At 38.5% G+C, this 72,089-nt stretch overlaps 1 long non-coding RNA gene across 1 annotated transcript; it reads right to left on the reverse strand.

Moving 5' to 3' along the window:
- Nucleotides 1-20,135: 20,135 nt before the first annotated feature.
- On the reverse strand, nucleotides 20,136-25,993 carry LOC142057129 (uncharacterized). Its single transcript, XR_012660554.1, has 3 exons — nucleotides 25,847-25,993; nucleotides 24,557-24,658; nucleotides 20,136-22,595 (listed from the first exon to the last, which is right to left on the reverse strand). It is a non-coding gene; the product is annotated as an uncharacterized LOC142057129 (long non-coding RNA).
- Between the last annotated feature and the right edge of the window lie 46,096 nt (nucleotides 25,994-72,089).

Raw genomic sequence — 72,089 nt, forward strand, 5'->3', positions numbered from 1 at the left:
GCTTTTTAAAATACAAATACTCCTGGCAAGAAAGTGTTGGTGAATTTGATGATAAAGTTGCATCCTCAAAAGACAAGAATGAATCATTTGAAGATGATGGACTGCCAAAAATCACAAGACAATGATATCTTTATACTTTCTTTGGAATATTTGCCCATCCAGTTCCCCTCCCTCTGCTTTTTCTGTTTTTCTTTTTAAATACAATCTTCCTGTTCTATCTCCTTGTCCACAAGTATGCATTATACTTACTTTTCTAATTTAATTCTCATAGGGAAGTTAGAAACCTGAAAAAGTAGAGACCCTGAAGACTAATGCTTGTATATAACACTCAATTTTTGAAGTTCACAGAGCATTTTATCAGCCTGAATTTCAGCTGTTCAGACCTCAACCACAGCTCTCTGCAGGATTTAAGAAAGTGCAACCCAGCAGTTTGAGTTCAGAGACCGGTGCATTACAAATCGTGCCTTCCCAGGCCCTGTTTTTGGGAGTGTGGGATTCTGACCTGGATGTTAGGACCGAGGTTCCATGAGTGGCAAAGTCACCACGTGACAGCAGTCACACTGGCTGTGGAGAGAATGACAACTGTAAGTTTTATGTTGGTTCATGTTTTATGACTCAGTGTTATGATAGCAAATGCTTTTTATTATTTCTTAGAAAATAAATGCAACTTTATAGATGGTTGTCCACCTGTCCTTTATTGTGTTTGAGAAAGACTTAGTGCTTAATAGGACTAAAAGGTTAGTGGTTTAATAGATGTCAATATTCTTCTGTCATTTCCTTACTTTATTAGCTGCTATTTCCTGCAAAGATTGTCACAATGAATCGGAAGAAAGCTAATGTGCTAGTCTAATGACGGGTTGCTCTTAAGACTGATCTCAGGAAACTTTCTTCCCATCCAGTGAATAAATCATAGTCATTCAATAGTGGACTGTTGGACAGGTAGGGGACGTGCTCTTTGCTTTAAAGCTCCCCAACATAAGGAATGATCTTAGGACCACAATATCATAAAATAAAATATTATACTGTTATAGAGGTTCAGGTTAGTATTAATATAATAAACCCAGACACTGTGTCCTTCAAAAACAGCGAGAAAACATCAGCATGTATGCACCATTTGCCTTTAATCACAGAGACATACTGAACATGCTCAAAATGCCAATAGTTTTATAGATTGCTGTGCAGTTTCCTACTCTTTTTCTCTACTTCCTTCCCTTAAGAGATGAAATCCACAGCAGCAGCATGACGGGAGATACATTAAACCAGTCACTGAACCCATGAAGAGAGAAACTTCATACTTCTGCAGTAACAACAGAAATTCAAAGCAGGTTTCTTGAATAAAGTGTCTGACTCCAACAGCAGAATTCCCTTTGCATCTCCTGTAAATCAAAACAAGTCCACAGCACTGAAGATTTCTATGTCCAAGACTATATTTTCAAATTTTTCTATTTTTTCTGATAAACTAACTTTTCATTATATCTCAAATTGTGAAACCATTTTGCATGAAAACTAAAGTCCAAAGAAGACTCAGCAGAGTTCACCTTTTTTAATACTCATTTATTAATTTTTATAAGAAAATGTTTTTACTTTCCTGGAACCATTTTGATTCTTATCCTCTCAAAAATAGAACCACATGCTCTTTTTTTTTCTTCTGTAGGTTCAAACAATCTTTTCATATGAAATCTTTTCTTTTTCAGGACAATTCTCTGTGGCTGTTTTTACTAAAATACTTAATTTTGAGCTGGCTGCAACTGTACGTTTTGTATGAACTGTATTGCTGCAGAATTGCTGCTGCAATTACACTATAGACGCAGCTTGTGTTCAGCAAGGCAAGCTGCCAGCGTGTTATATCCACAACTGTTCTGGTGGCCTCTTTTTGAGAAACTGAGTATGCCTGGGTTGCTTTTTAGAGTTAATGTTAGAAAAAATGAATGTTACTAGAAATATTGGAACGTACAAATAACATCAACATTTAACAATAAAAATGCAAAAATGCTTTCTTCTTCACATTAGGCAGAAGGATCTGTGATCTGTATGCTTTCAGGATGTAAAGAATAAGAACTAACTTGGTTAAAGTAGTTATTCTCACGTTAATATGTGAAACAAGGCTGCCTTCTCAAGGTGTTGATGTTGCTTTAATGTTATTATTTATCTATGTTATTAATTATCTATCAATTAGACATTGTTTCTGATTAAACTATGTGCTGGTACACTCTAGAACCATTCCAGAAACTATTCTAGAGACTAATCTAGAAAATAACTAGCAGACATCTCAAGATTTAATATAGGACTAAACTCTCACTGGCAGATTACCTAGTCAGAGGTCTTACCTATTTTTTATGCAAGAAAAGCACACACAGAATTTTTCCTTAAGGTTTTGCAACTGTTTTTCAGGGGCCAAGTACGTATTATCTGGTTGGGTGCAAAGGCTGAAAATTTGTCCTAGTGAAGGAAAAGACTTGAAAAGACTTGTCCTAGTGAAGGAAAAGACTTGAAAGGATCGATTAAAGTGAAGTGTACTAATAGAGTGTGGATTACCGGACCAATCTGAAACTCGAGATGGGTACTTGGAATAATGGAACTGAGATGTTTGTGGCAACGTGCAGATAACTCTTCTATTGTGGTTTAAAATAAACCCGTATTAAGGCATTGCCCAATTTCTTCAGCTGTAAAAAGCAGTTGAGAAGAAAAGCATAATCCACCTAATTACCAGAAGAAAAAAACCCAACATATAATTATTGTTATTTTTTGTTAGGATATGTCACCGGATGAGCGACTTAGTGTCAGCAATGTCAATGCCCAGAAAACCAACTGTGTATGAAAGAACTGAAAAAGAGGGGTCCTGCTGTCTTTCAGGTAAGGTAGATGGATTTTTTTCAAGAACAGATTATAATATATTATATATATTTATATAGAGATTCTTGTCCTAGCTGTTGCTTTTGAACTAAATATACTTCATATGAGTTCAATATCTTTTCTATTCTTTGACCAATTTTTGTGTGTGTTATAGGAACACTTGAATTCCAAATGCTAGTTCTGTTGAAAAAAAAAAAAATTATACAAAATCAATGGTCAGTGAAAGAATATTTAAGTTATATGCCCGAGTCTGGAAGTTATAAGCTAAGGCTTCACACATATTAGTTTTAAAATAAGATATGTATAAAGTCAAATGAGAAAGTTGCGTATGGATATCACACTTTTAATCTCTTACCTGACTGATGAAAACGTTCTATATTTTCTAGTTCTGAATGTGTACAGTACGAATAATTTTTCTCAGTTCTTGTTTGACAGTAACCTATGTGCCATAGGTGAAGACTATACTAGAAAAGCCTTTGGTTTTAGGTACATGGTATGTGCTTTTGCTTCTGTGAACAGAGACTTGTTTGAATCTTCCTCCTGCTTCTTTCACACAGAATAACTTTCATTGCAAAACCTTTATGAAATTTGTTCCTCAGTTTGTGATTAAAGTAGTTTTAAGATTCATGCATTATAATGAATACGAGTGATGTTCAGCTCGCTGAGCTCTTCCTAGTTCAGACAAACTGGGGTCATTATATGCACCAGTGGTTTTCAGGGGTGCTGGCATTCATTTACTCATTAAATCCAATGGGAAGGCTCACCTATTCTTCCCTTTGCTTTCAGCTTTTCACTGAGCAGTGACATTATTAGTTGCTACACATCTTTAATAGATATTTTTTTCTATGCCTCAATATTGGGAACAGGTGAATTTGTTTTGCTTGACTGTATATGGTTTATTATACTGCACTCAGATGATTATTTCCAGTAAACAAATACTTTGAAAATAGATCATAAAAATGGATGACTGAGGGAAAATCATGCTGAAAAACAGGAACAGAGAAAAGGATACTGGAAGGAATACCAAATTTAAGCTACCCTATATTGGGCTCCCATTTAAGCCAACCTTTCTCTTTCGGAGTTTCTATTATCCAGTATGAATAAAGAACAATCTTTCTGATATAAATCTATAATTTCAAAACAATCAACTATATTTTGCTGTAAATATATAAGGTGGCATAAAGGTGATTACTTTCCTTTGATTTCCTTATACTGAATTAAGTTCTTTAGGCCTACATAAAGCTTGACAACAGAACCACAGAATCCCAGGTTGGAAGGGACCTCAGGGATCATCTAGTCCAACCTCTCTAGGAAGAGCACAGTCTAGACAAGATGGTCCAGCACCCTGTCCAGCTGACTCCTGAAGGTGTCCAACGTGGCCGAGTCAACCACTTCCCTGGGGAGATCATTCCAGTGGTGACTGTCCTCACTGTGAAAAATTTCCCTCTCGTGTCCAATCGGAATCTCCCCGAGAGCAACTTCTGTCCATTTCCCCTTGTCCTCTCCATGGGACTCCTTGTAAAAAGGGAGTCTCCATCTCCTTTGTAGCTACCCCTTAAGTACTGGCACATGGTGATGAGATCCCCCCTGAGCCTCCTTTTCTCAAGGCTGAACAAACCCAGCTCTCCCAGCCTATCCTCATATGACAGCTTCCCAGACCTTTGATCATCTTGGTGGCCCTTCTCTGGACCCCTTCCAGCCTGTCCACATCCTTTTTGTACAGCGGGGACCAGAACTGTACACAGTGCTCAGGTGTGGCCTGACAAGTGCTGAGTAGAGTGGGCTAATGACTTCTTTATCTCTGCTGGTGACGCCCTTTTTGATACAACCCAGCATCCTGTTGGCCTTCTTGGCCGCAGCAGCACACTGTTCGCTCATGTTGAGCTTCCTGTCCACCAGGACCCCCAGGTCCCTTTTCACAGAGCTGTTCTCCAGCCAGGTGCATCCCAGTCTGTGCTGCACTCCCTGATGCATGACCTTACACTTGTCCTTGTTGAACTTCATAAGGTTCTTGCTGGCCCACTCTTCCAGCCTACCCAGATCTCCCTGCAGAGCAGGTCTCCCTTCTGGAGTGTCTACTTCCCCACTCAACTTGGTGTCGTCAGCAAACTTCATCAGGCTACACTTGATGCCATTATCCAGATCACTTATAAAGGTGTTGAATAACATTGGGCCCAATATTGATCCCTGGGGGACTCCACTTGTGACAGGTTGCCACTTGGAAAAGGACCTATTTGTCATTGCATAGATGACTAAAATGTCTTAATTTGGATGTCAATTTCCAAAATGAAGTGTGAGAAAATGAAACATAGAGTGTACCCTGCTTTAACTTCTGACTTCTTGGACCCTTTCATTATCTACTAACTCCAATAACAATAATTTTCTGTCCTTTTTAAAGTTCTACTAATTTAGCTTCACCTACCTTCAGATTAGTGGATTAATTCCAGAAGGTGCTTGCTGTATAACCTTGGATATGAGAGAGGTGAGAGGCAATCTAATTCTTACAACATACATGCGGGCTGGGTCTGGCTGGGATGGAATCAACTTTCTTTACAGCAGCCTGTATGGTGCTGTGTGTTGGATCCGTGACCAGAGGAATATCCCATGCCATAGAGCATCACACTCAGCCATAGAAATGGGGGGGAGTTTCTTCAAAGTACTCATTGCTCAGAGACCAGGTGGGCATCGGTCTGCTGGTAGGAAGTGGCTAGTGATTGCTTATGCATCATGTGATTTTGTGTTTGTTGGGCTTTCCCTTCACTTAGTATAGCATCTTTATATTGACCCACAAGGTTTTTCTCACTTTTGCCCTTGCAATTCTCTCCCCCATCCTGCTGAGTGGGTGGGAGTGACTGGGTGGGTGCTTAGCTGCTGGCTGGGGTCAGTCCACCACAACATGTTATGGATGTGGTACAGCAGAAGAATATAAGCCTCTCCAACTTAAATTCCCTTTAGACTCACTTAGATTTACTTCCGATTTGATGTAGGGATTTTTGTTTTGTTTTGTTTTGTTTTTTTTTAGTCCTGAAGCGGTAGGTTGTTTTTTGCAAAGTCCTAAATTCCACATGGTTATCTATTCATATTTCATAGAACAGGCTGCCAGGCAAGATGATGGTGGTGTTCAAATGGCTTTTCTATCCCTTGAGGGTCCGATGTAATTTTGAAATGTGAACTATATCATTTTATACACTGGTATTTTATTTAATTTCTGTTATTGTATAGTACTTAAAGAATGCTTTCCATGGTAGAAGCAGACTCTTCTACTGCAGAATAAAATATTGTGCCTTTGAAAATAACAACTGTGAATACCAAGAAAAAATAGCAAGGGGTTATGGGTTTTTTAATATAGTAATATGATACGGTCCGGGGCACGCATGACATGTATCTAACACAATGATATAGGGTCCATGACAAATATTTCCTTCTGTTCTTCTCTGTAAAGATAGCCACTACTTGGTAATTGTGAAAATCACGGACACTGGAAATCTGTGACCTTCTGGGGACACTCAAACAAGAAACAATTTAGGTCAGACTGTCTTTTCATTCCATCAAGAAAGTGTAACTCCTTCTAATCCCTCAACTTTATAACTTGTTGACATTTTTACATTTTCCTTTCATAAACAGAATTTTTTACTGTAGGAAATAGAAAGGATGCTCATTAATTTGATGTTGAACTGGGAAAGCAGTATACTTAAGGACATTCCAGAACTGCATTTTAGACACAACCTTGTCCATTAAACAAAAAAAAAGACACTATCATTATACAATTTGGAGTCTCCAGAGCCTGGTAATAAAGGCAAAGGCAGCAAATACTCATCTTACACACAGAGAACAAACTTTTCACTTTCTAGATGTTGATTCTCCCTACATAGGGAGCGCTTCAAAGGAAAGAAGAGAGGAAAGAGCATGTGTGTGGGGGAAAATGCTCTGTTGCTAAAGACAGTCAAAGAGAATTGAACAAGTTACCACTCATTTTTGCAGCTGAGATTGTACTCCAGTATGACCAAAGCCTAATGATATCAGATTCATGAATGCAAAATGCAGAATGATCTTTTGCCTTTAAAAAACTTAGCTGAACCAACAGGATCTTCATTAGCTGTGTCAGTGTTATTTTGTACTCCACCAAAATTGTTGTTGTTTTCCTTTTTATTGCTCTCTTCCTCTTACTATTAAAAAGGATTGGTGTTAGCAGGTATACTACCCTCTTTACTGCAAACATAACATTCTTCTAGCACTACCTAGTCAATAAACTAAATAATGGTAACTTGCAATAAAGAACAATACATTATAAAGCTAGTTCAGCTGTAACCAGACGTATGTACAGGAACATTCATTGAACTTTAAAATAGGTATCTCATTAGCAAAAAATACCAGATTTTGCAGGACTGAAATCTCCTATCAGATTTTAAAAATAGCTAGACTCTTGGTTCCTGGATCGCCGATGGCATCTTTGTGCACAACGGATGTGAACACAGCCACCATTTCAAAAAAAATGTAGTTTTGACTGAATTAATTTTAAATTAAACGCAGGACTTGATTTTAGAAATGCACTGTTTCTATAGCATTCAAATTACCAAATATGGAGCCTGATGATATTTCTTTCTCTTTTTTTTTTTTTTTTACTCAAGACTAACTTTTTCATTTTGGAAGCTAAAATACATTGCACCTTCTACAAGATGTTCTGTCCTCTTTGTGGACTGAAACCTTCTGACAGACTGTCTCAGAATAGACCTCTGCAGCTATGAACCAGAAAGTAGTAAATACAATTGCATATAGAAATGGAGTTGGCTACCGAAATGGGCAGTTCATATGGACCAAGGCATTCCCTTTGGTGGGTAACAATCCCCAAAACTGACTGTAATGACCAGTCACTGCTGCTACCTGCTCACTCCTTGTCTACTTTTCCACATTCTTACATATGCTTTTTAAAACTTTATGATCAACTTAAACCTAAATACTTGCATTATTGCTAATAAGCCCACTAAGGAGAAATACACGATCTATATTAAAGAGCTTACCAGTTCATCCCTCTCAGGATGTAAAGAAGCCCAAGCTTCTTTTCAGAGAGTCCAGAAAACTGACCTCAAAGAACCATGGCTGTGGAGGGTTTACTTACCTTTGAGGGTGTGGTGATTTGGCTTGATCAGGAATTGAGGCCATGCATTTATTCTGTAAACACTAGTAATTTTATGGGATGTCCAGGAACAGACCCAGTTATCACTAAGGTGACTCTCAGTAACTTTAAGCTGTTTCTTCATGGCCATGCATCTCTCATCTGTAAAATTAATTTCCTGATTCCTCCTCATAAACACAGATTGCATGGATTTAAAAATAATCTTAGTGGGAACTCACTGTAAACCAACACAGGGTTGTCCATCTGAATATTAGGCAACTTTTGGGAAGTATTAACTGTCCCAAACTTTTCAACAGAATATTTGAATACTAAAGACAGTATCAGTATGTCAGCTAAACCAGGGCTAATCACCATAACAACCATGTCAAGCATGTGTTCTTCTCCCTGTTTGTTAAATATAGAGACAGATATTGAGCTGAGTAGGAAAAGCATTAGAATGTCTAATTCTGAATGTCTACAAGGTGTCAAAAACATAGAATTTAACTTCTCTTCAGTGATAGCCCTCAATGGTGTCATGGGCTGTGAATGAGCAATGGAAACATTCAGGAAAGGAGTGTGAAGGAAGAGCTAAAATCTGCAACGGTGGTGAAGGAATGACTGTAATAATGGCCATTGCAGGTAATTAGACGATCTTAAAAAGTCTCAGTTAACTCTTTTTTTTGTGGAACTGCATTTAGATTGTTTTTCATATAGCTACAGTATATTGTTACAGAGCTAAAAGAAGACCTTTTCCAAATAAATGCTTAGAACTATCTTTAGAAATTCTTTACCTTGATTTTCCCTTCCTTACAGAAAAATTAACAGTATTAGAAAAAAAATATTGAATAAACAGGCTGATTATTTTTGTATTTTAATATGCCCTTTTTAGTTTAATTTTGTCTTGAAAAATAGCTCTTTTGGGCTGAGAATGAATTGCACTATGTGTAGATATTACTTTGAAATATTTGTGAAATTTTGAAGGGAATACACATAGAAGACGAGAATTCTACACCATGTAAAGCAACGATGTGCCTAATTTGAGAGCATAATTAATGTCACTGTATGTACAAATTATACTAGTTGCTGCCTAACTGACCATTACTTTTACAAATTTTTAATCTATGTACACAACTGCAGTCATTGCGCAGGTTAATTAACTGCTGTTGAAAATCAGACTTGGTGTAAAGGTTATATTAAATAAATATCAGACTACTGGAAAATTATTAATTGATCAGTATTGCGTTCAAGATGATATACATTTCAGAGTCAGATTCTGAAGTATTTCTGTAATATTACTGTTAATCATTTTTATTGCTTACTTGATACATCTGTGAGTATGTAAAGATTGATTGTTCTTAATACCTTTAAAATAATTTTTTAAAAAGGCTGTTGGGATTGTGAATCCATACTAGTCAGCTGAGAGAGTGAGAAAAAAGAAATAAAGATTTGAGACTAGTTCAAAGATATAACGAACGTAAAAAATGTAAAGGAATGTCATGTTAAAAGCACAATTATATTTTTTTAAATATCGTTAATTATTAGATGATGTCAGTCGTGCAAATTCAGATCAGTTCAGAATTACAACCATCCCAAAATATTACTGTGTTTCTTGAAAGTTTTAAAACTGAAGTTGTGCAATCAGTGCCAAGAATTAGATCCCACAAGCAGGTAGTTCAAAAGTCAACAAATTGCTCCCTGCTTCACACAATACCAATTAATTAATTAATTAATTAAGCCTCAGGCAACATGGATAGAGAGTATTGGAGAGGAGAGACTAGAAATGAAGTTTCTCCATCTTTGCTAAATACATAATTACTCTGTAGGAGGACAGTCCTTTTTGCGTTCTGTCTCTCTGTCCTCATTAGTTTTAAATGTGTAACGACCTGCTTTCACAGAGGGTGATGAGATTTCTGACCAACTGTGCTGCAGTTTCTATTATAGGAGGCTCCTGAGAGTGGGACAACAAGAATTAGGCCCTTCAGGACTTCTTCAGGGACTCTTTTAACAGCTAAGCTACACTGTAAAAATAGAAGATGCAAGCCACCTACCCAGTTTTTGAATAAAAGTAGAGTGGCTGACTTCTCTTGTGCTCCACTCTGCTGTTCGTTTGTGAAAAGCCTGCTCAGATGCACATAACTAGGACCTGCTAGGTTTGACCTGGAGATTACATATTATCTCAGGACTGAAGAAAGTTGAAGGGGAAGTTACTTCCATGCACATAGTGAAACCTAACTGTAGGCACTTAGGAAATAAAAATCAGTCTAAAAGATAAAACTGAATTAAATGAAGGACCTACAAAGCGAAGCACCCAGTGAAAAGCATGTCACTTTCTTGGTTTATGGGTGACTTCCTTAGTTTTCAGTGCCTTCCATCTTCAATCCCTTTTTTATGCACCAGAACAAATATCTTGATATTGTCCACAATTTCCATTGAAGTGCAGTGACAGCTGCACATCTGAATTCCTCCTGTAACTCTAAAAACCTCCACCGAAAGTTATTTTTTAACCCACCAAGCATTTTCTGCTTTATAGTGATTAGATTCATGCCTACCTCATTGATTTTTTTCCCCTTTCTTCATTTCTTCTTCCAGTTCTTACCCAATATTCATTCCTCCTTTGTCCATCTTCAGGCAGCCTTTACCTCGTTGCAGCTGTATTCTCACCCTCAGATAATCAACACCATTTACCTCTCTCGTAAAAATGATAAAGTTCAATGAAAGGTGATAATAAAGGGATGATTGTGTGGTAGTTATCACTCTGTAGATATAACTAGTAACAGTAGGGATTCCCGACATATCACCCTTTCTTCAAAAACTGCCAACGTAATTTCTTTTTTATGCTTTTGCTAGCAAAACGGAATCAATGGGCTAAGAATGTATACACTTCAGCTAACTCTAATGAGTGGCATAAATGCTAGCATGCTGCTTGGAGAATTAATAGATGGAAAAAAGATAAAACAGGCATATGCCTTTTGCAAAGCTATGATGTTGGAAAGAATTGTGATCCACTGTATCAAAAATAAATGCACAAAAGAGGGAAATCTAGAAAGCCAAAAATAAAATAAAAAAAAAAAGAGGAAGAAAACCACTTTAAAAACTGGAAAAAATATTCTTTTTAAATTTTAGAATGTTCAAAAGTTTGTCTGGCATTGATGTGCTATATAAAATGAATTTAAACCCCATTCGCTACTACTTCAAACAAAAATGGCAGTGCAATTTTCAAATTGTGAATTTAACATCCTGTGTGCTTTGAGTGTTTTTAAGTGTTATTCAGTGCGTTAACAAGAGGCAGATCCTACAGGTGATAAAAACACATGTGCTCTATTTTATTCCACGCTTTTGGTAGCAGGGAAAATTTTTTTGTTTGTGTTTCAAATAAAAATTTTCTCACTTCCCAAAAGAATTTTCAAGACTCCTTAATATTGCATATGATTATATTTTGAAATCTAGGTGATTTTTAAATTAATCACTCAATTAGACATAATTTCCTGTACTGATGTTCTTTAGAACTTCAGATGAAATTAATTTTCTTAGCATCAGTAGTGTGTGACTTGGTCACTTGAAAATCTCTGTTCTTTGTATACCTTGTTATAGCACAAAAAATATAAGTTTAAGATGCTGGCTTGTGTAGGATTTTCTCTTAAAACATTCTACCAGTGCTGTTGCAGCTGTGGTTTAAGAATACAATTCCAGAACTGACCAAATCCTGGAATTTGTGTGCTGAAGAGGTGACCCAACATTTTCTTTTGACTGTATGCAACACAAATTTGGATGATCATGATTGCTACCTGTTTGACCTACTAATTTGTGTAGTTAAATAGTTTTAATTTTTCTTTGTGCTAAGCATAATCAGAGAGAAAACAGACTTTGAACAATTAATCCCTCATTGCTCTCATTTGCTTTATATCTTCTATTTTTATTGTTTGAATAATAGTATCACTATATAAATCTTTAAAGTAAAAACGTTATGATTCAGAACAAATCAAAAAGCTAGCTCCAGTCAAACTATGGAGAAATGACATCTTTTAATCTGCTTCTGTAATATTAATTTTTTTAAGTTTCATTAACATAGGAAAGTATGAAATATTGTGATATTTGATGCTTTTGCATTTGGACATACTATTACGTGTCATACAGTTTCAGCCATAATGTAACCCCAAATTATAATGCCAAAAAAATGTATCAGTTTAAAAGCTGTCATCTTCATAGTATAAATAACCACTGCTGTCACTGAAAAGTAGTAGAAGAATAAATCCGTGTCTTTTAACCTCCCTGTTATTAGAGCCAGGGTTTTAAAACAATGGTTTTATAATACCAAATTAACTGTAATTAAAAAAAATCAACTGGGAGTTACTGAACATTATGTTTCCATCTTTTATCTATTTAAGAGAATTATAAGATACTAGTTTTAGGAGTTTGTTGATACTGTTAATGCACAAAATCCCTGTATTGTTTTGAATTAAGGCTGCTATGTACATCAGAAGTGAAGCTTTATCCCATTGAAATGCACAGGATCTTCAAAACCTAAAGAACACAGAAATTAAAGGATTTGGCTACCAATAATAGTTTTCATATACTATATAAGGGACACAAATAGCCAATATGGGTCACAAACATATTGCAGGAAATACTCTATATAATTCATAGGCATGCTGATATTCCACCCAGTCTTCCCCTAATGAAATCCACAATTTCGTGCCAGAACAGACCTATTCCCAAACTACATCACCACTCCTTTAGAGAGTGTACATGCTGGAGTTTGGAGAGGCATTGCTAAAATGTTATCCGTTACATGAGGTAAATAAAGTAGTATGGTACATGTCTGACTGCGGACGTGGGGTCATTAGTGAGCTGTGACTTGGTGGTAGAAAAGCATATGTAATGCTGACATGTTCCAGTTTTCATTTTCTTGCTCTTCTTGCCTTTGTAGTAAGTATAGTATCAGCCGAATAACCAAAATGGATGCACAATAAAGTGATTTGGGGGAGGTAAGTACCTAGGTTCTTTTTATAAAATACTTACCAATGGTTCAGGTTCATGTGTATCAGAGAAGCCCATCATCCTTAAGTCCTCCAGACAGATGAAGAACAAAGTGGCTGAATAGTTTTATGGAGAGTATGAAAGAAAAGGTAACTGTTTTTTCCTTTGTTACAGATCCTCCCTGTTGTCCACTCTTCAGCTTTTTCCTAGGCAGGTTTAATAATTTCCAGAATTTCCTAGTCTTTCACGAAGTAATTTCTGATTCGTCAAAGACCATCTCCATCTAAAAAGCTAAGATTCATGACCTAAATAAAATCCATTCTCGAGGCCCCTCGGTTGTTTCAGAAAAAATTACTGAAGGCATATATCAAAAGGCAGTCTTCTATTCTAGTCTTGATCTTTAAAAAAAAAAATTCCTTTTTTTTCTAGAAAGTTTATTTTTCCTACAAAGAATCATACAATATTTTTCATTCCTGTAATTAACCAATTATAAAACCCTAGAGAGAAAATGAGACTTTCAGAATACTGGATACAGAAATTTGCTTTTCTGTAATTTTTGTTAAGCTTAAATGGGTTTCAGTAAAAATCTCACAAAGGTTATTTGCTCAAATTTTCTTCTCTAATCCTATCAGATTTCAGTGGTGCATCTCCTTTATCTTCCAGCAATCATGGTTCAGACTTGATGATATTTGCATTCCCATATACAGCTCACTTTTAGTACAAAGACATTTTTTAAATATCCAAAGGGAGGGGGGCATTTTGCCCATCTTATTGTTTTTTCGTCATGGACCATTCTGCAATGTTACCCCCTATCCCTGGTGGTGTTGGTGATATTACTACTACTACTATTATTATTATTATTTTCTGCGATATAACTATTATAACTCAACCTTATATTTAAATTGTGATTTATTAACATCCGATATATGAACAAACGGATGAAATAGAGTATAGGTAGTTTTAAGTAAAGTGGTAAGGTCAGAAAGAATTCATTATTCTAACATGTTATGAACTACTCTGAAAATACAAGAAAAGCAAGAATGAAGAGTGAAAATAAAATCACTATTACCCTTAATGACTCCAGGCAGCTTAAACATCATAGCTGGTTCTTTGTTTGTGTACATCCTCAGAAAGCTAGCAGGAGTCTGAGTTCCCTCAGACTTTCCTGCCCTTGTGTTAAACGGCTGGCCCATGTGTACGCGGCTGCCTCTGGGAAGGGAAAAGCAACGAGTAATGATTGCCTTTCCCCAGGGGAAAACCTGGGTCTGTCTCATCTACCCTATGTCCATTTTTATTTAATTTTTAGGAAGGTAATATACCTGAGTCCTTTATTTGTCTGTCAGGTTGGATTGAAATTAGCCATTGGATCTGAAAGATGTCATGGGAAGGACCAACAGGCAGACAAGGAGCCCTAGCCAGCCTGTGGTAGTGAAAGCCTGTGAAGGGTGGACTAAAAAACTCAGGAACAAATCACACTCATTGCAAATATACAGTGTACAGAGGTATTTCAATATACTTTGTGTGAGTCTTCTACAATATAAAATATTCTTCCTGTTACTTGAGAACTTTATCAAAGACTCTGATTTTTAAAGGCTCCAATGAGATACTGATCTGATAAATTCAACAGATGCTATATTACATTATCTGTGGAGGTGTTAACAAGATACTCAAATATACATGCAATTTAGGCATAAATATATTTTGACTGATTAGAAGTCAAGAACTATGACCTTTACAGGGATTAAAACATAGTAATATGGACATGTGCATGAATAATTACCTATAGGACAGTAAACCAGGCCTGATGGTTTCAGTGCTCGTAACTCCTCAGAGTAGCTGCCAAAACACAAAAAGAGCAAAAAGTGAGGTACTGTTTACTTTAGAGGCATTCAGAATTTAAAAAGTAATTTGCATCCATATAAATAAGCAGTCAACACTTAGCAGCTGCTCATGCAGAGGATATGAGGATATGTGATCAGATCTTAAGGTATGATATATGTAGGAGAACTGGAGAGGATCTTTTTTTTCTTCTTGCCTTGCAAACATTTTCCTCAAAACTGTATTGAAATTACATGGATTATAAAAAAAAAAACAAACAACAACCAAACAAAACTGGTGTTAATAACCTTAATACTATGTATCTGGTTGATGTGTTATATAGTTTGTTGACGGTGTTGACATCGTGAAATAAGGCCCAACTGAAGATAACAAGTAATGCTCCGGGATCAGACTGGAGAGATTATCTAAGCATATGTTGTACAACATAAGCTGTGCACAATACATATTTCTATTCTGAATATTGAAGACACAGGAAAAGCAGCAATTTTTTAGCTGAGCATTATGGCAGGAATGGCTGTTTTCTCCAGTATAAGATGTGTAAAAATCTAGGCATGAAATAGAAATGAAAAATAAAATATCCTAATTATAGTTAAGCAATATTTAGACCATCTGTTGGCCATAATCAACTCCTGTATCAAATGAATTAAATATCACTCAGGAAGATGCAGTTGGCTAAGAAGACATACCCTGGGTATCTTAAGATACTACCAAAGTATTTTAAATTGATTGTTTTATTTATTTCCCAAAACGAAAATCCTGGGAGAAATTTGTGATAATTTAATTCCCTGATTTTTTTGCCACATAGAAATATAACTCAGAGTTGCAATTAAAAAGAAATTTTTCATTATTACTTAAACTGCCATCGCCTGAACAGAGATGTCTGTATGATCAACCAGCTGCAAAAAGAATTCTGCTTATCTGAATACTTATAAGCCTGACCAAGGCATTTATGCCTCGGGAAAAATAATTGCGGAAGTAAAGGTAGTAAAACAGAGATCTGACTGTCCAAGGATGTGCCTTGTATGACAGAGCAGCTTACAAGACTCAAAGCCCATTGGAAAAACATGGTGATTCAAGGATTGATTTTTTTACTAGATTATTTCCACAGATTCCTATAGCGCAGTCAGACTGATGAGGATTGGACTAGAGAATCAAGTGTTTCTAACTTTGTTGTTTATAAAGAGCTATCCTATATGTTGTCTATATGTTATATTTATGATATCTATTTTATCATATGTAAGTTTATCATATAATTAATGCAGAAATAGTCAAAACTTATTTTCTCATTGTTGCCTACTTCTCTTGGGTTCACCTGGTATTTCCTTCATGTGTACAATGTAACAGTGACCCAAAATGAAAAATTATGTCATTACCAAAACAACAATGAAAAAAAATTAATATCTTCAGTAGTACCATGGAAAGAATTTGTGCAAAAATATTTGTAGTGTTCTTCAAACAAATACAATAACAGTGCCTATAGCTCTCCAGCTTACACGAACTACCGAGTTCTCGCCATTCTGGTCTTCCTTGTAGCTGACCCCAGGCACATCTTGGCACCTACAAGAAACTCAAATATCTGCTCCAAGTACTGCAAAGAAATTACTTTAAAAAACCTTTGCTGAAGATATGAACTATGCAATACAGCAAAAGAATAAATAATAATGCACTATAAGTATTGATTAAATGACATACAGGTAGGTTTATTTTGTAATAAATTTAATAAAAACCTTTCTGTTTGTTAACAAAATCCATGCAGTCTGTTCCCCTGAATCCAGGGTAAAGTCGACTACGTGGACTATAAGGTATAGGCTATAAAGTATAGTCTGATTAGATATTATTCCAAAATATTTTTTTAATATGCAAGTATATTTTTTTCAGGGTCATTATACTAACAACACCTTGTTTTACAGTGTTCTTACAGCTTTCTGTCCTCCCTCATACTTTTACCAAGGTATGTCCAGTAAAATTTCTCCTTATAGCTGAAACAGAGTCTTCTATTGTTTATGCCACCTGATTCTACAAAGAAGCTTAATGGCTCCTTTAAGGTAAATATAAAGATATTTATCTTAAATGTATAGCAGGGCTTGTACCTTTCCGTCCTGCTTCAGGGAGTTTTAAGTCAAACTATAATAGTGTATTCATACTCATTTTCTGTGTTATAAAATACCCTAGTTTATATATTTGGTTAAATGTATTATATGAAAGGGTAAAGGAGCCCTTAAGCAGCAATACTTTAATTAAAATAGTTATAAAATTTTAAAAATTTGTGATTATTTTATGTTGTGGGCAGGATTCATCCACATGATCCAGAAAATAAGGCTGTAATAAATTGAAGTTGCCTGCTAGAAGAAAATAAAATAAAACAAACCAGTTGCAATTCCTTTTCCACCTGGTAGATCACATCTAGTTACAGTTCCCAAGTGCTGATGAGTTCCCATAAGTTATGTTAGATGCTGGCCAAGTACACAAGATAAAACTGCTCCTGACCCGCAGATTGTACCGTGTCTGATGAAGTGGAACAAGAACAAATACTTGTAGCTCTGGGCCTCCCATGTAAATCAAGGGAATTATTTGCAAGATTGCCATCTTTTCTGATATTTTGACTGCCTCTGTCTTTTTATGTTGCCATATCTCTGTATTCCTTATATTTATTTCTTTTGAGGATTTTTGAAGGAAAATTCTAGCCTCTCTCTTAGTGGTGTGAGGGTTTTAAAATATAACAAAACTGCAGCAGCAAAGGTCAATTGTTTGTGTATGCATCAGAATGAAATATCATCTTTGATGTTCTCTGAGTTATTACTGTATTTAATGCATAGATTCGAGACTTGGGTCATCAGGGTCAGCACATTGTCAAGAGTCACATATACCTACCCTTGAAATCACCGCTGTCTTTTCCTCCCACATAACTTACAGTCCTGCCCTGACCTGCAGCTGCCCCCACCTCCTCCCCTAGACTGCTGTACGCCTTGCCTGCCCGCCAGGCTACACTCAGTGCCTGCTGCTCCATAAAAAGGAATGCCAAACCTGGCATTAAAGCCCTTTTCCTTCTGTTTTGATGCCCAGGGACTCAGGAGGACAGCCTCTGCTCATGCCCAAGCCTCCCTTGGCTGGCCCTGTGCTGCCTCCCCAGGGACTGGGTCGGTGCTGGCAGGGGCTGGGCAGCAGGACCCCATGGAGGAACGGACTCTTGTCAGGTCCAAAATCATATTTCTGCATGTTTGGCATAACCCTTTAGTTTGGCGTTATTTAACAGTTCACATCTAATGCCTGTTAGGAATTACTGAAAACAGTATTACAGACAAATTTTTATTCTTTATGTAAATACATACATGTATGTGTGTTCACATGCTTACACAGTTCAAGCATTCTCTGCTTATCTCTTTCTTGAACACCAGTTTCATTAACTTTGGGGGGTAATATACGATGTTGCAAGACTGTGATGATCTATGAAGGAAATTTGTCAAATAATGAGCTAGATTACCTTTCAAGCCAGAATGAATTAGGCCAAAAAGTCCAAACCTGGTTTAAAAGAATTCATGTTAATATGTTATTTTAAAAATATTTAGTCTTAAAAATATGTTAGATGTCTCTGTCTGCAGTGCTAACTGTACTAGAATACCGTCAATGATTTCTGCTAATCCTATGTTGCATGGATCACATCCAAAACACACATTTGCTTATTTGTTTGTTTATTTATTACCCAGGCTCTCATTAACAACTGTAAAAGGTTTGTGTAAGACTTAAGCGTGGACCTCAACTGAGACTCTGTGGCAAGAGGTATTGGAGCATTTCTTTTCCAAGAGTGTGTTCTTTTCTATCATTATATACCAGTACTTTTTTTTTTAATTTATGCTACTTAGAGACTTTAAGTAAAGACTTTATGTTAAGTTGCTACACCAAAACCCATAAAGATTGGTTTCAGATTTTCTTTATTTTGTCAACTGCACCTTCCAGCTAAATGTGCAACAGCCTGCTAAAGCTCTATGTACACCAGACGGTGAACTGCGCAAGCCATGGGATGACATAGAGAGCGGCATGGTTCTGTTTGTTTCTTCAGGAAAACCTTTTATGAGCGGAGAAGGTAATTAATCAGATGTATCCTTCTACAAAAATTGAACAAGTTGCCAAGTCTTGCCAGATGGCCAATGCCTGTTATTGAGAAAGAATGGACTGTGACTTAACTGTACACTGTGGGTATAATCCAAATCCTTTTGAAGCCAGGACTTCATCTAAATTTAAAATACCAATCCACTTTTGTATAAAACTTTTTTAACAAACTTGGTTTTAAATGATAATTTGGTTTAAGCCAGTGAACTCCTTAGTTTGTTTGACCTTTCTGTTTTCCTTTAATGCTTGTTTCTGAGATTATTGACATTTGCATGATAAAATATTCTTATTGCAAGCAATTTATCAGTTTGGCTGCTGGTTTCTAAACTCCTAAATTTATATTGTCTTCAACTGGTTTGAGCGTCTGATAAGACAGAGATTATAGATGAAGAAAGCCGTTCACTCTATGATTCTTTAGCTTTTGAAAGGCAATATCATCATTCATCAATTTGGATGTTCTTGAATTATATTGTAATTTGACTTAATGGAGAAATAATGAGAAACTGAGTGGGAGCAAAGGATGCATGCTCATTCTCTGAAATAAAAAATAAACAGTATAGGAATTAAATAGTAAGGGATACAGAAATTACAACAGATGTCATTGGTGTCTTATTCTCTAATAAAATGAAATATATTCCATTCAACGGATATGCCTGTGGTAATCGGCATCACCAATCATATTTCAAAGCAGCACTGTGTATGAGATTTACCAGAAAAGAACAGTGAATTAAATGACTACATGTGAGGAGCACAGACAGAATTTCCCCCTCATTTGTTCAAGACTGAACATAATAACCAAGGAAAACTGATGTAGCTAACCACTTCTGACTTCTGTAAATTGATATGGGATGGAGCTGTCATCTCCTAATCAGATTAAATCCTTTCTTTAGGCCATTTTTAATCCAAGTTCTACCGTGAGGTTTTACTTTAGGGGAAAATAAACTGCTCCGTGTTCAGCTACCAAACATTATTGATTTAATAAGATGACCAAAAGATAATCTTTCACTGGTAACCAAACAGTTTAGTTGCAGCATGTACTTTTGTCAATACCTTTTCACTTGTCCTTTACAATATTTTGGATAGTATAACTAAAATGGGAACCAATCAACTCTACTGCTTTAAACCTGAATTTAATATTATAGCATGTTTGTTCTTTTGAATTGTTGTGATACAGGAAAACTTGGAACATAGTCATTAATATAAAAAGACAAACACATAGATGGAAAGGTAATTTTTATTAAGTGCCTTACAAGGTAACCTCTGATTGCATATGCTATTGAAAGAACTCGTACTAGGAAAGGCAGGACAAGCAGCAGCAATACTTACAAACAATTAAGAAAGTAGACTGACCTTTACTGTGGTCAGAAACTTCACTGAGCTCCACATTGTACTCAGACCCAATTTTAAAATTTTCACTCATCCTGAATTGTCAGTGATAGTTCTCAATTATCATTTGATTACAATGAATTCATTTACATTCCTGATGCATTACTGATGCCAGCATTTTTCTGGGTTTACTGCTTCATACTTCAACCGGAGGCTTACAGTTTTATATCTCCTTGGTTTTTCAACCTCTATAGCTTATAATATTACAATCCCCCTTATGCTAACTTAAATCTACCTAATATCCCAATAATGCTCAAATTCTAAAACCTGATTATCCCTTCCACTTCTGCAAGGGATGAAATGATGATCCTTTTTGAAAAGGTGATGAGGGAGCACTAGCAATAATCCTAGCTTCTTTAGGATTCCACCAGAGCTTTGTGCAGCCAGAGGTCCCCAAGATCTTGGAAAAATGGGCAAAATTAGAACATATGAAAGTGATTTTATGTAGTCTAATATGTTAGCAAGTCATGTTATTTGCTAGCCAGACCTCCTATAGTCCTTCTGTTGTAGCTGTTCTGCAGAGATGATTAGTCTTTGGGAACAGCATGAATGAAAGAGATGCTCCACTGAGTTGTTAGGGTAGGGTCAAACAACACTGAATGCCTTCCCTCCTAAACTGGGAGTACTTTTCCATGATATTTGGGACCAAGAGACATATCTCCTTTCCCTTCCTTTTCAAGCACCTTGGATGTGAGAATACAACAGTCTAGAAATTCCAAAAGCCAATTTGATCTGTTTTTGTAATATCCTTTTCTACTGTGATTTATTTCTTCCGATGTATTGCCTTCTTTCTGTTTGCAGCTGTGAAAAAAATACAAAACTGTTTAATATTAAAACAATGAATAGGGGACACACAGGCTGAAATTCTGATTTGTTTCCTTTAAATTCTATAGCAGTTTTCAGTCTGCAATCTGGAGGCTGAAGCCAGACAGTTTATGTTAATATGTATTTGTGATATCTTGTCCTTTCATCTTGTTATATTTTTATTTATATAATTCTTCATGTTATTGGACAGAATACAAACTAACTGCATATAATAAATGCAACTCTTCATACATTTCTGTTTAAAAATGTACACATTTTAATTGTTATTCCAGCATCCAAAAGCAGCAAGATGTAGCTGCTACAGACACTATTGTTTCTTCTCCAGAGAAATGTAACAGCCAGGTGTTTTGACATAGGTATTTTACACAAAATCTAGAAAAATATATGTGGCTACTATTTTCTCTTTTTAATTAGATATTATTTATTTCATCACTGTGGCACATCAGTAGGAGTTTTACACAGTTCATATGCTGTACCCTCTTACTTCAAACCAACACAGAATTGATCTCTAAAAGAATTAGAAAAAGTAATTTAACATGTTTGAAGTTTACCCTAAAATAAACCTAATAGTACACCTGATAATCAAAGATTTTTCTTTGACTTTATTAGAAATATATTTCCCACCCTATAAAGGCAACAGATGCTTTAAAACTGTTGTATGCATGATAACATTCAATTATTTTTTTTCACCAGACACAAGTGAATCTAAAAGAAATTTCAGTGACATTGTTTTGGAATTAAATTCATTTGCAATTAAATTAATTGCATCCATGTCCTAGGAACCTTTATCATCTAATCTGTGACTGTGACTTCAAGGGACTGATGCCACTTATAATATTCTTATTTTAATGCAGTTTAGGCTGCTTTCTCTTCAGTAGGAATTAAGCAATAAAATGTCAAAACAAATACAACACAAGAGCCAAAGAAGTTCTCCAAGTGAGTAAAGGAGTCTGGTATCTAGGTTTTCAGATGTGTATGTGAAACCTAAAATGCATGAAAATTTTTCTTTTAATGCACTAATTAATTTTAAAACCATGTAAATAGGAAGTCACAGTGAATTAGGATGAATAATCTAAACCTGGCTGTTACTAGTTCGTTACTCTTCCCTCATTTTTCCATCTCATCCACAAGTAAATCGCAAGCCTGATGAATGGGTCTCGTTTAGCCAGAACATTCTCTTACAAATCTCATCTACTTTCTTTCTCTAGATATATTTTTCCATAATGCTATTTTCCGGTGTGGTTGAACCAGACTAACATTTTGAGTGTAAATGAAATCCTTAAATTCCCTCTCCCTCCCAATGACACTAGCAGTGGTAATTTCTACAGAATGACAAGTAAGTAGTTTTCACTTCTAAAGTCACAAAAATCATCCCAGCTGTATGAAATAATTCTTCCCTTTCCCCAGCATGGCAAGTAAGACATCCCAGCTTGCAAGGTAACATCTGTGCGTTCTCCTGAGTTTCTCCAGTTTCATTAAATTTCCTGTTAATACTCTGAAACAAACAAACAAAAAAAAGAGTAAAAACATTTGTTGTGTCCAGTTCTACAGTAACCCCATAGTTAAGGGAAATGTAATTGCTTAAAACTCTGGTATTTTATTGACTACATAGGAAAACAAGTGTTATCATAGTTGAATAACTAACCAAAGAGGTGTTTTAAATTAAGTCTGAATAATAAGATATCTATAATGAAAGGAACAGATTTGAAGGCAGGCTTGTATTCATTTTTAAGTGAATACTTGTCAAGTAAGTTACTCATAAATGTTTCCATTTTTGGCTGTGGAAATATTCCCTGTGGTTAAGCCTTATATGGACTTTTCGATTGAACCCTGACTTGTAGTCATGACTGTCAAGTACCACAATTTTTTAACAAACACAGTAATTTCTAGAAGGCTTTTAAAAATTTGCATCAGCTATTTGAAAGCCACAAATCAGATTCCAGTATTTTTAGATGAATGAGAAACCATGTTGTTATTAAACCTGAAAGGTACCAACATCTCTGAGCTTCACAGCATCCCATGGAAGATATATTTCCTGCTGCTACAGAAACATTAAGGTGATCCAAAGGTAAATCAGCAGTGACAGATCAGTGACCATATTGCACACTCAGCATCCTCAAGAGAGCTGCGTTTGTCTGTGTATCTCATGCTTTTCTTGTCTAAAGAGTTTTCTTGTCCATAATTAACGTGAGGATTTCATAACCATAAAGCGTTTATTTGCAAGGTGTTTTCAGACAAAATAAACAATAGCTCATGCTGTGACTGCCTCCATTTCTGTGACTGGACTACCAGTTTGGGCAGAGTGGTATATAAATTGAAGTCTCTGACACTTTAATGTTGTTGTAGCAGCTTCAAAACAAAATACATGGAAATCAATTATAGAAGAAGCCGAGATATGCATTACAATATTGCAAAATATGCAAATACAGCTCAGGAATTTGTTGTTTCTCTTATCTCTATAGACTTTATAAGCTTATATCTCTACTGATAGAATAACTCCATATTTATACATATAACTAAGATTTTAAATTATTAATAATTTTAAAGGGACATTTTGGGTAGCCTTATGCCATGGCCTTCTTTCTTTGGATTGTTTTATAAAAATAAGTGATTACTTACACAGGGCCAAAAGCTGTTTGGTTTCCTTAATAAATCAAGAGTGTTTTGGGATGGTTTTCTAGTTCCAAACTACTTATTTTTCATTTTAAATAATGTCCAATTTAAGAATATGAAAAATAGATATTAACGTTGTGACACAGTTATGACTATTGTAATTTTCTATTAATGTCAAAACTCCCAGTTTACTTCTAGCTCTTACTAGGAGTGCCCATCTCCACCTGAAGAACTAGGTAAGCAGCAGATGTGGCCGCTGCTTTATGACAGATTGCTCAATACACGATTAGTCAAGAAACTAATAGTTTTCAGACTGTGCATAGAGTCTTCAGGAATTTTACCAAGCTTACTATCAGGTTGGAAGCAATATTTGTGAGAAAAGTTTGGACAGAAGCAGAAATAGAGTTGGTGGCATGATTATCACATATTTAACAGCTATGACATAGTCCACAGCATGTAAGTGATAGCAACATCAAAACTACTATAATCTCAAGGACTTGGTTTTCATAAAATTGTTAAAGAGCAGGACTTTCTCTCTAACTATCAAGCAGGTTCAAACTGCAGGAGAAAGGATTTGCTCAGTGCTGAGGGCCTTACCTAGCAAAGTTAGCTATCCATTGTGCACCACAACAAAATTAAGCTCACATACTTTGCTAAGTTGGAGCCTAAGCCTATTACCAGCACCTGAGCAAGCAAAAAAGCGCAGCAGAAAGAATGGCACCTAGGAAAAAAGGAAAATACAAAAATCAGTACTCTAAAGCACCTGTAGAAAAATGGAGGTTCATATATAGTTTACAGAACAGATGTCAGGAGAATTACTTTGCTGCCCTCAGAAGAACATACCTCAGAACCGCACATGATGCTACAGGATTTCCTAAGAAAATATTTTGCATTGAGGGACATGTGAGCCTTCAACTGTTTCTTCCGGTGTTGATGAGAGGGTGCCTGTACATTACCACAAGACGAAAAAATTGTTACAATGCAAGCAAAACCCATATGCAACGTGAATACAACACAAATGGAGAACCTCTTAAATTTCTGAGGAAATATTCTGTCTTTTCTAGCTGAAACAAATTGTCATGCATCTAGAGCACAAGTTAAGCCAGGTAAAGCTCAATCCACATTTTCACCAGCTGCAACACTATTGCAGAAGAATATAGGACAGATGTTGCACTTGATAGAGCAGTTCTGCAATGACAGGAGTTCTTCAGGTTGTGTCCTCTCCCTCCTTCCCCTCCTTCTCGGAGTCTCCAAACCCTTGTGTAACAGACCTGAGATGACACAGGGTGTATTCTAAGAGGGGTGTGCTTTGAATACATCGAGGTGGTATACTGTGAATTGGAGAAAAAACTAAAACATGCATCAACTGTGGGAATTAATATGTAGAAAACATATCTTTAAGAATTCTTGTTATGTGTAAGTAATCTCCCTTTCTGAGGGGTATTGCTGTAGAAAATCAACAAAAATGCTATGTATTCTCAGTGAAACTTTAGTAGTAATATTAGAGCACAATTAGTTTGAGGGTCACATTTAATTAAAATTCCAAACCCTCCCAATGCATTCTCCTGTAGAGGAAACACTGATTCCAAGGTACCTTCTATTTTCAAAAGTCAGAAGAAAGAAAACTTGACATTGTCCCTTTTAACAACTAATCTTGCTCTTTTTCATTATTATTAGATTCTGAAAAAAGTAAAGATACTACACTAGGTGACTTTAAAGGACCTAAAATACATCAGTAGTTTCTTCTTCAAAGATGAGATTGAAAAAGTTACCATGATCATACATACAAGAAAAAATGGTATAACACTAAAAAGTTACCAGTTCGAATTTTTACTTGTCTTTCTTCCTTTTATGTAAAGAAATCTTTTGAGAGACGAATGTAGACTTAAAAACAGTGAAATTACTTAAAAAACAGAGTGGAAGACTTAACCTTTTGACTTCTTCCCAGTGCCCCAAAACCTACTGAAAATGTGTGAAATTATTTCAAAGCACTAACACCTCATCTGCAACTAAGATTTGAAATAGCCCTTTTACTTGAAAAGCTTTTTCCTTCCATTTCCATGTTCCTCCTTTTTCTTTCTGTGATGTTCTGGTCTTTCCCCTTAACTCAGTCATTGCCCCCATCCTTCACACCTTTCAATGCTGAGATTCCTGGTGGCACTTCTAGATCGCTTGTTTCCTTCAGAGCGAAGTCAGTCCTTTCTCAGGCGCAATTCCCAACAGTGAACAAGGAAACTGCTTGTGGAAATGCTGTGTCAGCAGAGGGTGAGCCTGCTACTAGAATCTTGGAAAGTATGAAAAAAAAATATGAAAAAGATGAAAGCAAAACACTGTCAACACCACCCAGAAAAATAGGCTGGTTTTATGCCAGTTGTGGCTACTGGTATGCATATTAAATATTGAAACTGGGCAAAAATGCAATATTAAGAAATTCTTTAAAGATTTTGGAAGTTATTTTTTATTAAGAATTTGACATTTAAAAAAAAAGTAAGCAGCTCTATTAAATACCTTACATTTGTATAACAGTAGTAAACATTTAGGCTGTATTACAATTACAAACAGTATCATAAGAATCTACTCATACCTTGAAATAAATAATATAGAGGGAAATAACTGTCGTATGTTTCCATTCTAATTATTGGAGTATCACAGTTAATGAACTGAGAATACTGTCCTCTGAAAATGTTTCAGCTACAGTTGGAACTCTGCTGTTAGTTATTATCTGTTTTCAGGGTTCTTTCAAAAAAAAGAAAAAAGGTCCTGCCTTGTAAAGTTTACACTACATAAGGCATAAGAGCTTTTTAAACTGAATTCAGTGGCTGGAAGACGAGAAGGAAATAGAGCATAGAGAGGCAATAAAGTACTCTTGTCTACATTACTACTGAACTTAGGAACATTAGTGAGGAAATCAAAGATTAACAAAGAGATTGTTTAACAATAATCAAATACTAATAATGGTGTTGATATTTCTTATAAAGACGCTGTGAGCTACAACTTCATTGAATCAATTATGATAATCTCTAAAACATACAAATAGATTCAAATATAATGTCTTGAGATACTGTTACTACAGCTTTCATCTTAACGTGCTTCAAGCTAGGCACCTCCTTGTAAAAGCTTTCTAGCATATAACCAATCCCCTCTGGCCTTTGCTTGGGTGTACAGAATAGTTTTTAACTCTGTCAGCAAATTATTAAGTAAAAACATCTGAAGGAAAAATATTTTGGAGGATACTGAGATGAAAATCAAGACCTCTCATGAAAGAAGAAAGAACCACGTCTGTAGTTCAGGCGGATCCAGGCTTCTTCATTCCCCTCTCATCTGTAGAGCTCTTCATGTAACCCCTTTCTGGATGTGCTACATGGGTAACTTCTGCAAAGAACATGGGCATCACTGAAAAAACAGCTACGGTTCTTTGCTGTGCACTGACTGCAAAGAGTTTCCTATTAGAATTACAGCTCATCAAGACAGTGCCAGCAGGCTTCTGGGTGGTTAAGCCTCCAATTTTAATTGAACTGCCTTTAGCTGGTGATAAAATCTGCCTTTTTAAACAGGGAAACTGCATAGTTCCTGTAGCAAGTTAAATTCAAGTTGAGTTTGCATTCAGGATAATTGCATGGAGCTGGATCTAATGAATTTAGTTGAAATGTGTATTTTATTCACCAAAGTATTACAAAATTTAATTCTTTTCTTTACAGCATCCTGCTTTTTTCTATTTCCTATTTCTTTCCCCCTCTATTTTTCATTTTTGTCATCATGTGTTTCCTTTCAGAATAATAATAATATGTACGGAATGAGACATGAGAAGAATTCTCTGGTTGAAAATCGAGGTTCTTCAGAGTTTACATACATATGGAAAAAGCAGTTTAAAGAATAAACTTAATTCACATTATCCATTTTGTATGGCCAAAACCATTCAGCACTGTGTGAAATATAGAGATATATACTGTACTAATTTATAAACGGTAATACCAGAGATCACTGGAGTTTTTCCAGCTTCCTTGCAACAAAAGAAGGAACACGGAAAGACCGTTTTTTCAAGACATTCACTAACTAAAGCATACTTTTAAAACAAGTCCTCTCCAAGAACAGCATGGCAATCTTTAAAGGTATGGAATCATTCCACTATAATAAACATATCAACCATGTATAAATAGAAGTATAAGGTAATTTGGGGGAGGATGAAGCAAAAATGGAAGCAATGCTTTCTTTACATCTCATCATATGAATGAAGTTATATGTAGTAATGAAACATAATTCTTAATTAAAGAGGTAGTATAAGGGTACCTTTTATTTTTAAAATTCACAAGGTATGATTGGGACAGCATGAAACTGGCCACAACATTATGTGGTTGAGTTAAGCTGCTAGAGTTAAGAAATCAGTCTTCCCCTATCCAGCAAAACAGGTAAGCACAACTATTACTTTGAGTGCACCAGTCTCCTCAGTTAAATTTATTATATTCATAAAGAAAAGAGGAGGTGACCAAAAAAGTATGTTTTGCTTCCTGTCTGCATCGTTGTGCTGACATGTCTGACAGCAAAATAATCTGCCTGTTATATCCTGGCTCCCTTGTCCAAGGGGTGCCATTTAGCCAGAGGCCTAATTTGCAGCTGATCAAATACAGGGACATGTCATTATTTTTCAATGATGGTGAGAAAGTAATTATTGATCTTCAGCTGCAGAAGCAATATTCAGAGTGAAAAAAGAATTTTTGAGACATTCAGCAACAAAAGCTAACAAATGCAGCAGAAGTTATTCTCTAAAGTGTGCACATTCTTTATTAAAAACATTTAAAAACCGGATTTTTCTATCCAAAATAATCTGCAGTTGGAAGTGTGACTAATGATCCATCTTCCAGCAATGCGTTGTCACCTTTTCAGGACAGACATGTCCAAAGCAGGTAACTAGCAGTGATTCTGAGTGCACACACCTAGAATACCGCACGAGAGTTAATCTTCTTACAGTTATAGTATCCTTTCCACATTTATATCTCGGGTGATATCGGATCTGCTTATCCCAACATTGCAGATGACACCAAGCGGGGTGGAAGTGTTGATCTGCTGGAGGGCAGGAAGGCAAGGCCCTACAGAGGGACCTGGGCAGGCTGGATCCTTGGGCCAGAGCCAACGATATGAGATTCAGCAAGGCTCAGTGCCGGGTCCTGCCCTTGGGTCACAACAACCCCATGCAACACTACAGGCTTGGGGAGGAGTGGCTGGGGAGCTGCCTGGAGGAAAAGGACCTGGGGGTGTTGGTTGACAGCCGGCTGAACATGAGCCAGCAGTGCGCCCAGGTGGCCAAGAAGGCCAATGGCATCCTGGCTTGTATCAGGAACAGTGTGGCTAGCAGGAGCAGGGAGGGCATCGTGCCCCTGTACTCAGCACTGGTGAGGCCGCACCTCAAGTACTGGGTGCAGTTTTGGGCCCCTCACTATAAGAAGGACATCGAGGTGCTGGAGCGTGTCCAGAGAAGGGCAACGAAGTGGGTGAAGGGTCTAGAGAACAAGTCTTATGAGGAGTGGCTGAGGGAATTGGGGTTGTTTAGCCTGGAGAAGAGGAGGCTGAGGGGAGACCTTATCGCTCTCTACAACTACCTGAGAGGAGGCTGTAGTGAGGTGGGGTCAGTCTCTTCTCCCTAGTAACAAGCGATAGAACAAGAGGAAATGGCCTCAAGCTGCACCAGGGGAGGTTTAGGTTGGATATTAGGAAAAACTTCTTCACTGAAAGGGTTGTCAATCACTGGAACAGGCTGCTCAGGGAGGTGGTTGAGTCTCCATCCCTGGAGGTATTTAAAAGAAGTGTAGACGTGGTGCTTGAGGATATGGTTTAGTGGTGGACTTGGCAGTGACAGGTTAGCGGTTGGACTCGATGATCTTAAGCGTCTTTTCCAACCTTAACTATTCTATGATTCTATGATAAGGATTCTCAAGGTGCTTTTACGACGCCTTTTGCAATGCTGGAGGAAGCCCAGAGTTATGTTGTCCATTGTAATGTGTAAGAAATGAGAGCAACCAAACACATTGCAAAATTGGAACACAATATCATGAAAGAGAACTAAGCTTTTTCTTGACAATTTCTCTCCTTTTTTATGTTTGCCTTCTTTTTGCTAGCAGTTAAGTTAGATGTTAATGGAAAAACCATTAAAAAACCTATTATCTTATGAAGAAAAAATGAACGCACTCAAGTGGAAAAGGAAGACGTATCGATCAATTTTCAGGTAAACCTTTTTGTCTGACACATAGCAACAAAGGAATGCATTTTTATTACTTGGCCAGATAGTTCAGGTTTCTGTTCACTCTTAGTAAAAACCTTTTTTATAACATTTATAAAACTTTATTACAGAGTTATGAGAATAAAATTAGATTTCATAACTCACATGAGATCTTGAGGACCTGCACCTATAAGCTTTAAAATCATTATTAAACTTAACGCATCTATTCTGATAAAACGTGTGTTTGTGCTCATTTCTCTGAAAATTTTAACCATATTTTTTCTTTCCTTTGACAGGTAAGATTGTCTTTGGCAATCATTAAAAAACTTATTTTATTTTAAAAAATTGAGTAATTAGTTGATGTTATAAGTCAGTTGGAATTTACAGGGATATTCTTTGAGGGACTTAATAATTAAGCATAGAGAATAACTATGAACAAGTATTTGTACATTCTGTCTCAATAAATATTTGTGAATTGTATATGTTCTAAATTACATGTACTATACTAATTCTAGAGATGTCAAGATTAAATAGTAGTAAGCAACTGGTACATTAGGAAGGACATATTCCCGGTACTGAAGGATATGTGTCTGCCTGAGGTACAGCTAACAAAGGTTCCTCCAGAGGAATATTTAGGGCTTGGAGCCCATTCTAGGTTCTCCAAACTAGCCCCTGGGAGATCCTGTCTCTTTTTACTGTACATACAGCTGAAGGACATCAGCCGTACAAGTTAGATTTTTCAAGTAGGTACCTCAATCTAGGTGGTATTAGCATCTCACATGTTTTGAAGTTTAGTATAAGGATTTAAATTATATATTCCAAAGGACATGTCTTCTGAAGAACAGATGATGTATTCTAACTCTAGATTTAAAAAGTGCAAGTAAATTAGGATGAATGATGTAATTTACCTACTAATAAAAACCTTTACTTATTAAACTTGGTTTAAAATCTTTTGAACCTCCTTTAGAACTACATATTGGGCTAATATTCACAGAGATAGTCTTATGAAGAGCGATACCATTTTTACTCCTGTTGAAAAGATTCGTGTCTTACATGACCTAGCTAGAGAAAGCTAAATAGCCAAAGATTCAGTGACAAAAAATGTAATCATAGATTTCCTTGAAAAGTTAAGAAATGTTATAAAATCAGCAGCAGCATCTCCAAAAGTATTTCTCAATTAGAGATACTAGGGAAGATCCTCACCAGAGGTAAATAAGAATTGTTTGAATTAAGCCAACTACACTATGTCTTTAGACAACTTGTAGTTGAAAATGAGTTTGTTTCATTTTCAGGCTGTTTTTCTGGAATGAAGTTTCTGTATTACACAATTCTATGATCCATTTACCACATTATTCTGAAAATTCCCTTCTCTTCAAGTCATCTCTGAGTTGAAAGACTCTCAAACTCAGCTCAAATGATGACTCATCAGGTAATTTGTTCTTTTCAACTTTCCGCTGTTCACACTTTGGGTTTTTTCCCCCTAGAATTCCCTCTTGTTTCATTTCCATGACAAAGTCTTATTTCCAAAAGCAGCAAAATCCTAAGGTTATACTAAATGGATTAAGGTGGGGTTCTTTTTCTGTTGAAAATACTGGAAATCCACTACTGTTTTAGAGAACAGACTATAGACAAATACCCATTGATCTGACTACTCATGGGTTGCTTTTTTAAAGTTATTCCGGATAATTTTTAATTATTATCATAGATAGCATAATTTCTGCATTGAAGCCATCTATCTATGTTACCACAGAGTCCTAGAAACAGATGTAGTCTGGGAAATAACTGTGAATTTACAACATTAATGTTCTTGTTCTGTCTTAAGTAACTAAAAGTTTTCTGTGATCCTTAGAATTCTGTTAAGTAAGGCTGCACAAAACTGGCTTTCCAGAGGAGAATATACAGGTTTTTATTTCCAGAATCCATATCTGAAATAATTAGTTGCCCCAAGAGGACTGCTGAACTAGGAAGTCAAAATTCAGAGTCATGGCTATGCCAGCCTCCTCCATTACAAGTTTCTTCAAGCAATACAGAGAAACAACACAAGATTCTGGATAGGGATTATTCAGATAAGAAAATAAATTTGAAAAAGGAAGAAGAATTTAAGAAGGACTAATAAGGGATCAGGGAGAAAATTCTCTAACCCTTTTCCCTACCATATGAAATTATATACTGAAGGAGAGCGTATCCAAAGGTAAGATTAAATACTAAAACTTGAAAAACCAAGGTACCTTTTTCCTATAGTTGTGGATGTTTGGATACTTGGGCCTATAACTGGTTTCAGATCACAGCCTATTTTCCAGCTGCAGTTCAGTAGTCTTGATTTATTTGTTTATTTTTGCAGAATTGGCTACCCTTGTATTTCCTTCCTTGATTACGAGTTTTCTCAAAGTCATTTATTATCATGAGAAAACAGTTTTCAACATGTGACAGGATATATCCTTATAGTAACTACTGAAGAACTAGGACTTACTAATATGGCAAATTTCACTGCTGTGGACAACATACATAAATTTTCAAAACACGACTGAAATGTGGTAAGGGAATGGCATAATCGGTTTTATTGTCTCTATCATTAAGAATAAAATTTTCATGTAGCTTAATGCAATTTTTAACATAGGCTTGTTAAAGCTTTTCCAAATACACAAAAGACTTGGCTGGAAGCTACAGTACTTCAGCCTGTATTACGTAGTATGATTTAAGCAGACATAACTCTATAGTCTAGACAGGTTGTGTTTTAATTTAAATAGTTTTGAGCTTATTATTTTAGATTTTGGTTAAAGTTTTGAGGGTATATTAGGCAAAAATTAATTAAAAGGGAAAATAAATTCTTAAAAGTCACTTTGATTTTTACTATGTTAGATCTCATTATTAAAAGTATTAAAGAGAAATCATTTTCTACTGAAAAAGCTAAACCTGATGCCCACAGTGTTCCATTACGTAGACAGCAGCAAGTGGACAACGATAAGTCTCTGATCTTCATACTATTATAAGATAATTGAAGTTGATGGGGTTATTCTAATGTTACTGAGAGGAGAGCGAGGCCCAGTCTTTTGAACTGTCTATTTAAAAATCATGAATGAGAGTAGTTTTAATAAGAGGGGTTTCTGTAATGAAACATAATTTTGATTATTCCAGAAGGCTGGCCCCCCGACAGGCAAGAGACTTCCTGAAAATTTGCAGGCATAAAACTGGAAACATTGTATAGACGTGACAGGAGGAAGTGTGGCTTTTCATTTTGAAAGAATTGTAGTCTTGCAGTCCTTTTAAAACACTTGATTTCAAGGCAATGATGATAGAGACTTGAATTCATTACAGCATAGTTATACTGGGCATAAACATTTATACCAGGCTGATACAATGGCATGCTACAGGTTTCTCTACAGAAAATAGGAGCCGCTGATACATTTCAAATATTGTCCAAGTGAAAGTATGGGTAAATTTTTATAGTCAGTTACTGTCTGCCCTGAGGTGTGGGCAGTGAAGACCTTGGCACACTTGTATGCACATTCAAGGGTAATCCCCAGGTATTTCATTTACATCAGTTAACTAGAAGTGGTTATGAGAATGACTCCCACCAGAAAGAGAGTGTCAGTGTATGACTTGTCAATGGAGTTAAATAAGGAAGCTGCTTAAAAGCTTTACTGAATCTTAATCCTATGACTTGAATTTTCCTGTGGCATATTAATTGAGTAATATTATTGTTTAGTGATTTTTTTTCAAACAACTGTACATAATACATGCTGTTTAATGAACAAAGGACAGTGAAATTTATCCCTTGAAGTATTTTTTACATAATTAACTTTTATTTGTAGAAGCAATTGTATGTGAATCAAGAGAAGCAGTAGTGCGCTTTTCCCTGTGTGCAAGGCTTTCAAGGATAAATAGAAAATTATCAATTCTCTCTATATAACTATATTTATATGTTCTTATATTGGGGAATAATTTTAATATCTTAATATGTGTCATTTATGTATGTTTGTCATCTACCACATATTATTTCATGATCTATAGACAGTCATCTCTAGCTTTTTAAAAACATTATACAAGACAGACTAAATGTTGCTGGTTTCTTCACCACAAAATTGAATTCTCTATTTGTTATGTCATGATTACATGATTAATTCCAGTGATGACTAAATTTGGCATGGATGCAACATGTATTTCTGTCCTATTATTGCTATATATGTATACACATATTCTTTACTATTTAAAATTTTTTTTTCTTTGTAAAGAGATGGATCTTTGTAAAAGCTTAGCTTATAAGCATTAAAAATGCTTTATAAAGTCAACTCTGGCTCCAGATACACAGCATACAATATTTGGAAAGTAAAACTAGAAAGATGTGATAGAGTGATGGAAAGCGATGGTGTCATGGACCTAACAGCCAAGTAATAGTTACATCACACTGACAGCATCAGCCTGAGTCATGCCAAAGCAATCTTTTGTTCCATCTGTTACCTTAATGCCCTTGCACCGGAAAGTATTTTTACATAAGAAAATATTGGACTTGTTTATATACAATGAACCAGTGAGAACAGCAGGATCACAGGTTTGCTATTAAAGGTTGAGGTCCAGGTAGGCACATGCTTAAGTGTCTTAAAATCAAACACAGGTTCAAACACAGGATCAGGGCCTCTGTCTGAAAAGACTTACATATCAAGTTAATACTGAACAGAATAGGTGTAACTTAAAGCCCAGTCAAATAAATTGCAGGGGGTTTTAATGGTTCAATGGGTTTAGAACTTGCTCCAGAAACAATTCCACTGAAATCAGTTCATACTGTGTAGAGCACATGCATGTGTCCTTGTATAAGTCAGGATCTGAGCTTGAAGCCCAAATTATGAGTTTAAAAAATTTGGGATAGTTATTGAACATTCAAAAAAAATCAGTGTACATCTCAAAATCATTTCCATACAATGACTAATGCAGGAGCCATGTTAAAATGAAGGAGGCAGTGTAGCCGAGAAGCAAAGTGTCTGTTGGGTTTTTATTTACAGTACTTGACTACTTTGGATACAGTAAATCCATCCAAAACCTTAAATGCAAAGAAAAGTCCCATGTCATAGATGGCCATGGCTTCTTGTGCTTCTTTTTTCTCTTATTTAAATTGTAAAAATTATTCATTCATCAGGGTCAAGCAGAAATTGAACCTTTCTTCAGAGTTTCAGGTACTCTGATTTAGTGTCTGATTCCATACCTCTTTAAAGAAATATGAAACCTTAACATATTGGCATGTATAATACATCTATATGTAATAGAGGGTCTTAATGTTATCTGATTCATACAGTACCTTTTACTGAATTAAAGCTATATTATTAAATTAAAGCTATTACTTTAAAGGTGCTATTAAAACTTGTTTCTGATAATAAATGTAGCTTTTTCTGTTGGAAGAAGAGCATGCTTTTGGTCCTAGGTACCTACAAGAAGTTGGTAAATTGTACCAATTCCTTCTAATATTTTTGTTGTTACTTCTTTTATGGTAATGATTCCTGAATAGAGGGAGATGAGTTCCTTTAACTCCTTTCCATTTCAGTCTTCAGAGGTTCTGACAGTCAGCAACTTGCAGGAGTGGGCTCAGGAGGAAGACCCCAAGATATGAAAGGTTAAAAAAATGGTTTTTTTCTTCAAAAAAAGGACTGGTTGGGATTCAAGCTGCTTTTATATTGATCATAGTACTTGTAAGATTCTCTATAGTGTATTAAAAGCTACCACTGTTATTAAGCCAGTTATTAAGCTCAGAAATGCACTAGTGCATTTCTGAAGCACATCTGTCATAACAAGGCAAAGTACAACAGGACACAAGCGTATTACATGTAAATATTTTAAAATATAATTGTGAAGAAATAGTGTTTGCTACTGTAATATTTAATTTCTGCAACAGCACACACAAAATGTCAAGAACGCTTAGAGCCCCTAAGCTCAATAATGTGACAGTAGTCTTTTTTGTTCACAGTCCTTAAGACACAGAATAATGATCATTATAGATTTTTTCCTTATGCTGACATCTAAAACTCACAAGGCAGACACACCACAGTGGCTGTTGTGGTTCAGCCAGCAACTCAGCCCCACGCAGCTGCTCGCTCACTCCCCCACCAGTGGGATGGGGGAAGAGAATCAGAAGAGTAATGCTCATGGGTTGAGATAAGAAGAGTTTAAGAATTAAAATAAAACAATATCAGCAGCAATAATGCAAATGGAAAGCAGTGAGAGAGGCATGAAACCCGGGCTGGGGGTGGGGGGAAATGAACCACCAAAACCACCTGCACATGACACCACCACTCACTGTCCACTAACTCAATGCCACCAGTCCCCAATCCACAACCACCCCCATGCACACGCCAACTGCCCCAGTTAATGTACTGGTCATGGCATCACATGGTATGGAATGGGCCAGTTGGGGTCAGCTGTCCCAGCTGTGGCCCCTCCCCTCCCAGCCTCCTGCCCATGTGACAGAGCATGGGAAGCTGGAAAGGCCCCTGACTACTACAGGTGCTACAGTGATGAGAATTAACTCTTTCTCAACCAAAACCAGCACATTCTCCACCCCTTATTCCATACCATTTACACCATGCCCAGGTCCCATACGATCCAATACAACATTACCAACCACCACCCCTCCCCTTCCCATCCTTTAACATAATACACAGACATCAGTCCTTAGTCTATGGACTTTCCCTGTAAAATGTCAAAAAAATGTCCATTGAGTTCACCCAGTCCATGAGTCTGGGCTCCATCTCTTGTATCAGTCTTTTAGGGTGGGAGAGATGGTGTGTGTGGCGTTGGGTTGCTGCATACCGAGTCAGTCATCGTTCCATCACTGCTGCACTTGCTTGTTTCATCAAAGTTCATCTTCCATGGATTAGGAGGTTTGTACTATGATATCATTGATACAACATAGAGATGACATACAATATTATATATATATATTATATGAACTATCTCCTGTTTAATCTGTTCAAAGGCTTGTTGTTGCTCAGGGCCCCATTTGAAATTGTTCTTCTTCCAGGTCACTTGATAGAGAGGGCTTACGATCAGACTAGTGTGGAATATGCATTCTCTAAAAACCCACAATGCCCAAGAAAGCTTGTGTTTCCTTTTTGCTAGTTGGTGGAGACATGGCTGCTATTTTGTTGGTCACATCCATTGGGATCTGACGACGACCAACTTGCCATTTGATTCGTAAGAACTGGATCTCTTGTGTGGGTCCCTTGACCTTATTGTTTTATGGCAAAACCAGCTTTCAGAAGGATTTGGACTATTTTCTCTCCTTTCTCAAAAACTTCTTCTGCTGCATTGCCCCATACGATGATGTCATCAATGTATTGAAGGTGTTCGGGAGCTTCTCCCTGTTCCAGTGCAGTCTGAATCAGTCCATGACAAATGGTAGGACTGTGTTTCCACCCCTGGGGCAGTCGACTCCAGGTCTACTGGACGCCCCTCCAAATGAAAGCGAACTGTGGCCTGCACTCTGCTGCCAGAGGGATTGAGAAGAATGCATTAGCGGTATCGGGTGTGGCATACCACTTGGCTGCCTTTGACTCCAGTTCGTATTGAAGTTCTAGCATGTCTGGCACAGCAGCACTCAACAGTGGAGTGACTTCGTTCAGGCCACGATAGTCTAATGTTAGCCTCCACTCTCCGTTAAATCTCCCCACTGGCCGTATGGGACTGTTAAAGGGTGAGTGGGTCTTACCGATGACTCCTTGGCTCTCCAGTTGGTGAATGAGCTCATGAATGGGGATCAGAGAGTCTCAGTTGGTGCGATATTGCTGCCAATGCACTGTTGTGGTGGCGATCGGCACCTGTTGTTCTTTGACCCTCAGCAACCCCACAACAGAAGGGTGCTTCGAAAGGTCAGGCAAGGTAGACAGCTGTTTAATATCCTCTGTCTCCAAGGCAGCTACACCAAAAGCCCACCTGTACCCTTTTGGGTCCTTGAAATACCCTCTCCTGGGATATGGCATCTATGCCAAGGAAGCACGGAGCCTCTGGGACAATCCCCTGTCACTCCAGCAATACTGACGGGTTCTGCCCCTATATAGTTTGATGGCATTAAGGTGCACTGTGCACCGGTGTCCACTAAAGCCTTATACTCCTGTGGGTCAGATGTGCCAGGCCATCAGATCCACACAGTCCTGCCCTCCAGCAGATTGACACTTCCACCCAGCTTGGTGTCATCTGCACCACGTGGCAGAGCACGGGAAGCTGCAAAGGCCCCTGACTACTACAGGTGATACAGTGATGAGAATTAACTCTTTCTCAAACAAAACCAGCACAGTAGCCTATGATGATAGTACAGAGAAAGGAGACTTTTAAAACTGAAAAGAAAGTACTCTTAGGAGCCAACACAAATATTTTTTTTTTTTTAATTGCCATGTGGTGAATAGGGAGGCTGTGCCATGTTATGCCTCCGTCCTGCACAAGACTGATGCAGCATATTTAAATAATGGTTCAGACTTAGTCATTTTTATTATTGTAACAGGAACAGCTGATATCAAGCCCCAAGCATGCTGAGTGCTAGAGTACATAAAACGTACAACTCTGGAGAGTGCCTCTTTGGATTCCAGAAATTAGGTACGTGCTCTGTCTGTGCTAAGGTAGTTGATGAAATTATTGCGGCTCTCCACCATGTTGGTATTCTCTCCTTCTCCTCAGACCTCCCCCTCCTTTCACAGCCAGATCCTCTCCGCACCCCGTGCACGCAGCTCCCCAGGCCTTCCACGCTGGGACTGTTGGGCAGCTCACGACTTTCTCCTCTTTAAATGTTTTTATTGTAATACACCTCGCTTTCGTTGTTGATCTATGAACAGCCTGGGCAATTGGGTCGATGTGGGCCAGGGAGCAGGGTGACTGGTAGCAAAATGACACTGTCTCATTCCCCAAAATCTTGTTCTCACCCAACATTTTTTTGGGCCGTTCGACTGACGGGAAGACACAGTAATTTCAGAGAAGTGTAAAATCCTGCTATTCTGAGCTGTAGCTACGCCAGGCCTCGACAGCTGGCAGGAACCTGCTGTTTGAGGGCTGCTGCCCAGTGCCGGGAGGCCAAGGGAGGCCCCTGCTGGCCTCTTCCCTTCCCTTTAAAGAGGTGAAGAAACGCGTTGCATTTGCTTTATCCATTAAACTTAATCTGCCCTAAAGAGTGTGTTTTTTTCTTCTTTTAAGTTACGGGGAAGGGGTTCCCCCTAATCAGGGCCGAGCCGCTCCAGCGGGGCCCGCCGCCAGGTGGCGTCTCAGCGCAGGCAACCGCCGCCCCGCCCCGGCCTCCCTCCCCGCCGCCTCCGGGAGCGGCGGGGCGGCCGCAGGGCCTGTGGGCGGCCGCTTGGCACGGCCCCTGGCCGAAGGGCACCGACACCCCCCGGCCGAAGCCCGTGCGCTGCTCTGGGGCCTCGCCCCGGGACGCGGGGCAGCGCGGAGAGCGGGAGGGCGGCTCGGGCGTGGGCTTTTAACAGGTTTCTGCATCTTTTGAAGCAGCTGCCAAACTGCCGGCCAAACGCAAGCGTGCGGCTGCCGCGTTAGGAGGGGAAAGGAAAAAAAAATCTGTTTTTTCTGACGGAGTTCATGAGTATCCGGTTTATGACCTCAGCTGCTCAGGGTTTTTTCTGCAAACTCCTTCAAGTCTTGGGTTGCTTACGGTGACTGGTGGTAGAGGGAAGTTGAACGGTAGACTAGTAATTTATTGTGTTTGCCTGAGGAAGGACTTTGCTTTCAGGTGCTTGCTAGCACCCCTCCATACCTCCTCAGGAGCGTTAGTCCTTGAAGCGCACGAGCCTCCAGTTCGCATATTTCAGGGGACTTTTTCTGACTTGTGTTTTTGAAGTCGCTGCCACATTTATCCTAATTGTTCCCAAATACATAAATATAGCTCCTCTCCTAGGTGGGTGTGCACTTAGAGTCTATATATCCTTTGGCACAAGCCCAGCCCGGTGAGCTGTGGGATCCCCTTGGGAGTTTAACGAGGGCCACACGCAACGGGCTGTGACAGTGCAGAGGGCAGAGTGCGCCCTGTACGCGGGCAGGAACGCAGCCACTCCGCTGGCCGGTTAATAAAGGTTTTACGGTTTAATGTCTCTTCTGTTGAAGCCTTCTTGGCCAGGGGACAATATACTTGTACCTTAATATATGGTTGCACTAAAGCTTCAGTGACTTAGATGTATTTCAAATGTGAGTTCATTAGCCCTTCTGCGTACAGCGGAAGATACAGCAATTGCATTTATGCCTCAGGTGTTGCTTCTGGAGCAGTAAGGCTGGAGGGCACAGATGGTCTGGGGCGTTGGTTGTGGATTGGCGTATTCACACCTCAAATATTATTGAAATGTTACTTTTCAGAAGTGGCCTACTTCCAAGTGGCTATGCCTTTTGTTTTGATGCTTTTTTTTTCCCCCTTGGAAAAAAGAAACCCCTGGTTGTGATGTAAGCCTTTCCTTAAAACGGTACATTTGGGGTAGGATATGGTCTACCACCATCAACAAACACAAAGCAAATCTATGTATTTTGGGGCTGAAGGACTGATAAGGAGGCAGGGAGCTCAGATGGACATTCTCCATTTATACAATACTCAGGCACTCAATTTTCTTAATGTGTTTTCTCTTTTCTCTGCCTGTTATAGGAAACAGCCTGCAATTTGTATCCTATGAGTGCTCTCCATTGAGTCAAGCATGATCTGGTCTTCTATTTACAATTTCTAGTGAAGTGAACATATGTGAATATATATGGCTAAATTGTTTTGCATTGCTAAAGTTGACAGTAGGTATCATTCTCAAATCGCTCTTTACTTGGTGTGATGAGACCCTTCTTCTCTTTCTTTGCCTCTCAGGCACACCAAAGTTATTAACGATGGGTAAATGATATCACCACCATGTGATTTCTTTAAAAATCATCCAGCCAAGGAGGTCACTCTTCTTATGGTAATAAGAGACAAGTACATGATGTTCTTCTCATAAGCCTAATTTAACTGCTTGAGGGGAGGCGGGGTAGATTGAAAAACAACTATTTTAACCAGCCTGTGGCATTAAATATTTTGCATTTAAGCTTTTTTCTTTTTTGGGGAGCTTCATTCATAATGAGATAAATTTGAGATTGACCATATAAATATACCTTGCATTTGTTCAAGCTTTTTATTTCTCATGTGTTTAGTCATTTTTCGTGTAAATAAACTCTGGATCAGATGAACTACTGAAGTGGAGCATAACTGTGCTGACATCAAAAGAGCTGTGCCCATGTCCTGTATGGGCAAAACTTACGTGTGACTTATTTTTAAGTAGAGGACAGGATGGCTTCTTGGTCAGAGACAGGATTAATTGTCAGGAAATACAAGTTTTATTTCTGCCCTTGTCCTGAGCTCTTGTGTAACCTGGAGCAAGCATATAATTCCCTTATACTTTGTCTATAAATTGAGAACAATTCTTTCCCCTCTCACATGGGTATGAAATTCAATTCAGCGATGCATAAAATGGGATAAATACTTAGATTAAAGATGGTATGCAGAGTGTCAGTCAGACTATGAAAATAAATACATTTTAAAGCTGTGGGCCATTTCCTCAGCCAGGTTAAGTAGAAATGGTTTCCTTAAACCCCTGAAGGTATGTAGGTTCATATAAGCTGAAGGTCTGATCCATATGTATTTCTTGAGAGGTCTTCTGTAGTTCAGCCTATACGAGAATATTGGGTTTTGCATATCGGTGATGCTGTGACGGCTGGAAGGAATCCGTAACTGTTACTTATTAATGGTGTCTATTAACAGAAGGAAAAAAAGCTTGTGTTAAATTTTTCAAATTGGCAATGTGTTTAAAACAAGTAAATTTGATTCTGCTGGCTGCACATAAGCGAAATAGGTCACTATCACTACTACTCTAGTGGGCTTTTCTCCTCCTTTGCTGTGGTGACACTTTGCAAAGCTTGAGGAGAAAAATTATACAAAGTTTCATTATATTCACTTTATTAAAAAAAAAAACAAGCCAAAACAAAACAACTATGTCTGTATACTCTAAAGAAAGGGAATAATAAATCTGAGGAAACCCCAAAGTATCTACAGCCTACTTGGCTTTGGTAAAATGTCGTTGTGTTGAATTCATATGTACTGTACTTGCACAACAGAATGTAAAATAGCATTTATTTACTCTGTGATGCTGGGTGACCCACTTACTTCTGTCTGATATTAAATGGCGAGGAGGATGAACACTATCTCCAGGTGAATATTTCCCTGTTCTCCAAGGATTTTTGTCTTTGTCAAATATTCCACAGCTTCTGTATGTGGCTGAACTTTTCTCACTAGATGTGGTTGGATGAGAAAATTAGTTTTGGCCCATGCCATGTAGACCTTTAAAAGAAAAGGCCTGAGGGGGAGATTTTATTTAATAACTCTCTATACCCCTGCATAGCAATCAAGTGCTTCAGTACAGCCAGAAATGGATTTGTGCAGCTGTGAAAGGTATTAGTTCGTGTGCAAAGGACAGTCGAGCTCAAAGGTGGACTAAACAGCAGCACATCCCTCTAGTCCTGGACTGGCAGAACTGGATGGAGAGTCTATACAGTGCTTCTGTTTTGGGACTGTGCTATAATCACACACTGCAGGTGTCTTCAGTTTTTTTGCCTGTTGCACTTTTATCCATCTCAGGGCAACTACCTGCTATTTCATAATCCATATAAACATGGATAGTTTTAGAGAAGGGATGACACTCAGCAGAATGTTTCATGTTCAACTTAATGCTCTATACGTACACAAGGAACCTGTCTTCTACTTTGTTCACTTATGTCCTCTGCTATTTCTTTATGTTTGATCCATTTATTTCTCTTCTGTCACTGTGACTAACAAAGGGTGTCCAGATGACAGAGTAATGGAGATCATTTGCTTCACAGAAATGTGTTGCCTGTAACTAACACAAGCTACTGATACTGTGAACATCAGGATATTAAAAGTGAATAATGAGAGAGGATGAATGCACTTGATTTTCATATAGACTGGTGGATTAGCATTAGGTGCTCAGCAGTCTTTAGCTTTAGGATATTAGTATTGGAATACATGTAGCATGATGATGATGTCTCCAGACATCTTGTCTATAGGTAGATATCTGCATCAAATGAGGAGAGAGTGGGAGGCAGAATAAGGTGGAAGCTGCAAGTCTATCCCAGGCAATAATAGAAAAGCATGTCAGCTATGCTAATTGATACTCTGAGAGAAATGAAATGGTTTTTTTCCCCCTCCTTGTACCTTAGATGATAACAAACGGTGAGCCTGGTTCTATTCCCCCACCCCAAGGGTTTATGTAAATACATCTACACAGCTTGACTCCCAGGGCAAGTTTACTTCCCTTCTTCTGTTCTTCATACTTAGCCTATTTGCAACTCTCTGACATTTCGCTAGGACTTCTATTGCTTCTCTTTCATCAGTATATGTTTTTATTTACTCTATTCTCCTTTTCCTCCCCTGCATCCTCCAGAAAGGTCTGAATTTGCCTTTTGCTAAACCTTTTGCTATATGTTGGCTTCCTTCTGTCATAGAAGGATAAGTTGGGTGAAAAGAAGGCTACTACTTTGTCTTTGTGCTTTCTCCTATTTTGTGTCATTTTGTTCTGCTAGACAAACTGTCTTTGATTTAGTGGGGTTGAAGTATGAGTGCATAATAGATTATCTGTCACTGGACCAAATCAATCATGGTTAACAGTGTATTGACAGAGCATATAGCAAGTATCCTTGACCTGAGGTTGAAAATACCTGTTATCAACATCACACGGTTCTTGCTGCTGCTTGGCATGGACTTTGAGGCAGAACATTCTTTATCATATTTTTTATTCTAATATATGTACTAGCTTTCTTGCTGAGCCTTTTTGAACTAATATAGGCTTCCTTCTTCATTTCTGGAGCACAGAAGAACCTGGCCAGACATGTTTCAGAGCTTCAAAAATAAGAGAGAGAAACACTTGTGCTTTAAATAGAAGCTGGCCTTTAAATGTTGAGGTTACAGTGTGATTTTCACTATAGTTAGGCTGCCATTTGATTGCCTAGGCCAGGGTGTTTTACATATTCATTTGTGGTATCTAATATTGTATGTTGGAGGGAAAGTATGGTATTGGCTTGTCCATTATGGCAGTTTCTTTGTTCTTTTATTCATTTTAAGCATGTCTTTCATACAGCCCGGGGCACTTCTAATAACACTTTTTAATGTTAAAGCAAAATGTTCCTGCTGTTTGTTGTATAGCATCAGTGCTGTAGCATTTTCTGTTGGAGAAGTGTTTTTTCCCTCCTCAATGAGAGTGTTTTGGTATTTGCCCTGTGCTTCTGCATGAATGAGGGTGCTTAGCTACTTGAAAAAGCAGTCAGGAGGTGACAGGGTCAGACCGAACCATTGCTCTCAGTTGCAGTGAACAGGTGAGGTATGTGCTCAATGAGATCTTTTTCCCAGTGATACTGCTGTTAAGGTCTGAATTCAGAGATCAGAAGGGTGATTATATCTGAGCATATCAACAGCCCATCTGAACTTACTGGTATTTAAGTTCAATATGTGCTTAAATGCTGTGCTGAAGTAGGAGCTGGTTTGGGGTCTGCATGTGTATTTACAAAGATGAAATGGTAACATGGAGTAAGTACAGTAATTACTACCAAGTGAGAAATAAAAGACTTGGAGGAATATTATTGATGTACTTTGCTATTTCAGGAAAAATGTATTTGGTAAGCTTCCAGGCAAGCAACGTCTTTGCTCTAGTTTGGCTCACGGTTTATGGACAAATGAAAATATATTCTGCCTCTGGACAATGAAACTAGATCTTCTTTATCTTGCTTATCAAAATGTACATATATGCATGCAAGAATGACTGAACTTCTACTGGAATGGATTTTTTTTCATTGTTACCTCTTTTGTTTTATGAAGATGCATTTTTGTATTGTGTCTTAATCCTGTCATCTCTACACTCTCTGTTTGAGTAATCAGTGATAGGTTAATATCTGTTCTGCTTTTCATCTCCCAAACAAGGAGTATATGTTTTTTGAAGAGGAAGGTGAAATGCTTTCTTTTCTATGGACTAACTTTGTAAATACCTGTTGTTGGCAAGGTCAAGGTTATAGTTTGCTTTCTGTAGGGATCAGAAGTGAGGAGGTTTATGGTGATTCTTAGATCCTGCTTTTCTGTATTTGTTTCAGTTTCTTGTTTGATCTGTGCAAAAAAATAAGCTTGTGGCACAAAGTTGAGAGCATGATGCCATTGGCCCAAGTACGGTCTCTCTCAGCATCAGGAAACCACATGACAAATGTTGAACCCTGAAAGGTCTGCAGAGCATCTGCAGCCTGGCTACACAACTGTTTCTAGTGCTCTGTAACAGGCTCAAGATGCACGTGCAATAATTAGCATTTTTCTACATAACATAGCATCTTTGATTTCTTGACTAGTATTGAGCTCCTGGCCTCTGAAATACCTGGGTTTGTGACAAATGAAACTCACCAGCGATTATAGGAAGCAGAAATTCCCCCATCTTGGTTTTTTCTTAGATGTCATTGCAAGCTGACCTGGAGAAAATTCTGTCCCCAGGTTGCTAATCAGTTTAAACCTCACCGTGAAGGCACAGCCAAGCACTGGAAGGTTGATTGAAATTAGGGGTGGTGGAACACCTGCCTGTTGAGTAAGCAGATGATGGTTTGCATCTGGAGCCCCATGTGATGTTTCAGATGACCAGAGCCCAGGCTCCTGCTGCTATGAAAACAGGTGGAAACCCTAAGCTTTTCTCACTGTTTGAAAATGTCGAGATGTGAAATAAGTTTTGCTCCCACAGGTATTGCCAATTGACTGATTTTTGTGAGAATTCCTACCTGCATGCAAGAGGGTAATTATGTGACCCATATTCCTAGGAAAGTTTCAGGCATAATTCTTAGGTGAAACAATTCAGGCAATATCATTTGATTTGTATGTGGACATCTAAGCAATAGATCACACTTTAAGAGGACAATGTATTGGAAAACTGCAGGATTCCAGCAGATTTATTCCTTGGGACAAAGCTGTGGAATTTGGTAATTCTGCATCCTTCTGTGTTTCTCATGATATAAGTGCTGAGCTTCTGTGACTAGATGAAACTTTAAGGAACTTCAAGCAATATCATACAAAGACTTAAGACTACTCCTTTTGCCAAAAACTCCTAATGAATGAATGAATTCAAAACAATATATCATTTATCATGATAACCTGTAGTCAAGTATAGAGTAGTTGAACTGAAAACACAGGCAGAGAAACTGCATTTTACATACTTTATATTCTTCTCATGGCAAGAATTTGAAGATATCCATCTGCTTGACTTTGGGTTTGGATTTTTTTTTCCTTAGCTAGATTTGTAGTATCCATATATTCCTCATGTCCAGACCAGTAGAACTGAAATATGGACCTGGCTCTCTGTGAAAGCTGTGATGGATTTTATAACTCTGTTGCAAAGTTTCATATCTCTAGATGCCAGACCAGGGACCTACATCTCCATTTCAGAAAAAGGAGCTCACAGCATGCCTACTGTGTGATTTGTGTACCAGTCACACTTATCATCGCTGTGTTCAGCACACATGCAATGCACTTCTGTATTTCGCTTGGCTCAAGTCTGAGGGAAGCCAGGTTATAAAAGTGTTCAAAGATTTTGTAAATGCATTTATTATAGTGTGGTATTGGAATATCACCTAACTGTTCCTACTAGCCCTGCAGGAGCTCAAACATGAAAACAGTTTTGTGACATCCAACTAGTACAGCACTGGTTTCACAACAAGACATGAAGGAGCTCAGGTGGAGAATCCTGATCATTGTTTATAGTAAATATAAAATGCATAAGCAGCTGTTAGAAGGCAAACAGATAATATGCTAAGAAATGCCACTGACCTTCGTTTTGTTCTGGACAAAATAATGAAGCTCAGATTTCTTTACCTCTGTATAAAGCAAAGGCAGAATTGGTGTAAAATATCAAGATCTGATTTCACTACTTATTCACAGTCACATAACCTTACACTCTTTATCCTCTCTTTCTTTAGGTGAAATGGCTATGGTAGTGATGCAAGTTAGGTAGATGCTGGATGTTTTAAGATTTCCACCTTCCCTAGACAGAAAAACACTTTCTAATGTAGCATTGAAACAGCTGCTTCCTCTCATTGCTATAAAGGTAAATCAGATCTTGGTGGAGATTTCAGGAGGGAGAGAAAGTAGTGGATGTTTGTATAAGTAATATCATTATCTGGGGTCATGACATGCATGATATATGTGCATACAAAGTTATAGGAGGGCATAAGCTGGAGACAAAAAGAAAGTATCTCTGGAAATCATAGCTTTCTATTATGGGATATTTTTTTTTTTAGATCTTGTCTGGAGCTTTGGCACCAGTTGCTCTTGTGGAAAGGATGGAATGTTAGGTCACAGATTTGACTCAGAATTTATCTATTTCTTTTCTGTTAATATTGGAGGTAGCCAAGAACTGAAATGTGGGCTGTTGTTTTCAGCTGTTATTTGCTTTTCCACATTTCCCCTTCATGTGTCGCTGATGACCTGTTCCACTGTTGATTCCCTTGTCCATATGTTAATAATCTCACAAGAGACCTTATGAAGAACTCAGACATTTTTCTTAGTGAATTCCATGATTGCTGAACTTTGTCTATATACGAAGTACTAGTGCATCTCCTTCTCTTCACTCCATCTCTTCTGGCATCTGCTTCGTCCTCCGATGACATTCATTGTCTCACTACCTTTTCCAGCACAGCTATTTCTCCCTTTAAGAGTTCAGAATACTCTCACCAGTCCGTTCCTCAGGACTTGAGTGTGAACTCGTGCTCCCTGCCCAATAGATTCCCTACATACAGACACTTTCTGTTGTTACAAATATTTGGTAATGGTAAGTTAGCATTTCTGAAATAAAATATTTAGCAGGATCAGATTTGATCTAAACTTGGCTCTATTGAAATGCGACTAAGAAGCAAATCATAGAATGTCCTGAGTTAGAGGGACCCACAAGGATCATCAAGTCCAACTCCTGTCCCTGCACAGGACAGCCCCAAATTCACACCATGTCTCCGAGGGTGTTGTCCAAGTGCTTCTTGAATATCACCAGGCTCGGTGCCGTGGTGCCTCCCTGGGGAGCCTGTTCCAGAGATCTACCACCCTCTGGAAGAACCTTTTCCTAATACCCAACCTAAGCTTCCCCTGGCACATCTCCCTGCCATTCCCTTGGGTCCTGTTGTTGGTCACCAGAGAGAAGAGATCAGCATTTGCCCCTCCTCCTCCCCTTGGGAAGAAGCTGCAGACCGCAATGAGGTCTCCCCTCAGCCTCCCCTTCTCCAGGCTGAACAAACCAAATGACTTCTGCCGCTCCTCATATGGTTTCTATGAGGTTGCTTGCTCCAGCCTGGAACCAGCAAAGTTGTTAGAAAAAACCAACATCAGATAGTGGGAAAAGCAAAACTAAAGTGGGGTAACTGTCCTCTACCATAAAACACTACACTTTAGAAAAAATATAATTGTACAGTACATGGTACGGAAAGATCATCTGTCATCCAGCTTCTCAGCAAGCTCACATAAGCCTGACAAAGAGTTTTCGTCTGAGCCAAATATAGTTAAAGTTTCTTCTACGTTAAAGGGAGAAAATAATAACTCACTGTGTTAACTTCTAGAGCACAAAATACTCATAAAAATAACATTCCAAAGAAGCGAGATTGCCAAAGACATGAACAAATGCTAATCCTTCTCAAACATAACTAAAGGGTAGTGCTGAAGTGCTGTTCCTTTGTCATCCTTGGGGGTTGGGGGGGAAGGTTTGGATTTTTGGGAGGGTTTTTTTTTGTTCGGCTGGGGTTTGGGGGTACAGTGACCCGCTACTGGAACTGAAAGAGCAACCATCTGATAACATTGCCGGATTTCTTTCTAGTTTCTGACCTGGCAAGATGGCTACTTTATTGAGATATTAGTTTTCTTCAGACTTAAGGATGAGGCTTAATTCTGGCTTTTCTTTTATTTTATCTCTGCTGAACTGTTTTAAGCTGTGTTCTGGTTCAGCCCTAGCTAAATTAGGGCAAGTTTTAAGTTTAAAAATCAAGCAAAACAAAGCTCTGGATACAATGTATTTTCCTTTTTCTAACCGCTTGCTTTTAAATGCCTTCATTTGAATGTCTGGTTGATATCGAGTACTACAAGGGAGATGTAAACTCTTTTCTAATAGACTTTAACTTCTGTGAAGTTTTTCCCTTAAATCAGAACTATAAAAGTGTTAAATGGAAAGTCTTTCTGGCTGTGCGGGGGACAGGGTGAACCACAACAGATGTGGTGAGCAAAAGGAACTGAAGCGCTGTAAGTGAGGAGAAAAGAGGAACTGAGTTGGGAAGAACTCACTGTACTTCTGTGAATGGATGACACACTGCCTGCTAAAACATTGCCTCAAAGGCCAGGGAAGCTCATGTGAGATCGTCATTGCCATCGTCACACACCCAGCTGACACGTCCCATTGTTTCAAGCATCTGTGGTGGGCTTGGAGGTTTTGCTTTGTGTGGTTTGATGTTACTGCTCTGGTATGGTTGAATATTCTTCATGGTTAACATCTGCTGAAGTTTTCCAAGTGTGGCAGTGGAAACCAGCTGGTTATGAGAAGCAGTCTGGGCTGCTGTGGTTCCTGACATGAGGTCTAGTGGAGAGGAGATGTGAGAAGATGAAAGAAGGCTTTGGGGTCTTTCCTTTCCTGTGGTGTTAAATACCAAAGCTCCCAACAACTTCAGTTCCAGCTGGGTCATTGGGATTCTGAACTATGTGCTTCAGCATAGCTTATGGATTTTAAACCTGTCACATTGTACTTTTATTATAGATATGGTCCTGCACTTGCAAGCTGTTTTCTTGATCTTCTGCCAGCAAGGCTTTTGTAGCAGTCCTTAGATATACTGTAGCAGTTCCCTTTTATAATATCTATCATTAACACCTCTTTGGCATCTGTAAGAGTTGCTTCTTTGCTGGAGATTGGAGCAGTTGATTAAGCAGCCTTTTGCTGTCCGCAGGCAATTTCTCAGGTTTTCACCTTGTTTCAAATCTACCTTTCTAGCAAAGGTCCTGGAAAAAGGTTGTGGCAGGGCAACTGCAGCCCTTACCTTCATGGTGATAATAAACTGTTTGAAAAATTTCAATCAGGCCAAAGCAGTGAGACAGCTTTAATGAGGATTTGTAGTGACCTTCTGTTTTATAGGAGGTGGATTCTGGCACATTGTCAATTTTAATTCTTACTGATCTTCCTGTGGCTTTTGATACCAGAGATCATAGGTTTCTCTTAAAATACCTGTAGAAGATCCTGAGCCCTGTGGGCACTGCTCTGACACTGCTTCATTAGTATTTGCCTCAGTGGTGCCAGTTTGTCACTGTAAATATCTCATCTTCTGATATTGCCCCTGTGAACTGCGAAGTTCCCCAGGGCTATGAATTGGGCGGGTCGCTGGGGTTCCTCTATGTATATGTGAGCTGCAGCTTGCATCTTCAAAACTTATATACATTATAATGGCATGCAGAAAGTGCTCGGACATTTTTATCTCTTACAAGTATTTCTGTGTATATGGCAGCAGTGCCTGCATGCCAAAGTTTAGACTTTAAAGTGTTGCAAAAGTAAATGCAAACAAAATGGGCTTATGACTGCCTGTTATCTTGTTTTGACTGAATCACATTGTTTTAGTCTCGATTCAGTATCGCAAATCACAGAGATATTCTAGGCATGGGGGTGAATTTTAGTCTGTTTCTGGTTAGTTGTGTAATGCTGGAGAAGTATTTCTGAATGCCAAGAGGCATTGGAGACTGCTGTTACTGTTTGAGGTAGTAACGACAGTAAGACTAGCTGATGGAGAAAGTCTGCTAAATCATCAACTTTTCCTGTCTAGTAGAATTTTACTTATGGGACATCCCTTAGAGGCTTCTGCCTAATACTTAAAAAAAAATAAAAAGCATCTTTAATTTTTATATAGAAGAAACTTTTAATTTTTTTTTTTAGTTAATCTGATGTTATTATTATTTTTTCCTTTACCCCTAGTCACTCTTCTGGTGACTTGAGATAGAGTTAATCTCATATTGAAGGTATCAGTAATCAGATGAATAGCTGCCACTGGGCTAGGTGTCTTGACTGTGGACTTCTGTCTATGGAAAGACAGAATAAACTGTACCGTGATTTGTTTCATCCATAAGAAGGCTTGTACAGTGTAGACATTTAAATCCTTGGCCTCAGCCAAGGAACTGAACCATCACAGTTTGGAGGGTGGGAACAGCCGTAGGCTTGAGAAGCAAAAACACAAAAAGGCAAAATGTGAAGGGACCCACAGTTAGTTTATGCAATATTTGAATGTAACAGGGCTTTTAGCAGTACGACTTTTGGTAATCTTGCCCACCGAGGGTGCGCAGCACCTCTGCTGGGGGCTATTCTGAAGACTGCCTTAGTGAAGCGGTTGGGCTCCTGCGGGAATTATTTTTTGGGGTGAGGGAAGAGACATGGGGAGAATTAGTTCCCTGAAAGGCTGCTGTGTTGCACTGCGGAGGTCAGAAGTGTCCAAAACGTGGAAGGTGCTTTTATTGCTGCTGACTGCCATGGCTTTGTTGCGCCCCTGCCACTCAGGCAGTGGTTTCATAAAACAGTGTGCCTGAGCTCCCGGTTTGTCGTGGTATCCATTCAGTTACACTGTCTCTGACCATCTTAGAAGAAGAGCTAGTTGATAATTTACCTTGTGATTCAGTGTATATATCCTCAAATTGTACTTGCCCATTTGGATCATATTTCACTTGGAAATGATTTCTAAGGTCTCTTATTCACAACCTCTGTGGATTTAGTTGTGGCAGCTAAATCTGACGGGGATTATGAATTGGAGCCCTCCACCACCACACTTCACAGTCCAAGGTATTAAAGTGAACTGAAATCAATAGTGGTTTACATTATAATGTGCCTGGCTCTGAACTGGGAACTGAAGAATGGGCACATCACCTGTTTTTGCCTCTTCAGCTTTCAGCAGAAAGTAAGGAGGCCAACACCAAGAAAGTACTTAAACTTTGCTTAATAGGACTTGGAAGAGCTCACAAGGAAATGTTCTTCTCTGCTAGTTAGTTTGCTTTCTGTGTTGCTTGTTTACTTCTTCCCTCTGTGCTTCAGATTATATTTGCCATGTATTAAGTTTAGTTATGTTTCTAATTTACCTAGTTTCTTCAAATTTTTTAACCTCATGCATTTTTGCCATTTATCTCAAATTGCTACCAGCTGTAAATATCACGAGTACCTTTTTTTCACAGTATTCCTAATTACAAATTAAAATCCTAACTAAATCAAAATAACAACCCTCCTATTCCACATGAGTCAACTTCTATATTTAACCCCCTGCTTCAAGTCAGTTGTTATACAGCACTAGAGCTATTATCTGTGAAATTCAGTGTCCTGTCTCCACCAGTGGTCATCAGTAGAAAGGGCAAGGCAGCAGCTTGCTTAAATACACATCTAGAAGATGTGTAATGATTTCAAGGTATTTTTACTATTTCTAATTTTATCCAGCTGGCTTTTAATTTCTTATTGTCTAATTAAATGTAAAAGAGATGCTAGTACCTGATGCCTTGCTTAAAAGAAAAAAAATCACCTAATAGAATATAATCAGAAGAAAATAATGGATTAGTGATTTAATTAGATTTGGAATAGACTCTGTAAACCAATGATATTCAGTTGATGCTGTCATGGCTTCTTTTAAAGCTTGAAAGTCCATAAATGTTGTTCCTACATAATGACACTTTCATAATAGAAATTATTAGGAGCATGCCTGTCTTTCTAGTTCTGCCAAACAATACTGTATTTTCTTTTTTTCTAGTTTCTCAATATCTCCCAGCTGGCAATGAGTTTTCAAAAATCCTTGTCAGTGCTATGGTAAGTGTGGCAGCGAATTCCATCCGAGCCCTAGGATGTGGACACCTGAACCTGAAAAAAGGTATGCTTAAGCTTTGTTTTGAAGAGCTGCCTTACCTGCTCTGTTCTGTAGTTGTTTTGGATGAATCAAAGATGCTGTGACCATCTGATAGCATTGTTAGGCAGTAACGTTAAGGTCCTGTTTATTTCCACGAAGCAGAAAGACAGCCGCAAACCTTATCACCCGAACTAAATATTCACAGCACAACCCCCCTCCCCCAGGGGCTGCACTGGCTTTGTGTTAAATAGTGTATTGATTACAAGATTAGACCATTTTGTGTATAAAAAGTGTGTGGTCGTGGGCATTTAGATTTCAATTGCCTATTTATCTCTGTGGAAAAATGTATATATTCACAGAGGAGCTGCTTGGGGTGGTTCAGAACAACGTGAGGGGAAATGTTGGGACAAAGAAGGTGACACATGTTCTTCTGGGGACTTTGTTCTTCAGAAGCCCCCTGTACCTTAGTGCATGAACATTAGTGGCAGCAGAAAAGGTGTCAAGGCTTTGCCTGTGTTATCACAGATGCACAGTGTGGTGTCTCCTCATTCCTTCCTCTCCCCACCTAGCCACTAAGGCTGATGTGTAAGACGCAATGGATTTCTTAATCCAAAATGCAGTATATGCAGTTGTGAAGCATTTTTACTGTCCTGGCTAGGGAAGGTGCCACTATCTTTCCAGTGGTTACACCCACTTTCATGGAAAGAATCAAGTGTTGGGTTAAAGTTACCTCTAACATAATGTGTTTTATGAATGACTGGGTAAAGCCATTTCCTCGGCAACCTGGGAAAGTCCAGGATGTGGAGTGTCTTGCGTGTGGATTGGCACTGGTACAAGTAATGTACATATGCATGATTTGCAATAGACCATGGTCCACTTCATCTTATAGTTGTAATCTAGTCCATTTGGCTGCTCAGTTTATGGATGAGCTAAGTATGGCTCCTTCCCAGATAGTATAATATTTTACGCTGTGGTGAAATAACTTAAAATCCCGTTGCTGTTCTCCTGTAAACTGCGTGCTTCACTTTCTTTAAAGTGTTCTGAGGTTGGTCTGGCTGCAGCAGGGTATCTACTTTAATTAAAAAATAAAAAAATTTAATTCCATATTATGTGAGCATACTTGGCCATGCAGGGCAAGTAATAATAATGTACTTTCTCACTCTAGTTCTTAGGTTTTAACTGGTTCCCTAATTTTCATAGCATCACAGAATCATAAAGGTTGGAAAAGACCTCTAAGATCATCAAGTCCAACCATCAGCCCAACACCACCATGCTTCCTAAACCATGTACCAAAGTGCCAGGTCTACACGTTTCTTTGAACACAAATGTTCTATTCCTCCTCTTCCATTTCACCCTATTCCTTCAAATTTTCATTAAACCTTTGAAAGGCTAACCTAATATTAAGAAGTGGGTACCAGTGTAAGTGTTAGAAATAGCGATGAGACACTTGAATCTGTACAGCTGTATGCAAAACTATGTTGTTAGTGAAAAGTGGAGAATGCAGATAATGAGAATTTCCTGATGAATTGAATGCATTTAAACTATTCTCTTGATACTTGTATACCACCGATGTAAAGAACATTTATTTGGTCATACAAAGGTCAAGTACAATTCAGTGGCCGTGAGGAGTGCAGAATAGGCTTGTATTTGCTGGAAGAAATATGTATTTTGAAACTGTTTTGCACCTGGAGATGCTGATGCATTTTGAACCCAGTAGGAAAGGCCTTTGAACTCTGTAAAGTGTGATTTTAAAATGCTACTTATTAAAGCTAACACTAAAAAGAGAAAGAGAATAGTAAAATCTTACATCCCTTTAGATGCTGGGAACCCCGAGCTGTGCCGCATCAAAACAGGCCTCTCATCCATGTACAGCACACCATGCAGACTCTCTGTGGAAAGCGTTACCCCATTTTTATCATTCAGGCTATTATAGCACTTTCAAACAAGAAAACAACTCTATTCATCACCCTTACTGTCAAACAGAAAGGATGTTCACATGAGAACTTGTTAGATAAAGGCAAGACTAGGCAGGTGGCATAATCGCTGATACCAAGTGGGAGCTGCCCACAGGCTCCTCATTTACAATTAGCGCTAAGTTTATCCTGCGGCCAAGGCCAGGCTGTACAGACAGCAGGGCACAAGCCTGGGACTGCTCAGGTTAACTGTTAGGTGGCTCACTAAGTCCTTGGTGAACAGTGGTCGTCCGGTCAGGATCACTGCAGAGCCCATGTCCCTTTTGTTCACAACTCAAAACTGTAATATCAAAATAGGAAAGATAAGTTACTGGTCAGAGGGTATCCAGTGTTGCTCACCTTTTGAAAGCCCCAGTGTTAGTCTAGCACAACCGCTTGCTCTATTCCTTTGAATGAAATTTGTTATCCCAACACTGTGTGTAACTAGTCTGCAAAATTGATTTCCAGTGGTTTGAAATCAACACCAGGGGTTATTAAAAAGCACTTACTGGTCTTGGATGCAGTTCTAGAGTTTTATATGCATTATGACAGCAATACCTCTTTAAAGAAAGGCAAGAAAGTCACCAGCTAGTGATACACCAGAAGGAAAATCTTCATTAACGTGTTTTATGAGTGGGAGGAATTCAAAGAATGTCCCGATATGATCAATCTCAATGTTATTGTGTTGCCACAGCTTGAAATGTGGAGAATGTAGAATTAATTGAGTCTGAACGAAGTCTTTGGACAAAGTCACAAAAAGAATTGTGCGCAATAAATCCTGATGCTGACCTTACTCAGGAACTCCACCTGCTCGGCCCACGCTGCCTCTTCACTGTATAACCTGAACTCCTTCATTATGCAAAATTTCCTTTCATGCATACAGAGTGAGTTTAAAAAAATAAAACAGTGGGAAATGCATCTCCTAGCTATGCACAAAATACAAAAATCTATTTCAAGTATTTTTAAATATTTGAAATGTATAGTACTACCTCATTCCAGACATCATCTGCTGACTTACAGATCAGCTACTGAGCAGTATTAGTAGCAGAATATTTTTAAATATTTCAGATTACCAGTTCCAGTCAGCCTAAATGTAAAATAGGTAATTTACAAGAAATACCAGGAGTCAGCTTGAAAGTTATGAAAGTAGGGAAACTTGAATTTGCTGGACAGGTATTGTACTAAAATCTTGATCGTGTTTGATACAGCTATTACCAAAAAAGTCTGAGTAAAACAAAAAAATTTAGCTGAAGATGTATAATTATTATTGTGTTGTTGCGTGCGTAATCCATATCATCAGGTAAGTTGTGCAAAAATCAGGGACAGAGGCAAAGGAGATATTAAAAGATTTGAACGTGGGAACCATTGGAGAAGTACAACTCTTTTGTATAAAATCCACTGATGCTTATTATAAGCTATTATGGGGAAGCATTTTGTTCTGTCACTTAAAATAATCTGCAGGTTATATGTATGAAAATATAAGAATTGTGACTACTGCACTAAGTATCCTTCAGTTGTAAACCCTAAGTGATTGTGCATATAGATATACATATATACACACATATACTTGCCGTATATGCAGCTGTTTGGTTTGCGTTCTCAAATGGGTTTTGTAGCCATGCTTGTTGCCAGATTTTTCTTTGCCTGTAGTGCTGTTCATCGTGCTCTGTTGCCCAGTGTGACATCAAACATTGTGTGCTATCTAGCCTGTAAATGCCAACGTGTAATTAGTGTTTTAAGGATCAAGTCTTTTGTGATAAGAACTACAGTGCCCTAAGCTGTGTCAGGTCTCAGAGTGGCAGGTAGAACAAATAGGCTGAACCGTAAGGGAAGGAGCTGTGTCCTTCTGATTACACTGAATTACCTGGATTTCAAAAATACAGTATGTTAAAACAGATGGAATCCTTTTTCTGCTTCAAGGTGGTTAAGGATATTTTACTTTGGAAGGACTCCACAAAGTAATTATTACCCAGTTCTATAACTGTTACAGAATGCAAGAAACTCAGAGAAACTAATAATTAAAATATTAATGAGTGTGGTTTTGGGGCTAGGTTATTTTTCTTCTTCCCTCCTAGAAAATTCAGTTGTTTGAATGCCTGCTAATTAGGGTAGGGATGGTCTATATTAGATTACCTTCTCTCCTCCCCCTTTCTGGTGTATTTGGAGAGGTATGTTTCAAATTATTTACAGTCTTGAACCGGTGAGATATTTCCAAATGTTTCATTGAATTTTTTTTTTTCCCCTCATGTTGTCTTATATTTAATGTAATTTGTTCTCTCCTTTTCATTCGGTCACTTAGGCTGATGTATATCCTGAATGAAATCCTCTTATTTTATATTTAAGTAGTAGTTATAACATACTTAACCCTATAGGATCTGATAGGGATTTAAAACAGCAAGATAAATATCTTCCGCATTCCAAAAATGTGGGATTAAATTTGTAATGATACTTTAATTATTTGTTTTGATTTTTATCAAATATGTTGCTTTGTTACATTATACATAATTTAATATCCTCTTAAACTGATTTTGGGGTGGGGTTTTTTCGTCTTGGGTTTTGGGGTTTTTTTTCCCCATCTGGACCATATTGTTTTAAACTTACTCTGAACATACAGGCAAACCACGCACAGCGCTGTTGGATCTGTTCTGTTTTCATGAGATGTATGAAGCTTTAATTCCTGATTTTTTTTGTTTGTTTGGGTTTTTTGTGAAGATTCCCTCTCATCCTCCCTCCTTTGTCAGTCTGGACCCTTTCACTCCTTGTGGGGAGTAGGGAATAATCCTACTATTAAGACGAGGATATACGATGTATTTTTTTTTCCTGCCACATTTACAGCAGTCTCCCTCCAGTTGCTAAATGTTTTGTCCTGTTGGCTCTTTTGCAGACCACGTTATTAGGAAGTAGAATATTGATTATTTAGGATGAGATTTTCAAAGCTTGCCTAGAGGTTGGGGTGTCCAATTAGAAATTAATGACCTAGAGGCAGCTTTGAAAATCCCACCTGTAGAGCTGAAGCTTTTAAATGAGTCTGAAGTTAAGAGTGCAACCATAATGAGTGCACAAATGGTGTGATATTTTCCTGTGATTGGAAGGAGTCTTACATAGCAGCTCTCTATCTTCATGTGAGATAATTAAAGAAGTTACCAGAAGTAGACGTCAGATCAGTAAACCGGACCTCTTTTCTTTGGAACAGGAGAACAGGCAGTTATTTAAAAATCCGAAGGCACAGTACAGCTCTGGTAATGACAAGTTTTGTCTAGGAAGTCATGGTGTATCTGGTTTGTGAAGACAGTTAATCAGAAACTTTGAAATAAGCCTAGAGCAAGAATAAAAGCAGGAAACATACATGCAGATTTTTTTTTTCCAGTGGACTGAGTGAAAAATATTTTTCAGTCATCTTTAAGAAGTAATAGTACATCAGCTGTAAGAATAAAACTAAAGCAAGGCTCGTGTGTGCCAAAGATTTTTTTTTTCTTTTTTTTAATGATTCCAAGGGTATGGCAGGTGAATCCATTTAGCAAGTCTAATGACTGGAAAGTGGAATGTTTTTCAAATAGCACGGATGAAACGATCTGTAGCCCATCAGCGTACAGCTGGAATGATGTCATACATGGTTATGCTTTAATTCTTCCTGCATTGCTAAAGGGGGAACAGGGTCTGTAATATCCTCAGACTGTCTTGTTGAATGCAAATCCTCAAGCTGGAAATGGAGAGCCTTCTCTTTCTCCACATGACTAATGTTAATTTCTTTAGCAGAAAAAAATTTAATATGTCTCTCTAATGGTAAATTACCATTTATTGTAAATGTGCCACATAAAGGAAGTAATAAGTCATTATTATTGACCTATTACTGTTCTTTCTGTTTTACCTTTAATTAAATAAAAATGTGCACTTTGAATTAATATGCTTTTTGTTTGAATATTCTTTTATTAGTCCAGAACTGGTGCTGATACTCCAACACACTGTAGTAATTAAAAGTTCCTCTTAGGTTTTGCTTAAGCTGGGGGTGAAGTTTTCATTTTAGTTGTTCTCCTTTAATTGGCTTCCCCTGCCCCATTTCTCTTTTCTGGACTTCTAGTCCCAATATCGTATTGTTAGATGGCGTTTCTAGTCAGTTGTTTGCTCCTTAAGCGCAAAGGTTGGAGTTTTTCTGTGGGGAGATGGTGCCCTACTGAGTTAATGATAACTTAAAGTGTGTTAGTACTTTAAAAAGTGGATTATAAATGGAAAAATAAATAGAGTAATTATAAAGGAAAGCCAGAAATTCACAGGGTCTGAGTGATGTGGTGGAGCAGTGCATGAGCTGGACGCTGTTGGAGAAGATCCTCAATTCTCTCTTCTCAGGACAACTCATATATTTACAGAAAACTGCCACTAGGGTATAAATTCTCCCAAAATAGACTCAGGAACTGAGATCATAATCCAGGAACCTAGAGGCAAAGTACCCTATCTATAAAACCAGCTATGCTCATTCTTTCTCATGTTTGGTTTTGTTGTTTGTCCCTGCCCCCCCCCAATCGCTCCCCCCCTCCCCCCCCCCGCCCTTGGGTCAGTATTTCCTTCTGCGTAACAGCACAGGGTTAGCAGGAGGAATCACAGGAATCACTCTGTAGCTTAATATACACCCTGGGGGAAAGGCAATTCCCTTGGAACTGGAAGACATAGACTTGAACCTTGTTAGGTAAGGAAAGCATTGAGCCTCACCTCTTACACCCTAAGCAAAGGTATAAGTGTTGTGATAGTATTTGAGGGTGAACAGTGCAGTCACCACCTTGTTAGCAGTCCCATTTAGAAAACCCCCAAAATAAAACAGGGAAACTCTGATCAGATCTCATAAAGAATAGGAGTAAAATCCTACCCTCAGAAGAAGGTCCAGTACTCAGTGTGCTAGCACTTGTCTACATCTCTGAATAAATGTATTCACTTTGGCATTTAAGATGCTCTGTGTGCTCAGGTTTTTCTCTGGACTTCAATGCACCGGTTGTTTTGAATCCCACTCTGAAATGCCAAGTTCCTCCATGCATTGCAGATCTCAGACTCTGAAACCTAAATTCCCTCCTTGGGATCAGAAGCCTAGAAGTTAAATGTCATTGCTCTTTCTTTATGGAGCCCTGTGCCTTTTATTGGACATATCTAATCCCAAGGGTGTAGGCAGAGTGCAAGGACGATGTGTTACTCATGTCTCTTTAGTGATCCTGTTGCCGTAATTGTCACTAGGGGTACCCCAGGGTCACCCTTGTTCAATTAAATGTTGGCAACTATATTGCAGCTACAGTGGGGCCAAATCTTTGCTTTGTAGCTCTGTTAACTCTAATTAAAATATGCTGATGTAAAAATAACAGTGCACCAAAATTATCTTAGTATGATGGAGATGTAACCACTGAAAATTGCCCTTCAGCTGATGATAACATGCATGTTAATAAATGTCGGTACTTTCTAAGTCAAAATTTAAAACTGAGCCCAGTCTTTTTTCTCCAATGTACATGACTAATCCCACGAAATTTGGCTCAGTAGTAGCTCTTTAGCTCCTTGGCATTTTTAAAGAAAAGGTATTACAAAGTTTGGAAGTAAAAAAAATTGCTGTTATTACTTGAAAGAGACGCTAAAGAGCATTGCTAACTGAGGCCCCTAAGTCCTCATAGGCTGTTATGACTGTTGATAAGTATGGCAGGCTGTGGATGTTGCCGGAGGAGTAAGAAAACCTGTTGAACCACCTGTCATTTTGAATTTCTCCTTGCATGTAGATATTTTTCTGAACTGCGAAGTCTTCTGAAGTGCTAAATCTATGTAAATTTTGTTTCCTGGTAGCTATAGTTCCCTTTGTCACCTCTCCTGCAGCCTTTCTGTTGCTTCCCCAGTCTTCCTATACATACTCTGCTCCTTCCTGTGCCTCTGAAACACACCTCTGACCTTGATCTCTTTTCCAAGTTCAGCCTCTTCTCTCCACCAGTCCCCTGGTACCCTTCACTCTGTGCTTTTGTTCTTTCTTTCCTTCATGATGCCTTCGCTTACCTGAACTTTATGTGAGGACTACTTCGAGGGACACAGGTATCTGAGGCCAGATAGTAACGGAATAATGCATTTTAGCGAACTGCCTCTGTCCAAGGGAAAAACTCCATCCTTTCTGGCAGAAGTGGCATTGTCCCACAGTAAGAGCTATTCAAAAAGAAGAAAAATTTCCTAGAATTCCTAAATATTGATCTATTCAGCTCAAACTTTTAAATCTCTGGGTGACTGTATTGTTAGTCTTCAGCAATGGTCCTTAATAAGATGGAGGAAAAATAGGAAGTATAATTTCTCTTTTAATGCTCTTTGTATAAGAGTTCTGATGTAGAAAATCAATACTTGCTATTCAAAGGAAAGCTATTGAACCAAATAATATTACTGGTTGGCAGGCTCGGCAGGCCATTTCCTTTGATTACACTCTTGCGGGCGAAGTACTGCGCTGGTGTTTAGAAAACCCAAAAAACAATTTTAAGTGCTTATGCTATGAAACAATTTAAGCAATTTAGTGTTTGGGATATCGTTGAAATAAAACTCAAGGATAGGTGAGAATATGTTCTTATTTGTGCTTAAAAGTTTTTGTTTTGGTTGTTCAGGGTTTTTTTTGGTTTTGTTTTTTTAAAGTTTCTTCTTTATTGAATTCTTCAGTGCAAAGTATGATACTTGGATTTTTTTTTTAATATATCTTTTAGCCTGTACTTAATCACAGGCATTTTCCATGTTATATCTGGAACACAGATTACTCAATGGCCTTTCTTTGTCTGTGCCAGCTCATATAATTCACATTTTTATTACCCTGATCAATTGAAACATTTTATTAAAGGTCAAAAGAAAAGAAAAATTGTAAAATTAGGAATGGAAATGGATTTGATTAACGATTGAAAGCATAAATATGGAAGCAAATGATCCGATTTATTACCTTTTTCTGTTTAATAAGTATCTTTGCCTTTTGATTCTAGTTCTATGTTTTACTCCAGCTGCTTTGACTCTACAACTATCTGTTCTTTTTCTGTCTAGCCATTTATAAGCATGGGAGAAATCTGCGTTAACCTATGCATTTGTAAAATGGCTGGTAACAACGGCAGTATAGGATGTAGTATTAAACTCGGTCAAATGTGTTAAGTGTTCCTTTTTTGATTTGCAAATTCAATATGGTACTGAAACTGTGTGTGAGAGAGATTTTTTTTTCCCTGAGACTTAAACTGTAATGCTAAGCATTTATTACTATCAAAAGCCTGTTTTGCAAACAGACTGTGTAGGCATAGCGCTTCGAATAGCAGTCACTGCGATTGCGTCTACACTGCGGGGCGCGTATATTCGGCAGCACTTTGTGACCCTGGTGTTGGCTGCGCATGCGGGCTGTGGGTGCTGAGACTTCTGCTGACAGTCGTTCAGACCCGATCTGAGCACCCATCATCTCCCGTTGCTGTTGCCTTCCTCTGAAAGGAGATGGGGTGTTTGACCAAGAACGGAGACAATGTACAGTAGGTCAACAAATCTGGTGATGGGGTGACCAGGACTGGGGAGTCTTCTGCATGTCTGAGTATACTCTAATCCACAGTGTATACACAGTGTACATTAGTCCAGTTTGGTGGTGGTGGTGTAACTGCTGGGTTCAGTGGCAGTGGAGTGTTTAATGGGTATAAGGTAGTGGAAAATGAAGCAATTTTAGCTGTGTAGGAGAGGGTGTTCTCCCAGTGAGTGCTCAGGTTCAGGAAAATACTAGGTACTTTCTTAACTTTTAAGTGTGTGAATGGTCCCTTGAAGTTCACGTCAGTTAAATGTGAGCGTATGTAACTGGCTGAGCTGTAGACTGTTTTCTTTTTCTGGTTAAGGCTGTAAGGGGACCTTTGAGACCCCTTAGGGAAAGGAAGCCCTCTAAGCAGGCAGTGACCAAGGCATCAAGCAGGAGAAGGTGCACCCTGTCCACGACGTGCTCTCTGAAGCTCAACCATGCTACATCAGAAACCTGGCAGAGGGGAGGTGACGAGGGCAGTTGGGCGTAAAGAAGGGAAGCTGTGCTCATAGTACAGCTGGGTGCTCCCTGGAAAGCTGACCTGGCAAGGCTTCATTTGCCATCATGACCCAGCTGAGATTATTTGGAGGGATGAAAGTCCAGCCATCCTTGTGACAGAGGCTGAGGAAGATGCCTCTTCACAAATCCTCAAATGCCCAGCAGACAAGTGGGTGACTATTTTTATGCTCATTGTGTAAATAAAGCAGTAGTACGTAAAATATCATGTAAAGAAAGTGCAGATGAGCACTTCCCGGACTCTTAATTACACCAAACAAATTGACAGGTATAGTGACATTAACATTAGCTGCCAACCGATGCAGACTCAAGTCTTTTAACAGTGATCCAAGTGATGACTATTCAAATAAGAAGGAAACCAAGGGTGGGGTTTTTTCTGGAGGAGTAGTAGTGGATTTTTGTTGTTGTTTAGGTATCACGGTACACCATTTTTACCACTATAAACTCATGTTCCTTATAGCTTGTATAAATATATTCATAATTAGTACTTTATCTCCTAGTGTGAAGTGCCTACTTAGTGCCTACTGCTTCTATCTAACCCTGAGTTAACAATTTTCTCATAAGCTTTTTTCTGATGATTACAGCTACATTATCCAACACAGCCATGCCTTCAGGAGTGACTATGGCTCAAGTGGTCCTCTTTGGCTGCAGTAATAGTCCTGTTTATGCTCCAAGCTTCAGTGAGCTGTGACCTTTCCAGCTGATCAAGTGTTGATGGTAGAGGTGAGGTGGGGAGCACAAAGAATGTACAGTGGGAAAGTAAAACTGATAAAAGTTAGGGATGAGTAGAATGGGAAGACAGTGATTACAAGGGTTGTTCCAGAAGAGCTGGGAACCACTGCACTGATTTTGGATACTTAATGTAAGATGCCTAGGACATCCACTTTAAAATACTTGGTGGCAACAAGCACTTGAAAGCTCAGCTTGCATTGAGGTCACTTTTGAATATGGTCTTTTTGCAGAACTATAATCACACTACTGTAAATCAAACCCCATGCCTGAAGTCAGGATTGACAAAAAGGAAATTGAGGAATTAGTGACCATCTGAGGGCAAAAAAAGTGATTCGAGTGATTTATGTAGCATCATACAGCATCTGTGGCAAGTGAAGAAGTTGTATACGCTTCCCAGGTCAGCTTATCAGCTGACATCTTTCATTTTGTATCATCCTGGTCTCTTTCAAAAACATAAATTCCTCCCCTCCGCCCCCCCCTCCCCCGAAACAGAATCACAGAACCACAGAATGGCAGGGGTTGGAAGGGACCTCTGGAGATCACCTTGTCGAACCCCCCTGCTTGAGCAGGCACAGCCAGAGCAGGGGCACAGGAACGTGTCCAGGCGGGGTTTGAATGTCTCCAGGGAAGGGACTCCACAGCCTCCCTGGGCAGCCTGTGCCCCTGCTCTGGCACCTGCACAGGGAAGGGGTTTTTTCTCATGTTTTGCTGGAACTTCCTCTGTTCCAACTTGTGCCTGTCGCCCCTTGGCCTGTTGTTGGGCACTATTGAAAAAAGCCTAGTCCCATCGTCCTGACACCCACCCTTTAGATTTTTACAGGTATTGATGAGATCCCCCCTCAGTCTTCTCTTGTCCAGGCTGAACAAACCCAGGTCTCTCAGCCTTTCCTCATAAGGGAGATGCTCCAGCCCCCTGATCATCCTGGGAGCTCTCTGCTGGACTTGCTCAGGCAGTTCCCTGTCCTTCTTAAACTGGGGGGCCCAAAACTGGCCACAGCACTCCAAATGTGGCTTCACTAGGGCAGAGTAGAGGGGGAGGATAACCCCTCTCGATCTGCTGCCCACACTCCTTTTAACGCATCCCAGGATGCCGTTGGCCACCTTGGCCACAGGGCACGTTGCTGGCTCAGGGTCAGCTTGTTGTCCATCAGCACTCCCAGGTCCTTCTCAACAGAGCTGCTTTCAGCCCCCAGCCTGTCCTGGTGTGTGGGGTTGTTCCTCCCCAGGGGCAGGACCTTGCACTTGCTTTTGTTGAATTTCATGAGGTTCCCCTCGGCCCAGCCCTCCAGCCTCTCCAGGTCTCGTTGGATGGCAGCACAGCCTTCTGGTGTATCAGCCACTGCTCCAGCTTGGCATCATCAGTGAACTTGCTGAGGTTACGCTCTATCCCATCACCCAGGTCACTGATGAATATGTTGAACAGTCAAAGCAGGGCTCCTTTACTTACAGCTCAGGTCCCTCTCCCAAAAAACTCTATCAAGTGCAATGGATGAGGCAAGAGGCTTGTTAAAAAGTCATTGCAGTCTGTTTTGTACATGTTGCGTCATTACACACAAGGGAGTGAATAGAATTGTATGGTCAGCCCTAGTCTAATATTTCTCAGGTTTGGAATTGTGGATTTTTGAAAACTCTGTTGTAACAGATTATACTGTTGTAACACAAAGGGGTTTTTTGTGTGCAATTATAGAATACTCCAAATATGTTAATATGCAGTGATTGAGAAGATTGATGGATTCTAAATATATCAAGAGGAATTAACTGAGGGTATGTCAAGGGCTTATTTTAGAGGCAAACAAGACAAGACAGTTATTTTGAGCAACAGTCATATAATTCTTTTACATGGAACAACTCTTTGAGAGATGTCTGATTCACTGATAATTAAAATTATAAATGAGTCTTGTTTGGCCTGAGTGATTATGTTCTGCTCCAGTGACCATGGCCTCTAAGTACTAAGGCATATAATTAGACCCTTCTTTGACCTTTCAATATCATGTTGACCATATCTAGGCTATAACAGATCCATAGCCTAGATAGTTGTTTAGGGCCAGAGGGTGTTTTCATGCAAAATTAACACAAGAAATTTCTTCAAAGCTTCTTGTTCTGTGCGTAACACAAGAATGGATACCAGTGGGTCTGGTATGATATGATGAACTGTAACTGAACTTACTGAGGGTGGGAGCTTTGTATGTATCATCTTCCTCCCTGTCCAGAATTCTACATGTCATTCTAGGTGAAGTAACTTGTAATTTTTTTAAACATTTTTTTTCCATTCAGCAGAAAGATGTAGGTTTTAATCTGACTGCAGGAATAATTAATATATTATACCAATAACAATCTTTTGTGTGTTTAGCTAAATATAGTAAATCCACTTTTAGAGTAGCCTGACAAGGTACATAATTCACATGAAGCATCTGTGTGTTTTGTATATCCAAAGTAAGACTTACCTTCCTAAACAGCCAGAAGAATAGGGGGTTTTCATTCAAATGTAATTATATAGTGTGGGAGACTTCCACATATAAAATCCAATTACTGATTCCTTTTCCTGAAATTTTAGTTCGGTCATTTCCCCTTCAAGCACTTTAAATTTTGACGATTTTTGTAACATGAAGGGCCATGCTAAGGAAAATGACAGAATACAGGACACTGTGTCAGACGCTGCTAGAGAATTTCCTCAAGTTAGAAGACGAGAGCCAAAACAAGCATTCCCTTGAAATATCCTGAAGAGCCTGAACTTTCAGAAAGTAGTTAATGTTCAGTGTATGAACACAGCACTTCTTTCAGGTACCCAAGAATACAAATAATAATTTTGGAAATTATTTTAGGTACCCAAGAATACAAATAATCATTATGGAAATTATAATCATTATGGAAATTATAACCATTATGGAAATAAAATGAAGTTATGAAATAGAAACTAGGGTGAAGTACATATCAGCCCTGCATCTTGACTGCAGCTGTTACTTCACCTTACCTACTTAGGAATTCATCAAGAAATAATGAAACAATTCTTAATATTCCATGCAATCTTTAAATCTGTGCATAGGAAAGTATGAGACACAATTTTTATATATTCATTGATTTCATGCTAACAAGTTGACAAGATATTGGGCTAAACTGTACCCTAGTGTAGCTTTAGTACTGCTTTTCGGAGAATTAATATTGCCTGTTTTTTTCCAAAGTCATCTGTGAGAATTTCTGTAGTGCACAGTTTCCCCTTAAGGCACTCAGGCAGACTTTGGAAATGAGGTCCAGCAGTAACTTTTTCTGGCAGTGCCTCCATTTTCCACATGTTCATTTAAATGATTTACATCATCTTCTACCCTGTCCCCAGCCAAAGTCTGCATTCTGTACCTACTGTTGCAGGTAATGGGCCCAAGATGTATTTAGAAGCCCAGATGGGGGGTTACTGAATTTACATACTTTGTGTATGAGGCATATGAAAGTCATATAAAATAGCCTGACTGATGTCGACAACATAAAGGAGTATAATACTTTTCAATTATTGATTTTGGACTAGCCTTTTGGTAAACATGTCTTTGGTTCTGATGTTTCTGGCTCTTAGCTGTGAAAGAAATTGGTGTCATTTTTTTTGTTTTTTTGTCTTCCTAATTTGTTTAAACTGGGCTGCTGCAGATGCTGTCATTACAATGGTAGATCAAGGCTTCTCTGTTTCCTTTTGTTGGTTTCATGTATAAGTCAGGACTAAGCTAATAACTTAATAGTGTTATAGTAGCTTTGTGTGGCTATGACATAGGCGAAGATTTGATCTCTGCGTTAAGTATCATTCAGTTTTGTTGGGTGTAATTTCCTTCATAAGTATTTATAATGAAGTCTGACTTGCTCAAAGTGGTGTGCTTTTTCATGGCAAGAAATTGTTTCATGAGCCCTGTTCCTGTTTCCCCTGAAACTTATATAAAACATGTACTGTGCAAATGATTGCGCTAGTGGAAAAATACTTGTAGGCTAAGGTTGAGCTAAACAGGGCTGAATAAACTGTAGTTCTTCATTTATGGGGCTGAAGGTACGGGAAAGTGTAATCTGAATTTGAACCTTTTTTAAATTATTAGGAAAGATTGCTCCCAGTCATTGCTTAATACCACCGTTCATTCTAAAGCACTGACAGCAGGTTGTGTCATCTGCTGCTGAATAGATCTAACATTTGTATTTAAATCATGTCAGCAGCAAGAAAAGGGCATTGGTAGGAGAGCAGTGGAGAGATGATCTTTTATATAACTGGATCTTCTTTTCTGGAGTTTACCTTTCTTAGGAAAGAGGTGTTAGGGAAAGGATGGATGCACAGATGGATGGGGAAGGGCTTCCTATCACCCTTTTGGCAATCAGCGTATGTCACCTGTGTCTGCCTGGGGAGCCACGGCGCACTGGGAGCTGTGGGAGTTGCAGCTCCAGGGAGCAGGGTATGAGGGTGATGGGGGCCAGGGTGGCTCCAGAAATCACTGAACCTCAGGCAGTGAGCACCCAGGAAGTCACTCAGAGTTTGGGGTCTGGCCCATTCTGTAAAGGATGGGTTTGATCCTCCTAGGCTTCTCGTTTCCTTTCTGTCACCTCTCATGACTCTTGTCAGCAGCCCCTGACTTTTACACTGAGAGAGACAACTCCCGTTCATTCCTCTGTTGTGCAGGGAAGAGATGCGGTTTGACCTGGTAGCTGAGGAAATTTTGAAACCCCTCTGAGAAACAGAAGATCTAACATATGGGTCCCTGCAAATCATGAATAGGCGACTTAGGGTATCATTTTCTAAGAGTATTTTTCACCAGTGCAGAGCCTGCTTTAACTACCATGTAGTTTCTTTTATTCTGTTATAATTTATCCAGTTGTACTGGTACTGTCATTCAATTTTTCAAAATATGAATATTCCCTTTTTATTATGAAAAGAGGATTGTAAAAAGATGCTGCCCAAGTAAAGAGTGCACACCTGCTGTGTTAAGGCCTTGCCCTCTTTGTGGTTACTTGGGAGAATGCTGTCCTAAAATAACCCCTCTTCCAAGGCAAGCATATCAACAGCATCTCCCTTCAATTGATTGTATCTTACCTATTGACTATGAAATCCTAATTTAAATATGAATAGATGTAATTTTTTTTCCCCTGGAGTTAAATTCTTCTATTTGATTTTGGGTCTTTGCTTGTGTATTCTCATTTTGTAAGGCAGCTGTTTAGGCTTATGCAATACTAGATAATGCTGACTGAACCCCCTGTGTTTGTTTGCATTATGCTTTTGTTTTACTCTGCCGTTCCAAATGATAGGTTGCAGTAAGTATTCAATTTTCTGATGAGGCTTAAAAGAACTTTGGCTCTCCAATGCATCAGCACATGACTCCTGTTTCACCATGATAAGAAAGTGTTTGCCTTTAGGGAAAAGGAAAATGATTGAATGCGTGTGTTTTATATTACTTGAACCATGATCATTTTACTGAAACAGGCCAAGACATTAACAAGGGTTTGGCCATGAGGGAATTAAGAGTCAGTCGTGTATCTTGTATCCTAGTCAGATGTTGCTTTGCTTTTCTTCTTTTTAACAAAAAGAAAAAGAAATAAAAGAAGAAAAGTAGTGCTGGAGTTGAATGCAGTTGGTTCTATATAAACATACATAGATAAGAGCATATGTGTGTCCATCCACGTGCACAGGTGGCCTGCATGCAACATCTGTACATAAAGTACAGCATTATCACTGAATGCTAATGATGATCCTCAACTAGCAAAATATATTGGGAGATGAAAATACCACTTTAGCAATTACATAGTGGCCACAAGTAATGCAGAATAAGATCTCATTATACCAAGTTCAGTGTCATTATCCAAATAGATTTGAATATAAATCAAAGGTGTGTAAAATTCATACGTAAAACTGTGTTCTGTTTTATATATTTATTTTATTATAATTCCTTGGTAATTATTTTAGGCTCCACCTAGACCATGCCATCTTCAGACCTTAGATCACTGTCCTTCAGGAGTGGTTTGGCCACAGTCTTCCTTCCTCTAAAAGTTTTCAGCTTTATCTTTGAAGTCTCCACTGAGCTGTATACAGAAGTATCATTGCTTATGAGTCTTTGAGATTCCACATGTCACACTGCTCCCTGAAAGCTTGGGAAGCCATTCAGATAGCAGTTCAGATGATAATCTAGATGTTGTAGCATGATCTTCTGTGCTGTATCAGTACTGATGTTCGTCCATCCAATTTCTTTCGAACAGTAGCTGCATTGAGGTCCTCTTGGACAGCATGATGTAAGGGGCAAGCACTGGACCTTTTGCTGATATTTTGTAAGCAGTGATGTTCTAAAAGATGAGAATTGTTTGCAGCAGTACTTCATAACCAAGTTGCTTCCATAGACTAAACCACACCAAGGAACAGGACATGGAAAAGAAAATCCTGAAATCTTCCTACCAAAAATAGAATGGTACAATTCACAATGCCTTATCATTTCAAACAATGATGTGAATAAAATGAATCTTCATTAAATGCAGTTCAGCCTTTCTCCTGAAGCTGGTAGGGCACTAGTGGTCTATTGCAGAATCATATTATCATTTAGGTTGGAAAAGACCCTCAAGATCATGAAGTCCAACTGTTAACCTAACACTGCCAAGTCCACTTCCAAACTCTGGAAATGGTTACCTTGTTTTTTTAGAGAATGATACTGCAAATCCTTGGAGGTACCGGGTTGCCGGGCCTCTGGGAATCACCATATAGACCACTGAAGCTCTGCCAAATCTGTGTTCCTGGGCAGCTCTCGGATTAAGCCCTTAGCCAAGCCCTGTTATTTCATGCATCCTGGCGAGACACATGGGACAATGTGCTTCAGCAACTGAAATGGTTGCAGTCTGCATGTTCATATTCGTTAATTGCATGGACCAGATCCTTCAGCTGTTTGTACCAGTCTGTGCTGATACAGCGTATGTGTCTCTTTATACCTTTCCAGTATATTTTGTTTAGTTCCAACAATAGACCCTATGAGACCATAGCTCTTACGATGTTTCCTTTTAAGTGCGCAGAGTTTCACACTGATCTACAAGGGAAACTGTTTAGAATCCAGCCAGGCTATCTGGTGGTAGATTTTGGTAGTTTCTAAGGCCTGTTGTTTTCCTTGTGCTGCCAGGGTTTCCTGGGGGGGACACGGGAACTTTAGGCCTCATGGAACACGCAGCATTAACCTGTGAAATCAAGATTTTCACTGCAACATAAGCTGTCACCCAGGAAAGCAGTGTACAATGCATTTGTGAAATGTATGAAAAGAAGTCCAGGAATTCAGTTAATTAACCACATCAGTTTCTTAACGTGATCAATTTTAATTAAACTGAATTTTAATAGAGATCTGTGTAGTCTGTGGAGAGCAATTGCTAATTCTACAAAGCATGTGCTGCTTTTCACTTCAGATTTGCTCCCATCTAATTAATATGGATAGGGCATTAAGCCTTTTTGGACTCTGGTGGTTTTCATTTCATGACTATTAATGATTTTAATGAACTGGACTAATTCAGTAGTTTTCATCCTAGTGTTTCAGAGCTTTGTTCATCACAAATTTCAGGTTTATAATTGGTTTCCAGGTCTTAACAGTGGTCATTGATCAGCTTCAGCAGTTCCTTTTACAACCCAGTAGGAACATAAGAAAAGTTTTTAACCCTTTGCTAGTGCAAGGGCACATCAAAACTGCCTCAGTATCCAGGCAAAAGACGGGATCTATGAGTTCACTGAACACGCCAAATTGTGTCTGAATGCAAGTTGTGTAGGAATGTTGCCATTTAAGACATAAGAAAAATGAAAAAGCAAACATGCAAGGTGAAACTCTGTCAGTCTTAATGTATAATTATGTCACACAGTTTACAGTACAGAGGACCTGATCCTGCACTGTTCCTCGTGCTGGTTTTTTATACCAATACAGAACTATCTTAAAGCATTGTTATTCCAAATGGTATTACCCGTCTGATTTATTTAGTTGTTTATAACTATGTGTGCATATATTTTTTTAATGGTTGTAAAATGTGTGGAGACTGCTTGTTCATACAGTGCCATGTGTATTCAAAACTTTGCATTAATAAATCAACAGACCTTTTTAACTCTTTCTGTACCTTACATGTTTAGAGTAGAAACCCTTCATAGATCCATCTCTCTGCCTGCACAAACACTGTCACAAAGCGTCATTCTCTCAGCAGAGGCCTTTCGTGGGCTATGCATTATTACTAATAGCAAACACGTTCTTTCAGTAGGACTTAACTCCACTGGAGATAAGTAAGAATCTATATATGTTATTTTTGCTTTTAAAAGTATTAAATCTTTTCAGTGGGGTTTGAGCAAGAAACCTTGTACCTGTAAGACAAGTTTTATTGATTCCTACATGAAATATTAATGCTGGAAGTTATCTTTCAACAAACAAGCAAATCCCCTGGTTTGTTCATTCTTGTAGCTACCTGCAATGCCTTTGTGGTCCTTGGGAACTTTAGGACAAACAATTCAGGCGAAGCAAATAGTATCAAGTTTCATTTTTAAGTTAGTTGGTCATCTGAGACTTGGGAAAATAAAAAAAATTTTTAAAAATTTGCAAA

This window comes from Phalacrocorax aristotelis, chromosome 5 (genome assembly GCF_949628215.1).
Source record: "Phalacrocorax aristotelis chromosome 5, bGulAri2.1, whole genome shotgun sequence".
Classification (NCBI taxonomy): domain Eukaryota; kingdom Metazoa; phylum Chordata; class Aves; order Suliformes; family Phalacrocoracidae; genus Phalacrocorax; species Phalacrocorax aristotelis.